Here is a 72,089-nt window from a genome sequence, read left to right as displayed (position 1 = left end):
ATTCCCAATCATCTGTCTTCTCAGTTGGATCCCAGGCTGCAGATGTGGGGTTGAGCTGTCAGCAGAAACTGTGAGTGTTGAGTGTGTGTGTGTGTGTGTGTGTGTAGGAGGGAGAGACAGACAGACAGAGAAAGATGGAATAACTGACAGGGTATCCTTCATAGCTGTCTAACCAAAAACATTGCCTAGAAAACAGCAATGTTTCAAAATTGTTCCAAGGAGATTTTGAAATTTTATTAAGAAAAACAGGAAATAGGAGGATTGTAAATGCCAGGAAAGAAATCTGACATTTTGAGGCCAAAGACTGGCCCCCTATGATACACTGACAAGGACCCTTTGGGTTAAACAGGGACCTCTTGAAGATGCAGCGTTCTCCCAGAGACGTCATGGAGTGAGCAGAGAGGGCAAGCCGAAGCTCCCGATTTGGAGCTCTCTAAGGCACTAGGCCAGTGCCCTCTACTGGCCATTGTTGGGTCAGCCAGAGACCCTTTGAAACAAGCTCATTGGATCCAGCACGTGCAGGTAGGATTTTCCTTCCCTCTCCCACCTGTATTATTATTTCCCAGCTCCTCCTTTCCCTATTTCTCATGGAGTGAGGGTCTTAGCTAAGACAGCAAAAAGGAACAGTTTTCATTACCATAACTCATTGAAGCTTTGAGAGCATGCCACTAGCAGCGGGAGAAAGGCTTATTTTCCTGTAGGCAACCCGCCCTGAGGAACTGTTTTAGTCACTACTCAGTGGGACCGAACCTCAGTAACACTAGGACTTAAAGCCTCTTCCTATGATGTTGCTCAGTAAGCAACCAGCCACCAGCCCACCAGGTAGAGTGAGAGAAGATGCTCAGACCTCAGGGTCGGGACACTGCAGCTGGGGTGTTTTTCTGCATGGAGTAGGGCCAAGGGGGAGGGAGGGCTTGGGGGAAGAGGGAGGTTTCTGGGTCTTCGTTAAAGGAGAACCTGTGTGACGTGGGAAGCAATCCTATGAGAAAGATTGAGAAATGTCTTGCCCTATCCTCCTGACTGCTGACCACTTACTACAAAGATTGTGTTCTTTTGGGGGAGCCTTCTAGCCTGGTGGGGCCTCCGTGATTGCCCTTAAAGGCATTGCATGGGAACTGGGTCCCATTTTAATCTACTTGGCTGGGCCAACTCCCTTGTACATCATTGGCAGAGCTGCTTGTACCAGGGTGCTCTCTCTGCAGAACTGTTTATGTTTAGATTATTTAGATTGGGATTATTTGCTTACCCAGAAACCAGGCCTTCCCACTATGGTCTCTCCTACTCTCTTTTCAAAAGTAATTTAACGGCCTAGTGCTGGAGCCGACGAGTGGTTGGAAACATGGACTCTGGTGTCTGGCTGGCTCGGTTACAACCCCAGTTCTGTCTCAGTAGCTATGCGACCTGGGGAAATGACATAACTATACTCTGCTATAAAGTGATGATGCAAATGGTACTCATCACATAGGGTTGTTGTGAGGGATGATTTGATACATAAAGAGCATCAGGAACAGTTGTCATCATCATTACCATCATCAGCATACCACTCTCTGACCACCATTTAAAAGGCCAGAAATATGTCCCCACCTTCCTGCTGTGTTCTTGAGAATGAAAAGAGATGTGCTTGGGTGGTATGAGCGACAGCGCAAGTGTTCGCCAACACCCAGTGCACCTCTTCTTCTAGGAATGGCAGACACCTACCTGGAAGCTGGGCAGGGCACGTGGGTAGTTCCAGTCAATGAAAAGTGAGTGGACATGACCTATGCCATCACTTCTGGGCCGAGGCAGTTAAAAGCCCAAACATGGCATTTCATTTTATTTCTTTGTCAACCAGGGAGGTCAGATGTTCCAGAAGCCGCAGCCGCAGGATAGCAGGGCGCCTGCTGGCGTGGGTCTTCCAGAGACCCATGTCGACCCTAACTCCATATGTAGCGTGAACAAGAAATACACTTCTGGGGTGTGAGTCACCGAGGTTCAGGAGCTCTTACCATCGCACAGCCTGACCGGGTCGTTCTCGGTCTGGTCTGCTTACCTAAGAATGTGTTGGGAATGCAAACCCTCAGGCCGCTCCCCACACAGGCTGAGTCAGAGACTGCCGTGGGGCCAGCAGTCTGGGTTTCAGCAGCCCCTCTGGGTGACGCTGATACAGGTCGAGTTTGAGAACCACTGCTGTAACCCCCCCCCCCCCCCCCGAGTACAACAGACAACCAAGACACACGGGAGATCCTACTCTCTCGGCTTCCAGTTACACAGGGACTTCACCCCCATAGGTGGCCACTGTTTGATGATCCATTCTGCTTTATCCCATCCCATTGGTAGTGATATTTAAGCACCGGCCACCTTAGAATAACCTCAAACATAAGAAGACCCAGAGTATTTGCCTGATGTCAACAAACCGCCTGCACGTGGGCTCGCTGTCGCTCGAAGCAGACGAGTGCTTTCGAGTTGTTTTCAGGTGTGTCTGACCCACCCGGTCCATTGCACTTTTTCTCACTCTCTGCTTTACCCCAGGGAAGAAAGGGTCTGATGATCCCGTTTCACCAAGAAGGAAAACAAGTCTCTGAGTGGTCAAGTCATTTATCCACGGCACGGTGACACAGCTTTGCACCACGCGCACCCCATGCCAGCAGATACTGGGCTAATAGAACTGTGAACACAAAGACGTTGGCTGGCCTAACATAGTGCTTAATGTTTGAGCTTAGCTGGGTTTCAGTGCTGGTGCCCACTGCTGTGCCTGGGTGGGTCCCAACTGCACTAAGCGGGGCCTCTGCAAAGGACAGACACAGGAGAGATAAAGCCAAGGGCTGGGTGGAAACAATCTGACCAGCCCTTCCTGAGCCCTTTGCCAGGCAGAGCTGTACTGGGGAGATGAGGACCCATGGCCAGCAGAGGGCAGTGTTGCTCTAACAACCAAACTTGTGGCGGGGATGCACGGCTTCGTGCACGTTGGCAACACTAATGGAATTGACGGATGCCAGAGGGTCTGGTCCAGTGGAAGAACAAAAATAGCAACAAAGATAGACTCCTACACGCGCACCACCTATGTTATACAGTTAACATTTCCTGTATAATTCTTTCAACTTTTCTATTTGAAAAATGTCATATTAAAATGTTAGAAAAAGAAAGAGAATAAAGCCCTAAGCCGAGGTGACCCACTTCAGCCCTAGTTGGGTTTCTTTATTAAGCATCTTATCCTTAATACTCATCATATTCTCGTTCCTCAGAGAGGTGCCCAATCGGTTCCCTTCCTCACTTGCTCTCTTCCTTCCCTGTCTTTTCCGTCCCGTACTCTCTCCTTTACCCTGTGTCTAGTTGTGAGTGTAAGTGAGTGGCTGATGGGTTAGCGGGGCCCTGGCGGCCACGGTATAAAACCCACAACAGATCCCTTCCCTTAAGAATGTATAGTCTCGGAAAGACAAACCCGCAGAAGCAGAGCTTGGAGGAGAAAGGCAGGAGGACGTTGCAATCACGTTCAGAGACACAGGATGAATAGAAGTTTGAGCCTCTGACTCAAACCTCAGCCGAAGGCTCCGAAATTCTTCAGACTTCATCATCAACTATCTAGAAGGTACCTCCTCCATGTTTCTGAACATCCTGCAAGGTTTTCCAAGGTAGAGCCCATCCCCATACCTGAGAGAAAAAAAAGACAGATTCCATTGTTTGGCTGACAGAGTGTGGCTCAGCTCATCCCAGAGGTCCCAGATAGCCACCCCCTGGTATCACCATACGGGGGCTTAACCAGGTTCCTAATCAGCCTGGCTCCCTGTCCCCAGGCACCAACTTCACCTGGGAAGGGCGCTGTTTCCTGCGATGCTGCCAGAAGGAGCCTGAATGCCCCACCGGGAACTGGGTGTTGGGAGGTGAGAGGCACTATTAGCAGCCCTGGCTACACTGGCATTAGGAGATTAATGAGCCTTTTTGAATAACAAATGCAGCTACAGCCAACTGTTGGCAATTAGTTAGAGCAAAGCCATGCTGTGCTCTGGATCTGTCAGCTGGGCCCCCAAAGGAGCAGACGGCAGGAAGGGCTAGAACTGAAAGGAAGCAGAGTTGCGATTCTACCTTCCCTCTCCTAGGCCAGCACCCTAGTCTGTAAGGACCCTGAGCTAAGCCTCCCGTAACTGTATCAATCTGAGGTCAATGAGTGAGAGACATATCAGTGATCATCTTGTCTATTATCCTGGCTCCACGTAGCACTACAGAGCAGCATGTCCCAAAGTTTATAGGTCTGTGTACAGCTCATATGAGTCACCTGGGAACCTGGAAACCTTGCCCTCAGGTGACTGCCGATGCTTCTGATCTGAGAACTGCAGCTTGCAGAGTCGGGTCCACAGTGGGGGTGGGGTGGGGGGGTGGAGAGAGAGATCGATTTCATTATCTTGAGACCTTAGTACTTGCACTGCGTTCATCGTTTGTGCGTATTCCCTCATTCAACACGGTCTACCCCGTGCCAGGCAGCTGGGTTCCCATGTGTTGACACAGCGATGGGTAAAAATAGCCTTGAGTAAAACCAGAGAGATTCCCTGGGGCTAGGAGGAGGCGATGGGAGGCAGGGTGGGTGCAGGGCTGGGTCACAGCAGGGTGGGCTGCGGTGGGCTGCCTGGGCGCCTCCTCCCTTCAAGAACGCCCTTCGGAAGTAGCAATGACTGCAGCCCACGGCCAAGGCAGGCAGCGGGAGACAGAAGTAATGCTCACACACATCATCTTCTCTTTAAGAGAGAAAATGCATCTTAAAAGCAGTGGGAGCTAATTTGCTCTTCTATAATCAATCACCCAGTCAGAAAACAGAAACACACCACTGTGAGCCTGGAAGAGCTAAGAGGGGATGCAAAGGCTGGCAGGCAGGCAGGGGTCCTGGAGAGGAAATATATTCCTCTTAATGGGTTTAAAATAAAAGGAACCTTAAGGACATATGGCATATGCGTGCATATGTGTGTGTACATGCATGGGAGTGTGTGTGCATGCGGCCGGGTCATGTCTAAAGTGATGCCAGTCTTTTCCAGGCTTCCCCCTGTCATCCTACTGCTTTTTTTTTTCAGTTGAACATATTGGGGTGACATTGGTTGATAAAATGATACAAGTTTCAGGAGTACAATTCTGTAATAAATCATCTGCATGTTGTATTGTGTGTTCACCACCCAAAGCCAAGTCTCCTTTTGCCACCATTCACCCCCCACCCTTTATCCTCTTCTCTTGTACCTCCCCCACCCTCCTTCCCTCTGGCAATCGCTAGACTGGTCTGTGTCTGTGAGGTGTTCTCTTCTGGAATCCCTCCACCTTTTCATGTCTAAAGGGAAGCCAACCTTTTCCAGGCTTCCCCTGTTGTCCCACCTCTTTTTTGTAGCATACTTGGGCAGCAGGAAGTGAAAACTTCAGTTGAAGCATCTCTCTGGAAAAGGAGCCCCGGAAGTACAGGGCTTCTGTTCACGTCTGCTGTCAGCCCCTCACCCGGAAGCCTCTGCACTCTCCTGAGCCTCAGTTCTCCTCTGTGGGATGGGGAGCCCCGCTTTCCTCTCTCTGCCCACATTGCTGGAGTGAGGGAGAGTGGGGCGTCCCTAAAACTGGTGTAAGGAGAGCTCCAGGAGGTCCTGGTGCTCTGGCTGTTCCACCTGGGTCCTGGGCTTTGGGTGAAGGGAGGAGCCTAAGGTAGCCTTAGGTGCCATCTGAGGACCGCCCTGTGGCACAGTGAGCTGTCTCCAGCTCCCTCAGCTCCCTTCCTCACTTGCTCTCTTTCCTTCCCTGTCTTTTCTTCCTCTTTTCCTCCCTTATCTCTCATAGTCTCTCCTCTATTTATGTGTCTAGACCAACCATATTTTTCAAATTAAAAATTGGGACATAGCCTGACAATGGGCCAGAGTATTTGAAACCTGCACATTTATATGGGCATTCTGGAATATATGATCACCGTGACACCCTTATTTATGCTTCCTTCCTTGCCCCACTGCTGATAACTGCATGGCCATAAGATATCCAGTTGGGGTCAACACGATGCCAAATATCCAGATGTCTGGGAAAGTCCAGATGGTAGATTTAATTTTTGCAGTGTTGCTTGTTCTGAGTGCTTGGTGCCCTCTGGACACAATTCAGTAAAAACAAATAGATGGATAAATAAAGATAACCTCTACAACCCAAGCAACGAGTTATTTAGCATCTTGTCTTCAGAACAACTCATAGACAGATTGGGATTTTTCTCTTGCTGCTGGCCTTGCTTTGGTGGTGTGCTATGTGGGCTTCATGTAAACCGTCTCTGACCATGCTCTCTGGGGACCCTCCTAGGAAAGAGTCTGTGAGTGAAAGAACAGCCTGAGGAAGAAACATCGTGGCTTGGTTTTCTGGAGTCACAGGGTCTGCGTAATAGTGAGTAGAGTCCTTTATCCAAATCCTTTACCATCCACCCGCCCATCCCTCCCTCCATCCATCCACCTGCCCACTTATCCCTCCATCCATTCTCATCTGCCCACCTTTGTTTCTTCCCTCCCTCCCTCCCTTCCTTCCTCCTTCCTTCTTTCCTTCCTCCCCTCCTTCAAAATTTATGTGTCTGCTATGTGCCTAGCAATATGCCAGAGAGCAGTCTTTGCCTGTTAGGACTCATAGTTTGTTGGGGAGACAGCTGTGCACACAGCTGTTAAAACAGTTGTAGAACAACAATGAGTGCATTTCTTCCCTAGACCCGTCTCTGGATATTCCCACCTGCTCCTCCCGGCCTTACATTCTCCCCACCCCCCAGGGTGGGGTCATTGTCTCCAGGAGTCCACAGAATCCTAGAGAGGGTCTGCTCCTTCGCGGTGGGTACACCTCCTTTCCAACAAGTATAGTGGCTGGGGGAAGAAGTGATGTATATATAAGTTTGAATAACATCTTTTTCATTCCTTTCCCTCTGGCACCGTAATTCCTGTTGCTCCAAAGGATGGCAGCCCCCCATCATGGAGAGCCGCAAACCTCTGAAGAAGTGGACTCTCTTCCCTCAGAATGTCCTGCCCTTGCATCCCCACCCCGCGATGGGACAGATGGGCAGAGAGGCAGAGCCATTTATTTATTTGAGTTCTGGCTGATGTCTGGCCTGGTGGGAGAGTATCAACAAGAGGAGGGAAGGCCTGTGGCTTTTGGAGCTTTAATTAAGCATGTTTGAAAATCCAGAGCTGGTTAGCTAGTAAGGCGCAAGGAGACAGAGGCTGGTATTGCATTGTAAGATTAATACACTAATTAAATAAAGATGGCAGTGGCCTGGCAGGCCCGTTAGGGCAGGAGGAGAGTTTTGACAGCTGCTCTTTTCTGATGATTGCCACAAATTTTAGAAGAAAAGACAGGCTGGGCTTCCCCCATTCCACGAGATAATACCCCAGGCTGTTGTCCTGTCTGATCGCTCGCACTGCTAGTCAAGTTGTTTTCCAAGTCTGTAGGTCAGATGTCACGTTTAGCCAACTGGGAAAAAAGAAACAAAAGCTATTTCCTCCCTCTAATCCTTCAAAAAAGAAAAGCACCAGTGTGAGGCCATTTGCTTCTCCCTGCGGTGCTCGGTTCCTGGGAGCGGTGACAGGGGCTAGGCAGGGGAATTCTGGGAGCCCCAGCGGGCAAACCCACAGGAGGCTCCGGGTGGAGGACCTGCCTCCTGCTGGTCTATCAGTGTTCAAATGCTGTTCTACAGCTCTGGCTGTCTCAGAATCAAATCTCTGTATTTTTACACGTGTTATATTAGATTTAAATGACTCCAGTCCAACGCCCCCTCCCAACACCATTGCCTGGGGCATAAAAAGTTAAAACAGGCCCTTTGGCAAATCCACTGAAGACCCTTCCTTTCTGAGCAACTAAACAAGCACCCTATTCAGAGCCAGCCGTGAGGAGTGAGCCCCACACACCTCTCCTTTCTCCAGACCTGCAGGCATGCCCTTCCCATCTGCTCCCAGATTAGGGCCCACGCTCCCTGCTCAAAACCAGGAGGAGGACCGTGGACACACAGGTCCCTGCCTGATGGGACGTGTTAGGAGCCCTCACTGTCAGTGATATCCAAAAGCTGGATAGAGTGCGTCGGGGGCTTCCCACCCTGGCTCCGCCGCGCAAGCCCTGTGCGCTTTGGGGGCCCCTGGGGTTGCGTTGGCCGCCTTGGCCTAGTTTCCACAGCTGTCAGATGCACTCCGCTCAGGAGTTCGGAGATGGCCGATGGGGCCGGGCAAGTCCCGGAAAAATCATGGGTGTTTTAGTCTTCTCATTTGCAGAAGAAAAGGGGATGGGGAGGTAATTATGTAATTATCACAAAATCATTATTGTAATAAAATCAATTCCACCCACTTTATGAAATTGGCAAAGAAGCAAGGTGAAGGACGTGCTTGGAGAGTTCTCGATAACAAGGAATGTTGCAGTTACCCGGCAGCGCCTCAGTCCTTTCTGGAACGAAACAGAAACGAATGAGTCAGATTGACCTGAGACTTAGCAGCCGCCGTCCTGCCAAGGTGCTCGAACCCTGTGAGACTCACTTTAACTGGGCATGACACTCAAGGTTAAGTGTGTGGACTTCAGTGTCAGGCTTTGTCACCTCCTGTCAGTTTACCTCCTGTGGTGAAAGATGTATTTTGACCTCATTTTTCTCATCCGGACAATGGGAATGATTATAATTCCTGTCTCAGAGGATCTTTGTAAGGGCTGATAAAGATCATTCATGAAAAGTTTGCATCTCAATGGCTGGTATGTATTAAGTGCTCAGTATAATAATCATAACCATATATAATAACCTTAATTATTCTTGTTAATAAATGAGATTACATATATAAAGCATTCTGCACAGAATGTGGCAGATGTTCAATAAATCAAGGTCCCCACCTCCTCTCCTCCCAAAAAGGAATGATCTAGTCCATGCACTCAAACTCCCGCCTAAGTTTCCCATCGAAAGGTGTAGACAGCCCGAAAAGGAGCTGTGCCTCTGAAAACTCCGGTCCACGGGGCTGCTGCTCCATCTAGGAGAAAGAAATGCTTTTAAGGAGTCAGACGGGAGGAGCAGGATAGAAACCACCATTGCACAGGCAGCCCGAGCTGGCCCCCTGAAGCAGAACCCTGGCTTGTCCCCAGGCTCAAAGGTGGCGCCTTCAGTTTTGTTCCCGTGCCTCCCACCGTATCCTGAAAATCTACGCAGCATCTCAAACACCCTTCAGTTACCACCTACAATTCTCTCCATAAATTGAGATCGTCCCAAGGATATAATTTCAGCGTGTTATAAATATTGAATCTAAAATGAAATCATTACCACTTATTAAATGCATTCAGTAGACGCTAAATACCACAGTGACTTGCTGTCCATCACCGTCCGTTTAAAAAGCACGTAAACTCAAACTATTTCTTTAATACTGGAACATCTTATTTCAATCTCTAATCTTCTTAAACTGATCTTTCTAGAATTTTTTCTAATGTAGTATGTTCTTATGCTTGGCAATCTTTTATTGATCACCAAGTATGCATTGCTGAAAAAAGTATTATATATGGAGCCAGAAATTTAAATTCTTTTAAATTTTTAATTGTGGTGGAAAAACAGCATAAACACTGCCATCTTAACCACTTTAAGTGTGTGGTTCATTAGTGTTAAGTATATACACATTGTTGTGTACAGGCAAAAATTTTAATATTCTAATTTTCCGTGAGGGTCTAAGTGTTAACATTATTTCTTAAATGAATGGCCATTATAATTATCATCAGTGTACAAATAATCAAAATAACATAAATATGAAAAAAATTTAATACTAAAGAAAATAATAAAAATAATTGGGATATACTTCTGAATGAGATTAATGTGATTCTCCCAATTAAATAATAAATATTACTTATTGCTAGAATGAGAAGGTGGACAGTATCAATTCTATTCTTTTAAAAATTTGTTTGTTTTGTTTTTATTGGTGTGAAGACTGACAAATCTTGTTTACACTGATAAGTTGATAGGAATAGATGTTTTATTATGATAACTTCATTAATTATTTGAACTCTTTGGAGTTAAATGCCCCAATTTACACAGTGACCCATCATCCAGAAATATTTATCCTTCAATTTTGTTGAAAGAGAAAAAGACTCCCTAAGGGTTTGTTCCTCGTCATTAGAACCATTCACTCTCTCGATTTCTGGGAGTAGACCAAGAGCCTTTTCTAAAATCTATTCAATGACTATTAATTACATCTGTTATTTTTTCATCTTGTCTAGTCCAATTTATTAAGAAAGGGTTGGAAAATTAAAATATTGTTCATTTTGATCCACTTTTCCCAGGGCAATTTAAAACATAAAATGCTTTTATTTTATTACATGCTTAAGTATCTTTTTTGTCAGAACATTAGCGCTCAGATTTAGCTCCCCCATTTTATGGAAAATAGCTTATGCGTGATGTATTTAGCAAAGCTAGTCTTTCTCATCAAACCAGTCTGCAAATCAGGCTTATTTTCTGTAAGAAAAGTCCGATTAAAATGTTTAACTCGAATTAATATTACAGTATATGAGGTCTGTCCAGAAAGTGTCCAACCACGTACTATGAAAAATCGAGACATTTACTGAAGAAAGTACAAGATACAAGAAACATTGTACATAGGACAATGTCACCTCAGACTCCTTCAAAATAGGCCCCTTGGGACCTCACACAGTTCTCTCAGCGTAATTAGCAACTGCAGCACGATGTCCCTTCTGCTCTGGTAGCAGAAGCCACAGAACGAATTTTGCCACAACACGTTTCAGGCCAAGATCCTGCAGCAAAATCTCAGACATAGCAGTTTTGGGAATCCCCAGATGAGCTTCTAGTTCTCACGCCGTCAGTTGCTGATCTTTGTTGACTGCAGCCTGTACATGTTCAACATTCTCAGGTGTTCTGCTTGTTGCAGGCCTTCCAGAACATGACTAACTTTCGACAGATTCTCAACCACCTTTAAAGTGTTTGTGCCGCACTTTTATTTGCACTGCACTCATTGCACCGTCCCCGGAAAAAGCTTTCTGAATTATCCGAATAGTTTCCACGGAGGAATGTTCAAGCTTAACACAAAATTTGATGCAGATTCGTCATCACCAAGCCATGATTATATGAAATGTTAAAGGGAAATGTATAAGAAAAAGAGGATGATCAAAACTATGAACACTGAAATGACAATAAATTCACAACTATCAACAACTGAATTTAAAAAGCAAACTAAGCAAACAAGTAGAACAGAAACAGAATGGAGGTCATTTGGAGGATTATCAGTGGAGGGGGAAAGGGAAGAATGAGGGAAAAGGTGCAGGGATTAAGAAATCAAATTGGCAGGTACAAAATAGACAGGGGGGTGTTAAGAACAGTATGGAAATGGAAAAGCCGAAGAACTTATATGCACAACCCATGGACATGAACTAAGGGGGGGATTGCTGGAGGGAATGAGGGTACTGGGTGGAGGCGGACAAAGGGGAAAAATTGGGGTGACTCTAATAGCTTAATCAATAAAATATATTAAAAAAAATTTGAAACAGATTTGTTGCTCTACTCACTCAGTCATTTCGAATGCGACAGCCACACAGTACACATGCTCACTCAATGACATCTACTGCCCCCACTGACTAGTGCAGTGAAGTCATCATTGTCCACCCATGTGCATTCCAATCCACTCTCCTTGGCCGCCAGTGATATCAATGTTGCACAAACCATTCTCGTTAAATTAATAATGGCTGGACTTTTTCCGGACAGACCTCTTTTGCTTTGAGAAAAATTATGAAAACCACCATAAGAAGGATTACTTCTAACTTTGTGAAAAAAGATTACTAAAAGAAGTCAAGATTAAAATCATCAAGGATATAATTAATCTATTTTATAAAAATCAATAAAAACAAGAACAAATGTAAGTTGTTTCAAAATTCAATGGTATATGCAGTCCAAATAGTAAGTGATTTATAAAACAAAAAACATGGTCAATGGTGTGGCTTTGTTTTTGTTTTTTGGTAATTGTGCTACCCAAGTGCGCCCTGAACTTTGGAGTTAGCTTTTGGGAATAATTAAATAGGAGTCTTGTATAAAAACACAGAAATAACTCCTTTAATTTCATTAGACATTGAGATAAACTCCCCAATGAATTTGGTGGAGGAGAAAGGTAGATACGGTTGATCCCTGCAGAACACGAGCAACGTGGGTTTGAACGGCACGGCGCTCTTACACACAGTGGTTTTCAATAAGTACCCTACCGTTTTGCTGTGAGGTTGGGCGTCAGTGAGGTGGAGGGCCGACTGTATGCCTTCAGCCACGCCATTTTAGACGTGTCGGTATTTGTGGGGGCTCCTAGAACCAATCCCACGTGGATACCCAGGGACTACTAAGTTTTGGGGGAGTCAAAAGGTATTTGCTGATTTTCAACTGTGTGAAAGGGGGTGCCCCTAGTAACCTCCACATTGTTCAAGGGTCAACGGTACTGCTAAAAATTAATTCATACAACAGCTATATTTAATTTTTTTGATTAATGGGAGGTGTAGGAGGGAAGAAATTTAAACATTTTATAAGATGAAATAGTCTCAAGATTGATTGTAATTGGAATATGTAGCTCAGTATATTATTTGATAAAATAGACTTTTAACTACCTATTGAATAATGCACACAGCATTCAAAAGAAACCACATAAAATTTTTATGAGTGAGATTTATCCAGTACAACTTGTCAACTTCAGTAGCACCTGAAAACGTTTCAGCAGTGTTTGAAACGATTAGTGTTGCAAACCCAGGTGCAGGTTTGACTATTCAAAGCCCTTTTTTCCTCCTTCTAGGATCTAGGATTGAGATAGTTGAAAAGTGTTGCTTATCTCTTTTATTTTATTATCTTATTTTACTGTTTTAATCCTCACCCAAGGATATTTCTACTGATTTTAGGGAGGGAAGGAGGAAGGGAGAGAGAGAGAGAGAGAGAGAAATACCAATGTGAGAAACACCAACTGGTTGCCCCCTGCACATACACTAACTGATGATTGAACCCGCGACCTTTTGGTGTGTGAGATGATGCTCCAACCAACTGAGCCACGTGGCCAGGGCAGGAGTTGCATATCTTTAATTTCGTGTGTGTGTGTGTGTGTGTAGAACTATGCTTTCATTATCTTCATCATCCCTTACGATGTCGTCTCTTCTTCATTCTCCCAGGCCTGGTCAAAGCAATACCTTCTTCGACAAGACTGGAGGAATGCAGAGATGATGCCCTGACCAGAGACTTGTCAGCAGGCCCGCTGCCCGCAATGTACCATGTAGCTGACTACAGACTACTTCTATGAGGGCCCATGAATAAGGCTGTGGCTTTCTGTTAGCCACAGAGTGTACAAAACAGGGAAGGAACGGGAGTCCTAAGACGGGCTTATTGTGCCCACTTCGCCAATAAGGAGACCCTCCCCCAATTAATATTTTTAATTGTCCTTTTGTTAGGTGCTCTGAAGGGCTTTACACCTTGGAGAGTGCACATTAGTAAGGATGAGGGTGCGTAGGAAAGGGAACTCCTACGACACCAGGGACAGTGTGTGTGGAACTTGAGGAGCTGCAATTGGTAAAATAGCCTTGTCTACGTACTTCTGGGAACGCCCTCACATGTGGAATGCCTTTCTTCACCATCTACACAGCACACACATGCACACGCTCACACTCACACACCCTCACATACACTCTCACACACCTTCACATTTACACTCTTGTACTCACACATACACTCACAGACTTGCACACACACCCTCACACAGATTGTACACTCACGAACTTACACATCCTGAATATACTCGTACACACTCATGTTCCCTCACGTGCTCAAACACTTCTACATAGCCACGCACCCCTACAGTCACACACTTTGCAGAAGAAAGCCCAGAGATGTCTTTTGCTTGCTTGAGGTCACACAGCCCTGCTGTGAGCTCCAGTTTTAAGACCACGGTTCTAGGATACCATCTATGGCTTCCCTCACCCAGGCTACAAGTCTTGCTTTCCTTCTAGGAGAGCAGGAGTGATCTGGTTTTTTTGTTGATGTGTTTGGCCCTTTCTCTTCTGGGATGGTAACGTGATTGGCCCCACAAGTCCTCATTGACCCCCGGCTGCCCTGCGCGGCAACAGCAAAGCTCTGCGTGCCCCGAGAATCAGCGGCATCTCTCTCAGAGGCTCTGCAGCTGGGCAGGCCTGTCCCGGTGGAATAAAAACCCGGGAATGTACTTCCCTGACGGCTGGTCCAAGCATCAGTCACCAGCTGGTGGCAACCAGGAATCATTATTAATATGCCCAGACACACTTGGGCCCCTTGTGGTCCTGCCTGCCCGGGGAGAGGCAGCATAGTTGTCCGAATGGGAACAGTCACCTTGGGATGTCATTCCAGGCCTGTCCCAATTGTGTTGTGTGACCTGGAGCAAATAAACGACCTTCCTGGGCCTCCCACCAACCTCTGCAACATGTGTGAGCGTAAGTAGGTGTGACTGCGTATGCATGTGAGAGTGTGAGTGTGTATGCAGGTGTACATGTGTGTGAATGTATGTGTGGGTACTCATGAGCAGGTTTCAGTGTGTGTGTGTGAGGCTGAGTTTGTCTGAGAGCCGTTAGTTCATCGACATCAATAATCATTTTAAATATGAATGATCTACATACAGCGATTAAAAAAAGACAGAGAATGTCAGAATGGACCCAAAACCCCACAAGACCCAAATACATTGTCTACAAGAACCCACATTACATATAAAGACACATGTATTGCTTAAATGTAAAGGGATGGGGAAGCACTTTTCTGGCCTTTCAGGAGAGAATATAAGCCATTTGTATTTTTTGTGATTTGTTGCTGTTTCTTTTTTTTTTTTTGAGATGACACTGTTGTGAAATAAAAGAGCTTGCTACCTGTCTCGGGATTTTAAATGCTGACGATTTAGGCGATGTCCTTGGTGCCCGTGAAATGGCCTAGTCGAAGGCCACTCCTGAAGAGCTCAGGCTGCAGGCATGTGCAGGCACGAGGGAGGGGCCAATGGCCGGGTGACTGGTTCTCTCTTAGGTCGGCCTGAGAAGTGGGTTTGCCAACAGAGCCTCATTCTGAAAGCCAGCTCTTGGGCAGCCTTGATCTTTGTTCACATCCCAGGAAGCCTTCCAGGTGGACCAGAGCTGGACAACACAGGTCAACACATTGCTCAGAGCTCAGTCAGAGCAGAGGACAAGCAGGGAGCACCTGGCTGCCGGGGCCATTTGGGATTTGGGTGGTTGGAGCTGTTCTCAGCAAAGTATTTGTGACTTCATCACTCTAATGCACCAACAACTAAATGGAAACGAAACATGTCACTGCTTGTTCCGCTATGAAACATTGGATTGATGTTTTGGATTGAACTGCTCAGATAGTGGGTATTCTGGAATTTCAACAGGTGGATGTGTACACCTCTATGTTGGAGGTTCTCAAATAACACACTGAAGAATATTAGTTTCATGCAACAGTAAAAGATTCTCTAAGTGTCTATGCTGGACCGTAAGCTGTTGTGGGAAGGGAGTGGGGCAAAGGCAGGTGCTGAATGCCAAGTTAAACAAAGGGAATAGGTTTCTCTATTTTGAACCTTTATAAATGGGCACATGTGCACTGGGAGTTCTGACAGACCAGGTGGAGAGTTACACTGTGGTTTGCAGCATTTTCCAAACGTACTTGAACAGGGGTTCTTTTTTTTTCATAGGATGCCTGTATCAGAGTCAAATGATTTGCAGTGTGTTGTTTAAACAAAGTGGAGTTTTAATTTTTTCACGTGTAAGAAAACCAGAAATAGGCAGTCCAGGCGATTATGAAACCATGATATTATCTGACACTCAGGCTCCTTTTATCTCTCTGTTCTAAGACCCTTAGCTCATTACCTCCATCCACAAGGTCGCCCCGCAGTTCCAGATGGCTAATGATACCTGGCCATCCACTCTGTCCCAGGCAGAGCATTGGAAGAAGTGGTGAAGGGCATAAAGTATGCTCCCCCTTGGAGAAGATCTCCCTTAAGGAGGGTTTCTGGAAGTCCCCCCCCCCCCATGACTTCTCTTTGCATCTCATTGATCACATCTAGCTGGGAAATGCAGGCCAAGAGCTGGTCCATCACTGCCTTGAATTAAACCAGAGGTTTATAGCTAAAGAGGAATGGAAGAAAGAGTGTTGAGTGGGCCAGTAGTCTCTGCCAAGTTTTGTAGTATTGATATACATTATTTTCCCACTGGTCTCCAGTATTTTGCCTTACTCAGGTTCCAGTTGGTCTTGGCTGGTCTCTCTCTCTCTTTCTCAGTCTCCCTGTGCATCTTTGTCTTTCCCTCACATACACACAGACAGAAATGCACATATGTGTACATATAAATGTCCTACATTATCTACAGAATATAAAGGACTAACAGAATGTTAGAGCACGAAGAGACTTCAGATATTGTCTAGCTCACTGGTTCTCACTCCTGATTATACATTAGAATCACCTAGAGACATACCTATACCTGAGCCCCACAAGTTTCAATTGTAATCTTGGAGATCAAGCCAGATAGCCACATATTTTTTCCTCCTTAAAGCTTCCCAGTTGATTCTAATCTGCAGCTAGTGTTGAAAGCCTCTAGTCTAAACCAATTTCATCATTTTATAGGGAAATTGTGAAATTGTTTCTTCCATGTCTGTTTCCCCATTAGACTGTAAAACTTATGAGAGCAGGGGTAGTACCTGTTATGTTACTTCTCTGACCGCAGAACCGGTTCAAAATGGTCCTATCTGGTTTGATGGGGTGCTGAGGTGATTTTCAGAGATGACACACCAAAGTCACAAGTCATGGAGCTGAAGCATGTACACAAGAAAGAACTTTGGCCTCCACCTGTATCTGGAACAAAAGTCCCCCACCCCTTCCAACCAAAGGACCAAGACGTAACTAAACTGGGATACTGGAACCCTTTCAGGAGCCAAGAGTCCAAAACCCAGGAAGATCTGATGCTGATGCCCCTTCACCACAAATGGCTAAGTTTTCAGGTCCTACTGATGCCTGGCACCCAGGGAGGCCAAGGGAGGCTTCAACCCGATAGTGAGGTCCAGGTTCTTGTCACAGCACAGGAAAGGATTTGGGAACCAGATGGAAAGATTTAGCAAAACACAGTAAATTTATTAAAGCAAAAGTATGCACTCAAGAAGTGAGAATGGGCAAACTTGGAGAATAAGACACCCTGATGGAATCTGGGTGAGAGGTTTTTATTAAACATAGGGAAGTGGAGGGGCGGTTGGGGGTCCTTGGCTCCTTATGCTGGTGTGGTGACTGCCCACATGGCTTGTCTTCCTCCCTCCTCCAGTGAGCCATTTCTTTTTTGGTCTTCCCTGAACTGTCATGGCGATTGTGGGGGGAGTTCTGAAATTGCAATGCAAATTTATTATAAAGATATTATAGTGGTCCTTTTGGTTACTTTTTGGTCAACATGGCTGACAAATCTGGTTGAGACTGGTTTTTGTTTGTCTCAACTACAGGAAATTGGGGAAGGTGAAGCAGGGGAACAGGTGGTCAGTAAAAATCTCATCCAACGATGTTCCAGGCAGGATGGAAATTGGGGAGGGGTAGAGCTTGAGGCCTTTGTTCCCTGTTTCGACTTACCTGCCTCAGTACAATTACAACTTGCTCCGCCAACACTTCTGCACACCTGTTCCCCCTAACCCATTAGGTCTCTCATCTTTTCAGTTGGCGCCTTCTCTATCGATAAACCTTTCCTTACTACAGACCCTGATGTTTTAAGGTTTGGCCTTTTGAAGCATTGGACACATGGACTTTGGTCTACTAATACCACTGTATTCATCCCTAGAGCTTAGCACAGTACTGGCACGGAATGGAAGGAAGGAAGGAAGGAAGGAAGGAACTCATGCAAGGTCACACAGAAAATACACACAGAAGACCCAGCAACCTCTGTCTCTTGACTTCCTGCTCAGGGCTCAGTTATTCCACTGCTTCTGTTGTCATATGGTCAGAACTTGGAACACTTTATTCCAGTGCCGATAGATGTGCCCGCGTCTTCCTGTCATGCTAACTGTAGGCTGTGGTAATTACTTGTGATCGCCAGGTTAGGAACCATGCCTCATTTCTTCAAGCATCACCAACCGCACACCCTGCCTGGCTCACCATAAATGACTGATGATAGTAGCTCATAGGGGTGGGGGGCGATACCCACGCAAATTCAGTTTAGAATACCATCCTTTCAGGGTCTCTACTGTCAAAGGCCATTTTTCCATATTCAGTCTTCCCTTACTATGTATGCCCCAAACCTGGATTCTACATCTTCTCTAGCCAATGCTCAATTTTAATTACCTGTCTGGTTGAAAGGTCCTGAAAACTGATTCACAGTAAGGTGTTAATGATTGACAGTGTTTGATGGAGTCCACTTTTTCGGGACCTTTGCATATCAATCAGGGACAGTGTCCTGACTCAAAAGAAAGTCTGACTGACAAACTTTAAGTATAGAACTGTAGCACTTATGAGGGGTATCTAGGTATAAGCAAGGTGGCCTTCCTGCGGGGTGCGATCAAATCAATCAGGGCAGAAACCAGGTGTTTATCTTTGAGTAAAGCACCTGGGAAACACCCTGGGAGTCAAATTCTCAAGTCGGCTTTTAGAGGTCTACCTTGAGCATGGGGTTCTCAGCCCCATCAGGAGCAGTGTGAGAGACTGGCACCTCCCTGGGGTGCTGTGGGGGCTTGGCCACAGGGGCTCGGGCCCATTAATGTTAAGGAGGAAGAGAATGCATATTCAGTGCCCGAGGTGGAGCTCTTAATAAACATTAACTCATTCTCCTTTCTGCAGGGATTGCTCAGCCAGCAGCCCCAGAGGGAACAATTAGGTTGTTTATCCAAACCTCAGCCTCTTTGCTATGTAATTGATTTTTCATTGAGTGTATTTAGGAAATGGTTATTTACATGAATACAGACACACCAGGGACATGGCAGCATCTGATCACAGGAAATGGGAGGGAATCGAGATCAAAGCGTGGAATCAAGTGGGAGGGAAGGTGGGCTCGGGGACCGGCTGACAACCTAGGCGATTCCAACTCCGCTACTGACTGTGTATGTGGCGAATTATTAACCTGAGCCTCGGTTTCCTCATTTGCAAAAAGACACATTTAAATAATGCTTATAAAATGTGGGGAGCTGGGTATGCTACATCCTGTACTATACAGTCAGTGGGCTGCTGTTATTATTATTATCACCATCGGCAATGTTATTTTCCACGCTGTGGAAGCTTTTCTGTCCTCTGCTTAGCCTACCTGACCCTAATCACAACTCAGCACTCAGGCCTAAGTCTTGCCTTTTCCCCAAAGCTGTGTATTGGTTTGACAGGATTTCAAATCCACTTGATTATGACAAAAATGAAGTTGTCTTTAGAAGTAAAGTTGTTGTGATATGAGAGTGAATTTGTGTCGGGATGTTGTCACGGGCGTCTGTGGTTGTCGATAAGCAAGCACCTGGTAGCGCAGCTGCTGAGGGACTTACTGGGAAGAACAAGTGGAGAAGCAACTACGGCAGCTCTGGCTAGGGGACCTTTAGACTAGGAATGCCCAGGGTGTAGGGGGAACATCAGAGAGTGCTCAGTGTGGGCAAGGCGACTCTTTGCTGATGTAAAGAGCTCTCCGAAGGCCTTGGGGCTCCTGCCTTGTAAAGCGACTCTTCGATAGCAGTGGTGACGACAGTGCTGCAGCTTCCTGAAAGACATCGTCCTGCCTACCAACTCGGGTGCTGTTGCTCCTGAGCAACACGCTCCAGGAACAAGAAACTTCCCTTTTGCCCTGGCAGCTGGACATCAGCTCTGAGCCGGGTCAGCCGACTCTCCTGAGAACCAGCTTGGGGAAAGGTACACCTCAAACTAAATCTGCACTTTATACCCTTAAACTTCTCTTGCCTGAAACAATTGTAAATTCACTCAAAGTATGTTATTTTTTTATTGGCTTATTAAGAGACATTATCCTGTATGCGAGTGGCTTGTGAAATTATTATAATTCCCACAGGGAACCTGTATTAAATAAATGATTGGCAAAGACAGTTTCAGTCTCTGGGCATAACTATGACTCCCCCTCCCTTCCCCCTGCCAACCAAACGCCTCTCCTGACAGCTCTGGTCCTTTTCCAGTTACCCCCATCTTTCATCAGCCTTTATGAAATTTAGTCGGCAGCGTCCTATTTTAAACCTTAGTTACAAGCAAAAGTATTTTTCCCCTTATACAAAGAGGTTTATTAGCTGTTAGGACCGTGTAGTCATTGAACAGGACTGGACAGGAGACCTACAGGCCCCAGGGGACTGGGGCGACCTGCGTGAGTTCCTCCTGGGACATCCACGTGCCACAGGAGTGGGCTGGCTGGCATTTGTGCTCTGGCATTTCACTGGTCGAAGGCTCACCACAGTGTTCAGGGGATGTGCTTGGGCCTCTCAGCCCCACATCCCTTATAAGAAATGATGTCCAGGAACCTCCGGACGGAAACCTCGGGGGTCAGGGGGTGCCCTGGGTTGTCACTGCAGCCCCCTCAGGCACAGCCGGATGTTTCCACGGCAATCACTCCAAAGTACCAGTCTCAGTCTCAGAGTCACTTAAACCTGGCCGTGGCGGGCAGGACAAGGTAAGTGCTGCGGAGACCACAGAAACCTCAGTCAGGGGTGCCCTGCGAAATCAAACAGCTGTATTTCCCCAGAACAGTTTTTATGGCACTTTAAATAACTTGCAAAAAGCTACAAAAGTCGTGTTTACCAGGATGCACGTGGTAAATAGGGGCATCATTTCCCATCAGTGTGTGTATGGGTGGTCACAGTGGCCCCTGTTCTCCCTTTGTCCACAGTGCCACCTATACACCCACCAGTACACGCACACACGTGCACTGTCCACAGACATGTTGGCGTCTGGACATGTACTCACAGCCTGAGGACTTTGTCCTGGGCCACAGGGCCGCCGTCCTCCATGGAGGTGTCACTCGGCTCACTGGTGTCACTGCCCCAGGGCTCCAGGTCCTTGTCATCTCATCTACCCTCCATCTATACCTCAGGTCCAAAATGTCCTTGTCTGAGCCCAAGTTCCTGCTGTGGTGGAAGCTGAGTGCTGCTGGTGCCTTCTTCCTGGGCCAGCGCCCACCCTCCTTCTTCATGGGCTGGTGTGAGCTTCCAAACGCGGGGCCATGGCCGGCCGGGGTCTCTCTGAGGGTCGAGAAGGACAGGCCCTGCAGAGGCAAGTTCAGGCCAGGGTTGAAGAGGCTGGCTGGCTTGGCCCCCCGGAGAAACGATTCCCAAGGTGGAATAACTGCACAGAGAGCAGTGGGGAGCAGCAGCAAAAGGCAGACCTTTCTTGGGGTCCGTGGCAAGGCTGCGTGGAGAAGTGAAATCAGATATGGGCATTGCTCAAGATTATTTCAGGGTCCTCTTGTGCATTTTAAACTTGGTGAAAATCACTGTAACAGGTATTGGCTCACTCCCTGCCTGTGCTTCTCCCATAACTCTGGTAACAGGAATCTTCAGCTAAAGGGCCCTTGGGAGAGGAAAATTATAGTGTGCCCTGTGACTTCTCCCCTCTGCGGGTAATGCAAAATCCCACCCTTTGATCCCCACTGGTGGCTGCCTAAGCATAGGCTTTCCTCTTAATAACTGCGGAATTGAATTGTTATGAATGAGGGGCCAGAGTATGATAGCACCACGAGAGAGAAGGCTTCAGACCCTGCAAACTCGGTATTGTGCTAACAGAACCAAGAGACTGCTGAAATGCCAGACTGTGTTAGCTAATGCAGAGACAAGGCCAGGTGATACTTGGACTTGAGCACTAGGTGGAGGGTGGCATATTCCAAGGAATGTTGCCAAGTGTAGGTGTTTCCCATGGGTGCTGACCAGCTTGGTAAGGAGGCCTAGAGATCAAACCAGTTAAGGAATGGATGAATACATTGAAAATACTTAGTCTGGGGCCTAGGCAGTTCTTGGGGTTTGGGCACTGGGCTAAGGTAGCCACGTTCTGTCTGTGCCGGTCTTCCATCAGCAGAGGGCATGAGCACGCACAGTCCATGTTGCCCCACAGGGCAGTACAACTGTCCAGGGGTGAACAGCACCACATCCCATGTTTCTGACCATCATGCTTTGTGGTCGGAAGGGTTTACAGCTGGTTTTACAGCCCTTGCCACTCTTCTTCCCCATAGCTGGGACCGTTTTACCCAGCTAGCAGGCTGTGGTGATTTTAAAACACGATCCCAAATGTCTGTGACATTCTTCCCACCAAGATACGGAGTCTGTGTCTCCTCTCCTTGAATCAGGCTCTGTGACTTCTTTACCAGTAGCATACAGGGGAAATAGCAGTGTGCTAGCTTCTAGGCCCCGGGTTAAGAAACTGGCAGGTTCCACTTCCTGTCTTTCTTGCTCACTCTGAGAACCCAACCACCACACTGCAAGGGAGCCAGCAGGCACATGGACAGCCAGCATTGACCTCCAGACACAGGAGCCAGGCTTTGCAGATGATTTTCTGCACGGAGCAAAGATAAGCCGTCCCCACCAAGCCCTGCCCAAATGGTACATCTGTGAGCAAAATAAATGCGTGTTGTTTGCAGCCCTGTGTTGGAGGTGGCTTGTTAGCTAATTGGAATACAGGCCAAGGCAGACTCCCCGTCCTCAGAAGCAGCCCTAACTCAGACATCAGCGGTTCTTCCTTTGCAGTGAGGTCCGCCTGACCCTGGCTCACCACCTGGCGTGTAGTAGTGACTCAGAGCATTTGTTAAATGAACGAATGAATGACTATAAGTGCCAGTCACAAAAACTGAACGCTTGCCTTTGCTCTGAGACCCAGTCTGCTAGAGTCCCAGTTCAGTATTTTTTTAAGCTTGATTTTAACAATGGTGTCCATTTAAAGAACACAATTGGAAGGTATCCCAGGCACTCTCCTCTCAGGATATGGAGAAGAAGTGCTCAATCCATTTCATCCCTTTAAAATGTATATTTATTTACAAATTATTTGTTGTTATGTAGAAGAATGAGAAAATTCAAAAACCAAATGATTTATAAGGTTAGCACCCAATTAATATAATATATGAGGGTCTCTTTCTCTTTCTCTCTCATTCTCTCTCAGTCAACACATACACAAATAGACACACAATTATATTATTCTATTTTGTGATTTTCTTACTTGGCAATGTATTTGAACATCTCTCCTTGTTGATAACTATAAATTGACTTCTACAGAGGACACTCAGAACCCCAAGACGACATCTGTCATACCAGTGACGGAGAAGCAGCTCATGGATGTCAGCACAGGGGAGCTGCCAAGCTGGACACTGACCGGCTCTCACCCCTAAAAGTGTTGCTGGAGCGTTTTGAAGAGGTCACGACCGAACTACAAATCATTTGCCCGTGTGCAGGAAAGGAGCGTCCCTGGGGTTTCTCTGGGGCTGGCAGTGTTGTGCTTTTCTACTACTGCCTTTGTTACAAGGAACGCAGATACGAGTGGCCCTCAAAACCCCGCAACGAGGCCCCAGCATGGAGGGTGGACTCTGCATCCCTGACCATGGCCTTCTTTGCCCAGCACGCCTGTATCCTTTTACATCTTAATTGAGAATTAGCATCTGATAAAAGATGACTAGTTAAAATATGTATATAGAGGGATGAGGAAAAGTAGGTTTACAGTTGTTTGTATGGAAAATAACACCATAATGAATAAATAATGATACAAGAATAAACTCCAGGTTTCCCAGGCTCACAACTATAAACTTACTTCTGCCCATCCTTGTATATAAATATACATATGCATATATATCAACATCTTCGTTTTCAACGGCTTCATAATTTTATTGTGTGAACATAGCGAATTATTTAACAATTCCCTATTGTTTGAACTTTAAATTTCCTTTTTTGTTTTGTTATTATAAAGAATGCCTTAATAAAAATAGTATTATGCATAGATCTTTGCACCCTTGCCTAATTATTTCCTTGAAGAGGATGATTTTCACAGCTTCTGAGGTATATTACCATATTACGCTCCACAAGATTTGTTCCTACTTATTCCCAATACCAGCATATAGATGTCCATTTCCCACCTTCTTGCCCACACCAGCCATTCTGATTCTTTGTAATCGTTGCCATCTGAAGAGTAAAAATGCCTATCATTAAGTCACACTGCTTTTATTACCTGAGGTGAGCCATGTTTACATTTGTCATCGTATTTGCATTTCTTCTTTCACGATTTGCTTTTTTGTAGCATTTGGCGGCTTTACCTCCACAATGTGCGTGTCAGTTTCCTAGGGCTGCAGTAACGAATCGTTACAGTCTAGGAGGCGTAGGAGAGCAGACATCCTCCCACAGTTTCGGAGGCTGGAAGTACCAAAGTGGCGGCAGGGCCTCGCTCCCTCTGAAGACTCTAAGGAAGGATCCTTCCTTGCCTCTCCCTGGCTTTGGGGGTTGCCAGCAATCCCTGGTACCCCTGGGTGGTAGCGGAAGTACTTTAATTTCTGCCTCTGTCACCTCTCTGCTTCTCTGTGAGTCTCCAAATCTTCCTTCTCCTCTACAGACACCAGTCATCGGATTGGGCCCATCCTCAGTCACCATGACCTCATCTCAACTTGATGACATCTACAAAGACCCTATATCCAAAGGTCACACTCACAGGGCCTGAGGGGTTAAGTCTTGAACATATTTTTTTGGGGGGGAGAGGCAGTTTAATCCACTACATTGTGCTTATATTTTTCTTATTAATTTGTGACATCTTTACGCTTGATCTTTTTTAAAAATTGTTTTTTAAAGATTTTATTTATTTTTAGAGAGAGGGGAAAGGAGGGAGAAAGAGAAGGAGAGAAACATCAAAGTGAGAGAGAAACATCAATCAGCTGCCTCTCACATGTGCCCTGATAGGGGGACGGAGCTCACAACCCAGGCCTGTGCCCTGACTGGGCATTGAACCGGCAACCTTTTTCTGTGCAGGACGACAACCAACCAATTGAGCCATGCTGATCAGGGCACGCTTCACCTTTTAGCTCCACTGGCTCACACTGCAGAGCGGGACAGAGATTCGACTGGAGTTCAGGGAGGCGTGTTCTTGTGCTGCCCTGTGAGTCCCGAGACCTGTGGTCTCAGGAACTCCTCCTGCATTAACCCTCTTCTCTGAAGCAGCTAAGCGATGAAGGAGGGGAAGGGAGGTTACCCTCCTGGCACTGCTGTCAGTGACCGTTGGCAGGTGTTCCGTCAGCAGGTCTTGAAGCCAGTTGTTAGGTGGACGATGATCAGGATGGGAAAGAGGCTGAGCCACCAATGGCAGCCTCTGAATCATAAATAAGTGAATGAATGACCACTGGGGTTTGACAGGGGGTCATCTGGCTTTATTGGGACTTTATGGACTCCTATGAGGCTTTTTGCCTGATGCAGGCTTCTTAAAAGCACCATGCGGCTTTTTCCCTGCTTCTGAAGCACACAGGCATTTCAGTAGCAGCTCTGAATGGATCTTGCTCAAATATTACAGAATCATTACAAGCTGAGAAGAGTCTCTGCTCTCCCTGACCTCTGAAAATCTCTTTCCTAGATAGGTAGGAGGATAGAGAATAATGAGCTCCAATCTCCAGATTAATTACATTGGAGCAGTAAAGTCACGGGGAGTGCCCTTGGGGCCTGAATTCAGCTCCGTCCCTTCTGCAACTTCCCCTCTGAAGAGCCCAGAACAAGGCAAGGCTCCTGAGAGGTGCTGAAGTCTCTGAGATGAGGAGTGCCTTGCCAAGGTGGTGAGGGTACAGTGTGACAGTCAGTCTGCCCCCTAATGGGCCTGGGGCCAGAACCAGCGTGGCCAGTTCAACCTCGATCTTTTCACTGCGGTGGCTAGTGGTGTCAGGGCCAGAAGAGAGAGCAGGATGGAGAAGAGAGTGCCCACCATCACCATTTCACCATTTTCTGCTCTGGAAAGGTTGTGGGCATGAATACAGGTGGCTTCCAGAACTCAAAACCCTTCCATGGGGAAAACTCCTGAATTTAGGAGAAAATATAAATCTGCATTTGATTCCAGCTCTGTAATTTACCAGCTGAGTAGAATGAGTTAGTTCTCTTAATCTCTTAGTTTTATTTTCTGTTTTGTAACAGTAAGATAATATTCGGGTGAATTATTTATGGAATGAAATAAAATAATGTATGCAGAAAAGCTCATTAGGGTCTGGCACGTAGTAGGTACTAAGTAAACCTTAGTTTATTTTTTACTGGCTGTGTTTTCCCCACCCTATTATATCTATGTACTATGATCGGAGCAGTACCACTGGATGATCTCCCCTAAAATCACCCGTTCCTCCAGCCAGCTGGAGTTCTGTCAGTGCTCCTTTCGTCCCATGTGGCTGAGGCTCTGTCCCTTAAATAGGCTTTTGAAAAGTTTCCGCTGCCTTCACCTGACCCGAGTCAGTGTATCACGGACCTGGCAGGCCTTGTGGGGCATGGGGAGGACGATGCCGATATGGAGAGGTGGTGGAGGAGAGCTAGGGCCAGGTCCGCTCTGGGAGAGCAGGTCTGAGCGGCCCCTGAGGATTCACAGTAGATTGGAGGCCGGTGACACATCTGTCTCCCTTGGGAAATGTTGGTCTCATAGGCTGTCTATCTCTCCTCTAGGCAAATGGGAACCAGGGGTTCCTGGGAGAGTTGGGGAGAGTGTGAAGATGGGGGCATTGCCAGCCTACGGGTGGGGAATATGGGACTGAGAGGATCACCATGGGAAGCAGCTGAACCGCAAGTCCAGGCAGACTATTGGAAGAAGTTATCAGTTTGAAGGGGCTAGTCAGAAAGGGGAGTCCAGGTGCGAAGGCCAGGCAAGGGTGATAGCTGGAGGGGAGGGTGCAGAACCTGGGTGGACAGTGGAGACTCTGCTATGCCTTGAGATGGGGGCTGCAGGGGTGTTTCCTACAGGCCCGCGGCCTCGGCAGGAGCCATGATGACTGGGTGTGACTATTAAGGTTTTCCCTGTCACCCCAAACCGGCCTTGAACCCCCACTTCCCTGATTGGTTCTAACCATTGTTCTTGTCTCTCATCCTAAGGGTAAGAAAACTTGACTCCTAACGTGGAGGCTCCAGACCCCAGGTCCTTCTTGCCTCTTTGAATCGTGACTGTAGGATCTGCCACCGGAGGCCAAGGACTGAAGGCCAGAGCAGTGAGCAGAGGTGAATGCTTCTGGAAACCTCTTCTCTGCTTGGGAACAACTTTATGGAATTGCTGTAGCTGGGAGACAGACTCAGAGCAGCTGAGACACCCAGACCTGAATGCTTAGCTACTGGGAGGACTGTCCCCCTCAATAGGCAGCCTTTTGGCCTGGGCTGGGTGGCTCAGTTGGTTGGAGCATCGTCCCATACACTAAAGGTTGTGGGTTTGATTCCTGGTCTGGGCACATACCTTGGTTGCAGGTCGATCCCTAGTAGGGGTATATACGGGAGGCAACAAATTGAAGTTTCTCTCTCACTTCTATGTTTCTCTCTTTCTCTAAAAATCAGTAAAAACATATCCTTGGGTGAGGATTGAAAAAAAATCATCCTTTTGAACGACTAGGCATTTTCATTGAGTGGGGGGCATGAGATACCACAAAGACTACTTTGATCTTCTCAGGGGACTTATAATTCCATAGATTAAGACCCCGAACGGGGGGCATTGTATTCTATATGGTTGAATGTGTGATTCATTTGACACTGAGAATAAAACCAGGTTGAATAATAAGAAAATACAAGCCTCAGAGGGTCTGAGGGAAAGCCTTGAAATCACTGTCGAATCATAAATTAACACCCATAACGAGAGTAGAGATTTACCCTGAATTTAGGACACTCTGGTTTTTATTTTTTCCACTGAGTTTAAATGCTTTCCATAAATCCCAAACATTTTGGGGCTGTAAAGATGATTAAACACCTGAAATGTAGTTCCCTGGGACATAAGAAGAAAAAATATTAAGCACTTTCTTCAAGTCGATGAGTGAGGACTGAGTTATGGTTTCTTTGAATAGTGAGACTCGTGCCTTCTTTACTTAGGTCAAAAGGAAATGAAGAGAAAGAAAATCAATAGGAAAATGACTCTGGTACTTGAATCATTATTTCCTTTTTCCACCAGGGACCTGCTATTGGTTTGTAGAAGGAATAGTAAAGTGATTGAAAACATACTTTGGAAAACCTGGAAACAAAGTGTGGGGCAGGGGCAGGAGGATTCTTGCTCCTCCATCGTTCTGTCCCCTTCGTGCCCCTGTCCCCATTCTCTTCATCCACCAGTCTGGCAAGGCTCCTGCTTAATGCTGCTGTGACATTACATATTTATAGGGGGATTTGTCTTTCAAGATGGGTTTGTGCCTATCGTTGCAAATGGTCTACCTATGCGCATTCCATCAGCTCTTCCCACAAATATTGAACTGTGTATGACGTCCCTGGTGCTGGTATTTCTTCCACTTGCTATAAATGGGTCCTTGCCTGCAGCTTGATGTCCTTGGTCGCAAGCCAGGTGGTCAAGTTGATAAGTCTTCATTGATTACCAGTTCACAGATCCTTCTGTTTGATGTGTGAGGTAGAGTAGCACGTTGGTTGGTTTGCACCAGGGATTAAGGGCAGAGGTCTCTTATCCACAGGATTTATTATCTCCACCTTTTGGAGAAGTTAATTGACTCACCCAAGTTGATTTGAACTCAAGTCTCCTTGATCTTAAGGGGAAAGTAGGGAGTAACAGAGAGGAAAACTGGGAAGTTTAGGTGAATTCTGAAGCTGGCCTGCTATGGCCAGCAGGAAATTTTTTCACACTCTCCAGCTGTGCACTGACTTTGGTGAACTGAGTTTATTTGATGTGTTGGAACAGATGGACAAATATGTGATTTGCATAATTCTAGGTACTGCAGGGTTTAAGAGTGTCAACTAGGACCTTACTTGCACAGCCTCTGCCATGGAAGACTTGACTCAAAAGGGAACAAAGTTGGAGTCTTGGGTGATGAAATCTTGGGAATCAAGAAATAATTCACAGGGTCAGGCAGATATCTGGGACCAGCTACAAAGAGAGGAACTGGCCAGAGAGCTCAGGTCAGGAGAGAAAGGGAGTCAGCTCTGAATCCTGGACAAGTCCCCTGAAGTGGTGGAGTAAGAGGGCAAAGATCCTGCTGGGCTCTGACTGTCTGCATGACCCCATTTCACAATTTTAAAGGCTTTCCTGCCCACAAGCCTCGCCTCTCTATAGCTGGTGACCTAACTTGAGTCCCATCCTGGTGCTTTGGGGACCCTGTCTCACCTCTCCCTGGATGTGCAAGACTGGTGGTGGATCAGCCTTGGGGTCTAACTGGCAGCAGACATTCCTTGGATAGTGACTTCTTCTTGCTGCCTAGGACCTAAATGCCAATTTCTACTTGGGTTCTTTGCCTTGTGCTCTGTCTTTTGCCATGCCCTTCACCCACCAGGAATTCTCCCTCCAGAAGCAATAACCTGAATCATGTCTGGAGTCACAACAGCCTCCAACATTGCCCCTCAGACTCCCCCTGGAGGGAAGATGCCTCCAGACTCTGCCTCTGCAGTCAGGGTCCCCACACCTGTCTCTCTCCAGTGTGATGTCATTGAGCCAATCTTAGGTCTGTCACTCTTTCTGCCTCCTTGATTCATCAAAGGACATCTCAAACCTGGATTCTGCTGTCAGAGAGCCTGCAGTCTTACAAAATAAAGCAAGGAGTATGCAAGCAAAATAGATGGAGAGTATTTCAAAGTAGGACATAGTCCAGTGCTAAGCAGAGTAATGCTACATGTGGTAAGAAGTCAGAGAAAGGGAAGCAGAACAGACAACTGGAGTGAGGAAAGGCTCCACGGAGGAGGTGAAGTGTGGACTGAACTGTGAAGACTGAGTTTTTGGTCTTTCATTTCCCCATCCTGGCAACAGATGCTCAAATGGGAGTCCTAAAAGGAGACACAAAAGTATATCAGAAGGAAAAATATGTCGGGTGGGTATTTCTCAAGTCAAGGGGTATTCCAGCAGGAAAACTATAGGCAGTCATCACAGGCTTGACTTGGTACCACTAGCACCCATGTCTGTTTTGGTTGATTTCCCTGTTTCACACACTGGGCTGTGAGCCCTTTCTCTTTCAGCCTGGGACACTGGGGCAGTCAGTACAGGGTACCAGGAGCAACTACCCCTCTTGTCAGATTTCCAGACTTCCAGTCCTTTCTGAACTTCTCTTAGCTAATTAACTCTGCGGTTTTGGTCCTACCAATTGGTTGGAGTGCCAGAGCTTATGAGAATGAGCGAAGGGGCCTCCAGTCAGTAGGGCATCACTTGGCAGAGAAGGGTCCCAGAGCTGGAAGACAAGCCCCCAAACACTCCTCTGTGGTTTTACCCAGAGCTGCCCCCAGCCCTGTGGAGGAGATGGGAAAGGCTTGCCCTCAGGTAGAAGAATCCATCCCTATAGTTTATGACCTTGAGACCTCAGCTTCTAGAGTTCCTTTTTCTTGCTTTGCTCATTCTTGATTCATGTTCTGAATCAAGAATGGCAACTGAATTTTTTTTTTTCATCTTGGCACTTCTAGTGTTTAATATAGTCCAATATAAATTAATGAAGAAAAATAATGAATGAGTAAATAAATGAGTAAAATTCACTATGAGAACTAATGAATAACAGCCACTATGAGAAGTCTATTGTGTGACCATGTGAGATAAATGTCTACTAACTCACTGCCTTTTTTGTGGTTGTCCCTGGAGATGGGCAATTCTTTAATGGGAAGGAAGAGGATTGGGGAGCCCAGAATCCCAGAGCTTTAAATATGGAGAAATGCAAAATGGCTCCTCATCTTTACTATTCCAAAGGGAGGACTCAGTGGCCAGGCATGGTTGTCTTTTATCGCCTTTCCTGCCCTTGGACCTACATCCCTCCAGCCATACTTCTGGTCAAGTAAGGCTGGTGTGGGAAATTCCCCTGGGAAAGACCTGTAAGCTTATGGCTCTCTTTTAAAGTGTGGGTTTCTGTGGTGGAGAGGGAATGGGGACTATTATCTGGAAAGCCAAACTTGATTAATTTTCAAAATGGCAAAAGAAAACAAAAGTTGTGCCTATTCTGTTTAACTTTCCATCATGAGTGACTGTTCCAATGACAGAGGGTTTTAGAGTCCAGAAGCTGGGGCACGGCTAGGTCTACGTGGGTGGGCTTCCCCTGCCTCCACCTACTTCTTCACAAAAAGCCTGCAGCACACGTGCACACACACATTTTCACACTCCCCCCCCCCCCGCCCAAACACACCGGCGTTCTGCCAGCCCTGAGACCTTTCTCCTGTTAACTTATGATTCCTCTCTCCTGGTGTCTGTTTCGGCTGATGCTAAAGGGACTTGTTGACCTTTGGAGATCTCTGAGAAATTTCAGATAGCTGGACAAAGTCAGGATGTGAGATGTGAAAAGTCACCATGGGTAACATCTGGTTGGATGAATGATGGGTGCAGAGGGATGCCTAGCAGCTTTTCAGAGGCCAGGAGACCATTTTCCTTAGGGGGAAAATGTCATCATATCTCCTGGGGGCCCATTTTCTTCTCAATAGGAGGTGAATGGACTTGAGGCTGCTCTGGAATTGAGTTTTTGAAAAAAAAATATTTTTTGACCATCACCCAAGCTTTCAACTTTTAAATCAGAAGTCCCTGGAGCCAGAGTCATAGGAGTAGGTAGGAATGTGAGAGCCACTAGGGACCCACGGGAGCCCAACTAGCTGATCTCTCTTACTGGGGTCCTCTATTAAGCCCAAAGGGAATATTTGGATCACTTCCCATGATGCAGTTCAGGCCCCATTAATAGCATGAGGGCAGCCAACTGGACAGCTAGTCAGAGAAGGTGCATATTTGGGGGGAATTCCTTAAACACAGAAATGTTTTTCTCCTCTGTCTCTCTTTCCCATGGTCTCTCTCCTCCTTTAGTTTTCTCTGCTTGGGTTTCTCAGTCTCCAGCTTCTGCTTGGCTCTCATTTCCTAATTGTACTGGGTTGAATAGTGACCCCCACTCCCCAATTCATGCCCTACCTAGAACCTCAGAATGTGATCTTATTTGGAAATCAGGTTGTTCGGGTGAAATTAGTTAAGTTAAAATGAGAGCATACTGGAGTCGGCTGGGCCCTTAATCCCATACGACGGTGTCCCGATCAGGGGAGAAAACTGAAACAGGCACATATCCAGGGAGAAGGCCAAAAGGATGGTGAAGGCAGACATGGAATTGATGCGTCTCCAAGCCAAGGAGTGCCAGGGATTGCTGTCAGTTACCAGAAGCTAGGAAGAGGCAAGGAAGGATTCTTTCCTAGAGGCTTCTGAGAGAACATGGCGCTGCCGACATCTTGGTTTCGGATTTCTAGCCTCCAGAACTGTGGGAGAATATGTTGTTTTAAGCCACCCAGTTTGTGGTACCTTGTTACATCACCCCCAGGAAACAAATACATTTATCACTGAGTTCCTGCATCCTTCCTTCCCTGTCTACAGCTTGTTTTTTTCTGATCCAAACTATTAACCTCATCCATCACATTCCTGGCATCGGGTATCAGCTGGCTCTTTCTCTCGGAGGGCAAAGCTAACATCTGTGGACTCACAGCTCAACAACTGTGTGGGCTGCTTCTCTCCTCAGAACTGTCAGGGTTTGTAAATATTTAATGAACAAAACCTCCTTTTGACCTGATCATCCCAAGCAAGTGGGCTTTCTTTAAAAAGCACGGAACGATTCCAGGATCTGGGTTTTAAATTTCCACTGGGCCTTAGATAACTCTCTTAACCTATCTGAACCCCAATGTCTTCATCGATGAAATAAGGAAACCACTTCTCTTGCCTGCCTCCGGAGAATGCTGTTAGTGGGAAAGAACCTTCTAATAGACAGCGTAGGATGCTGTGAACATTTTACAGTCTTTTATTATTCAGACTTAGGAAGCTGGGATGAAATAAATATTTACTGAACACCCAGATGACAGGGACTTTTTGGAATAGTCTTATATTGAATCTTCAAAGCAATCTGTTAGACCAGTGGTTCCCATTTTTAACTGAGGGGGAAGAAAAAGTTGAAGAGAAGTGCAGAGACATCACTTGCTAAGAAATGGTGAAAAATCTAATTAAATCCAATTTTCTGATGTCCAATCCACAAGTGTTTCTGCTACACTACACTGTAACCCTCTTATGCGTTGATTGATTTATTTTTAAAGACATACTTCCTGCCCACTTTGAAGTATTTCTCTGACCCCTCAAAAGAAGATACTAACCCAAGAGATCTGGTCCCTTGTTTAAGGTGAGGTTTAATTTTCAAGTATGACTTGTAACAAAATGCCCAGAAACCACAGAGGAAACATTTTGGTGGAATAATTGGTGAGAGCAGTCAACAGTCTATCCGACAGTAATGGGCTTGGAGAGCTTGTAAAGTTGAAGTTGAAGCAAAGCTTTGGAAGACACAGGAAAGAATGCATTCAGAAAGAAGGAGGGGTCAAATTCAGGAGTCACAGTGGGTTAAAGAATGTACAGATCTGGTCCCACACTCTGCTGTTGATGGGGAGCCAGTTCGGAGATGTAGAATCTTACCTGCATTGTGTGTGTGTGTGTGTGTGTGTGTGATAAAGACAGGGAAAAGATTTATGTCCCAGGCATCTTCTGAAAAATATACACTCTTGAGAACTCACCACTTTCTCCCCCACTGACTTCTCCACTTTCTACACAGTTGACTTGCTGAGCCTTTCTTTTTCTTCCAGAGCAACGAAAATGCCAGCTCCTCCTTCAGGCTTCTATCTGACATCCCTCACTGTGGAGGGGGCAGAGCCCTTTTCTTCCCTTAAGTCTTCCCACCCCGAGTGTGATTAGGGCAAAGAAAAGCTCATAAAAAAGAAAATCAAACGTCAGGTAATTACAGCCCATAATTTGTTTGTCTTTAAGAAACCCGTACAGAGAAGCATCACTCACTCTCAGGATCTCGGTATAAGCAGATGCATCATTTATACTGAAGTATATTATCTGCTGTGATATTTATGATGAAATGAGTTTGCCAGCTATCATCTATCAGGTCATAAACATCTTACTCAGGCTTGAAAAATGGCTTTCAATATGGCCTTGATGCAAGATTGGGGTGGATGTACATACACCGTGCAACTTTCCTAGTCCTGCCCGCTCCCAGGAATGGGGTGTGCCGGGCTGTGTCTCATTTACCACCCCACCCCTTCCTCGGTCCAGTAACACCACAGGTTCTTAAGGACAGAGTCCGTATCTTACTATCATCTTTGTGTCCCTGTGTGTGGCACATGGTGGATGACAGCAAATCAATAAAATGAAATAAAATGAACTGACTCACGTATGAGGATGTTTATATTCCAGGATTATGGCCTCATGAATTTCTGGGGAAAACAAAAGAAATATTGTACTTTGCATCACTGACAGTCATTTATTTATCCATTCTTCATTATTCAATCATGCCTTTGCTCATTGGTTCAACATACGCTCATCAAGAATTACTGCGTGCAAGGTGCTCTACTAGTGTGGGTGCTGTGTGGGCTAAAATGATGATTAAGATGTGGATTCTACCTATGAGGCCCTTATGGCCTAGCATGGAAGATGAGAGAGAAATCAATGGTAATGAGAAGACAATAGAGTCGTAAAAATGCCATGGGTGTTCTGAGGGTAAACAGATATCCCTTGTAGCTGGAGGCAGGAGTGAGTGTTGGAACAGGATTAGAATGAATGGTATATTTATTTTTTGTTTGCAAGTAAACTAAATCAAAGCTCATCTAGCTTTAGATGTTGAGGTCTGTGGTATCCCATAGATTTGAAAGAAGTGTTCAACCAATAAGTTGCAGGCAGGGTGGGGGGCAGAGACCCCCAGGGGCCTCACTGGTGAATGTGTGTCTTTTCCCTTGAGAGTCCCTCTGTCAGTATGATTCTGCATCAGTGATCCTCTGTCCTTCTGATCCAACCCTCACACGTCCAGGAGAGGTATTATGATTAACCAAGCTGAGTGTCAGGAGTTCAGCTCCCAACTAATTAACTATGGCCAAGGAAACTGTTTCCAGGAACATGGCTGCTAAGGCCTCTTTCGGGCAGTGGAAGCAGGTCCCAGAGGAGAGGGGCTGGGCAGCCCCTTAGGGAGCTGGGTAAGATTTGAATGTGTATGGACATGACTGTGATGGACATTTCAGGTGCAGGAAGTACAGAGACAAAAGCCTCCTCACCAGGACTTTCTCCCTTGGTTCCTATCTGTTCTCCCAGCCTCAGCTGTGGTCATTCATTCCCTCTTCTTCTTTTTCAGGTGGGCTTGTATATGAGTGTGCACCTGTGAACATGTATGTGAGTGCTCGTATAAGCATGTGTGACTGTGATTATATGTGAGTGTATGTGCACGTACATGCAGGTGTGCGAATGTGTGTGTGTTCCAGTGTATGTGAGTGTGAGTGTGGGTATGTGCAAAAGGCATGTGCATGCCTCTGCATTCTGCTTTGGGCAGGGCAGTGGGGCAAGATCACGATCAACAGCCAATCTGACCTTCTACGCCAAGTGGGCTTCTCCTTAGCATAGCTTTTATGATGTGAGATGAGTTTCCTGTCCCGAACCTGAAAGAATGACGAAAACTAAATTCTCTCTTTTGTTAAACTATCTTCTCTATGTGCTGGCCCAGACAGTGAAGTAGAGCAGGGGAGAATAATACCTATGCTGCAACACAACAGTTTTACCAGGTCGTTTCATCCCCCTTGAACTTACTCTATGTGTCAATGTAAGAATGTCCAAACGTGTAGAGAATTTTTGTAAGAGTTTATTTGAGCCAAATTGATGACATGCTGGAAAGCAAGATCTCGAATGCTCCAGATAATGACAGTTTTGTAGTTCCTTTTATGCATTTACAATTAAGGAGGGAACACCTAAGGAAGATTACTTGAAGGCGGGAGAAAATAAGGTGGGGGAAATCTTTATGATTGGATTACAGGATAGTTAACAGGGTTATGTGCTCTCTTGAGGATGGTTTTACCTCTGAGTGGTCTGGAAAAGAGGTATTTCTGGCGTTTCCAAAGTACATTAACTTCGATGCACAAGAACAATGGACAGGGCTTACTTAAGGCAAAGACAAACCTTTTACAAGCCTGGGGGAGAGACTACCCACTGTAACCTGACCAACTAGGCATTTATGACCAGATCACCCTATGAGGTTACTTTTTGTCACTAAACTTTTCAGATTTATTACAGGGCCTGTTTTTCATTCACATATATGTTCTTTCTTATGATAATCCCTAGGCTGAATATAGATAGCCATCTCCCTTTCTCTTCCTAGTCACCTCATTTCCAGACTAAATCATTCTGGTTCTGTCTGCTCCTGTGTGCTCCTTTCCTGGCCCTAGATTCATGGGCTGTTCCAATGTAGGCACTTGGTGTTTCTCTGTTTCCTTCTTGCTCACTGCTCTGTATGCCCATTGAAGCCCCATGTCTTGTCCAACAGGTTTAAAAAGTAGACTTTGTTTCTTTCTCTCCACTGAGGGTCAAATAGAGACACCTGGGTCACCAGGGGGTGGTCCATGTCTCAGTAGAGAAGTCATGTGCAAAGGCTTATGGGAAGGGACAGCAGTCGAGTGAAATTGATAAAACAAAACAAAACAAAACCCTGGGTGTCTTTCTGGGCATGAAGAGTGGTCCCTCCCAAGCTGGCACCAGTAAGAGAGTGCAGCATGTGTATCTCACTGGACTTATGTTTATGCAGGAAATATTCATGGTTGGAGCAAGCACTCATGCTCCCCACAACTCCCATTGTTATAATGGGAGAGAGTAGGAGTCTTGCCTACCTCACTAAGCCATTTATACAGGAGCCACCTGGCTGGCCCTGCTGCTTTGCTCCCCACTGGAGGAAGCCCCCTGTGTGTTCAATGCAGTTGTATCCCAGAAGCACAGACCCTGTTTTTTTATCAGCTGCAGTTCATTTGTAAATTATTAACCCTTCAAAAGCCAACGGTTGCTCAAGGCCTTCTAGTCCATCTTGAGCATTGGAACAGTGCTCGAGAGTTTGTGGGGGAGGACGGAACAGAGCTGGAGTTGGGGCAGGACGATGGCAATGGCATTGTTCAGGAGGCAGAATGTGTTCCCCATCCTGAAGGGGAGTAGAGCTCAGACCGGTATCAGCAGAAGCCCCACCTTTTTCTGCCCCAAGCCCAGGAGATTCAGCCACTGGAAACCCACATGAGAGCCGAGGTTCCTCAGTGCCCTACGACAGCACTGAGAGGCGCTCTGCCCAAGACCACCCTGCCACTCCAGGCTGAGGTTTTACAGTTCAGCTCAGTTTTGAGTGAAACAGGGAATTCTGGACAGAGCACTAAAAACTCTTCCAAAATACTGGAACTCCACTTTGGATCTATAGATGGGAACTTCTACTTGTCATCGTAGGTGAAATTAATGCCTTTCTGAGTCTCCCCTAAAATGCTGTGGGTACCTTAGGAGCAGAAAGTGTGACTTAACCATCTTTGGATCCTCAGACTAGCACAGGGCCTGATATTTTTCAGGGACCCAGTGAATTCTTGCTGAATGAGCAATTAACTCAAGTTCTTTAAGGTGCTCAGGACTAGCAAGTCAGCCTTTATGACAGCAAATCCATAATTCAAAATTTAATCTACTTATATTCAAATGCAATACAGTATGGAATGTTACAAGTCACTTATTGACTGTTATGTGTTGCCGCAACTTCCACACAATGGTCTGTCAGTACGGGGTTAGGTGTCTCTATGCAGACAGTCTGCAGAATACTCTCTCTCCTGCTGGTCACCAGCAGGGACTCCTATCATCTGATTAACTAGCTTGACCTGGAAATTATCCAATATTTCTCTTGCCCTCTACACTATTTCCTGAGCAATATAAAGTGACCGAAAAATAAAGGGAGCATTAACAAGAATGGTATTATAAATAAAACCATCACCTTTACTTTTATTAAACTACTTACAATGCAGAGACTGTATAGCAAGTTGAAAAAATCAGAGTCTTTGGTGTTAGAAAAACTTAAATTCTAGTCCCAACATTAGTCCTTAATAGGTACCTTGAGCAAATTGCTCAAAACCTCTGAGACTCAGTTTCCTCACCTGTAAAGTGGAGATACACTATCTATCTCATAAGGTGATTGTGAAGACTGAATGGGTTAATCCTTGGAGAGAAGTCAAAACAGTGCTTAACACATAGCAAGGGCTCAGTAATTGCTAATACCCTCATCACCACCATCAGCACCATCATGAGGAGCAAGTGAGAAACTATACCTTCAGGGCCTTGCATAGTACCTGGCATATAAGAGGCACTTCATAGAGGAGAGCCAACTAGAACTAATAACTATAGTTAGAAATGACAAATAATAATTTTGAAAGTTATGCAAAAAAAAAAAAAAGATCTTGTGTTTTTGATAACCGAAGTCAGTCTGCTCGAGGCTACTAAGACCTGCTATTTCTCCAGAAATGGGAGGGCTGCAAAAGAGAACTAATATTTATTGATCATTTACTTTACACCAGCTACAGTGCCAGTGGCTTTACAAACACTTTTTTTTTCATGTAAACTAACAATTTATAATCCTTTTATAGACAATTCACCTAAGGCCCAGGGAGATTAAATATCTCCCCCAAGTTTGCACTAGTTAATAGAGTCAGAGCTATGGTTTCGATGCGATGCACTTGGACTCCGTAGCCTGTGTTCTTTCCACTTCCTGAATCTACCTTTTCAATAAAAACATCCCAGACATTCTGGTGTTCCCCGATGTTCTCCTGACCTTCCTTTGTTGTGTAGGAAGCAGGCACACCTTGGCTCAGGCTGCATTTTCTGTTTGTCAAAAGAGACTCCTCAGGAGGTATGGCCTGGAGTGCAGCTCAGCAAACATCTGTGTGATTGCCGAGTGCCAAGCACCACACTAAGACGTGGACTAACTAAGATGGATAAGGACATGGTAGTGGCCGTCCTTGAGAAAGTCAGAGCCTAGAGGCAGATTCCATGTAACCAGATAATGTCAGCATCATGAGGAAAGGTGAAGGGCAGAGGGGTGCCTAGGGAGCCGCAGGGGTACTGACGAGGGGCAGAAGGGAAGTCTGGGCTTTGAACCAAGATTTATGGAAGAGAAGATGCCAGAACTGAGTGTTAAAAGGTGAGTACTAGCCAGATGAAGGAAGGTGAGACTAGTGTTCAGGAAGAAGAGAGAGCAGGTGCAGAGCCATAGAGGTGAGGAGCAGTGTGGAGTGTTTGGGGGACTCCAGGCCATTTAGATTTCCCAAAGCAGAAAATGCAACACTGAAGTGGGCAGATATCAAGCAGGAGGGGTAGGCAGGGCCAGGTATCAGATGTCCTTGTGTGCATGTCTGAGAGTTTGGGCTTTGTTCTGTACATGCTGGAGTGCCAGTGAAGGATAGGTAGGAGGGTTGCAGTGGAGGTAAGCAAGGCTGGAAGTTAGGGGACGAGATGGATGACTACTTTCCAGGCGAAAAGATGGTGAAGGTAGTAATGGTAGGAATGGGGAAGAAGGCAGGGCTTCAAAAAGTGTTAGAAGACCAAGTCTTCAGGATCTGCTGATTGATTGGGTTTGGGAGAGAGGGAAAGGGAGGTATTAAGGATGATTTCAGACAACTGGGAAAATGATGGTGCAATCAACAGAGAGAAAACTAAGAGGAGAAGGAGGCTTATGGAGAAATACAAAGTACTAATTGTTGCACATGTTGAATCTGGGGTGCTTATGATACACCCGAGTGAGGATGAATGTCTAGCCGGCAGTGTACCCCGAGACTGAAACTAAGGAGACTGTCAGGGTTGAGAATCATCACTTCTTGGCCACATTCAAGCCCAGAATGTGTTTCTTCTTGACCTCACTACTCTTACAGCTCCCTTACTCTCTATTTACATGTTTTAGCATGTGTACAAAACCAATTTGTCTGACTTGGATTCCCATTCATAACATGATGTTTCACCCTCATGCCTGTGTTTATGCTGTTCTTTTCTTCAGAAGAACTTTGCATTTTCTTTATCCAGTTAATTCCTACTCAGCCTTTAAGACTCAGCTCTCAGTTCAGGGGCAAATATTTAAATCAAATTCTACACAGTCTCCAGGGTATTCTCATAGTCCTCAAGGTGGACATACAATTTATTTGTTCTGACCAATCACCCTGAGTTACACCAGCAGACAACTTGCGTGTCATTGGGTTTTCCTCTCCCTCTCTCTCCTTCCCATCTCTCCCAGGCTTCTTTCAAGTCTTCTTTTGGGACCAGCAGTTTCATACTCTGAAAGTCTAAGAGTAGTGGCTTCAAATGGAAAAGCTTCCCTCCCAGTGGGGTTCTGCATGGAAGCGCCCTCATGCCCACCTCCCCCCGCCCTGTGTGGAGTCTCTCTGCCTCTCCATTGATCTGCATTGGCTTACCGAAAGTCAATCGTGAGTCAAAATGACGGACTTGCGTAGGAGGAAACTGTGTTTGGGCCCAGAAGCTCTGAAATCAATACCTTTAATTGTGGAAACTAAAGTGAAATAAAAATAAGAAGGAAGAAAGGCAAGAAGGAAGGAAGAGGGAGGGAGGGAAGAAAAGAAGAAAATAGAAGTATTTATTGAGGTTTTACTATGCACCATATTTTGCACAGTAAGAAAGTCCATTCAACTTTCATTTACTGAGCACCTACTCTGTTCCAAATACTGAGGATGCAGGCAGAGGTGAATAAGCGCTTACTGGAGTTTTGCAAGCTCATGACCTAGTGAGAGGGCCAGACACCTACTGAATACACACGCGGTGAATGTTATGCACTAAAGGTTATGGAAACACAGAGGAGAGAACAACTTGCTCTGTGAAGAAAGGTGGGTCACGGGAGACTTTATAAATGGCTGATAGGAGTTTCTAGGCAGAGATGGGGTGGAAGAGGATTCTAAGCAAAGACCTTCAGGAACAGAGGCAAGGGGGCACGCGCACACACACACACACACACACACACACACACCCCTGCCTGTGTGTTTGGGGATTATTGAGCACTTTGGTGCAAAGCGGCTGTTATTTCCCAGTGTCCAATAGACCAGCTCCCTGAGTATTTACTTTCTTTATTTGCTTTTAATAATTAAGCACTAAGGAAGTGGCTTTGATTGTCAGCCCTACTCTTGAGGTTAATTAGATATTTCCAAATAACTTGCCAAATGCTTGCTTTTGTCCCAAGCTTGGCTTCCCCTTACTCTCCCTTTCCCCAAACACTGATTTCTCCGGGGAGCTCTTGTTGGAGAATTGACTGGAGCTAATTATTTCAGATAATTAAGATCGGCAAACAGAAGCAATTTGATTCTTTCTATTTCTTTATTTTTTTTGGAGAAGTGTTAATGCCTGCATGGTGCGCCATCAATAAAAATCCTTTTAAAAGGTTAAGTTGGCTGACTGCAATATTGAATTGAGAATGACTGGGCTCCAGTGAAATCCAGTAAAGATATTTAGCAGAGTAATAAAGTTTATTTGGGAACAAACGGCTTCTTTTCACCAGAGTTTTCTTTCACTTGAGGCAGTGTTGAAATTGGGAAGAACTGAGTCAGCTCAAGCCAATTGTATTCAAAGAAGTTTGTTTTTTGGGACACCCCCCCCCCCCCGCACTTACCTTCTCTGCCTGCCTTGCACAGCCTCTGCCCTGTGCTCTCATACTCTTGCTCCCCCCTCCCTCTTTCTCTTCTAAGCATGGGTCCCTCCAAACCAGCAATTCTCTCAAGTGTCCTGTGCATCTCAAACAGGTGACACATAGATCAGAACAGTTTTTGGAGAAGGGCCGGAAGATACAGTATTGAGAAAAAGAGCCTGTATTTGCTGCCAACATTTGGAGATTCCCAGCTTCTAGAAGCCTGGCGTTCCTCAACAGTAGCAATTGACTGGAGCAGACCAGCTGCTGTCCCCTTTAGAGCAGGCCTGTGGGCCTTGGCTTGCCAGCACCCCCTCCAGCCGTCTTCATTTATTATTGTGCCTGTTTGGCCCTGCAGGTGTTTCAGTTTGAAGCCCCCGATGGAAATTACTCTTCCCATGTTCTCTCTTCCTTATTGTACCCAAGCTGGCATTTTCTCTTTTCTCAGACAGATTTTAATTTTGTGATAAGAAAACAATCTGATTAAACAAATCCATTTACTGAGAGTAAATGACTGATAGTCGGCTTATTCTCACCGGGGAGATTGCATTTTTAAATCATTTCACTTGGATGTCTGTTAAAATTTTGGGCCGTGTGTCAAAGGGAAGTGCAGAATGTTAAGTGGCCCAGGGGAAGTGTGGGCTAGCCAGGGTTTCTTTTCTGGGTTGTCTGTAAATACTTCCTCTACTGTCCTTTCATGGAGACAGAAGGGGCTTTGTGTGCAGACAGATCTGGGTTCACGTTGGCTCATCACTTGTTATCTTGGGTGGACTTCACGTGGCTTCTGAGCCTCGGTCTCCACATCTGGTCACAGAGTTTGTTCCTAAGATGGGCGAAAGGCTCTGCTGAGCTGGCCAATGTAACATGCTCGCAACGTCACAGCTGCCCCCCGAATGCTGCTTTTCTCACCGCCACCTTACTTTCATACAGGCCTGGGGGTGGGTGTTGTGCCTGTGTCTGGATGACTACAGTATCCCTGTCTCATAGTTTATTTACAAAGAATTATACTCAAAATTAAGATTAGAAAACACATCCGCTGTTTTAAAAGTACGCGCTTAAATTGGTTGATTCGGTGACGTGCATACCAGCCGTCGTCCACGCTGCGAATCTCACGTAGTATACTCGAATCACCATTCATTCTTTCGTCAGTGCGTCCGTTTACTCAACAAGCCTGTAGTGGGTGCTGCGTTAGTCAGCGTTCACCAGGTTACAATGTGGTGAGAAACAACCCCCAAACCTTAGTGGCTAACAACCAAATACTTATTTCTTCTTTACATTATTGCTGGTTGTGCTCCAAGTGTGTTTCAGCTTTTGGGATCCAGGATAAAGGAGCAGCCTCTGTCTGAGACGTGCTGTCCGCGTGACAGAGGGGGAAGGGAGCCGGTGAAATCAGGCACCTCTTGTAGCTTCTTTTTGAACTGGCCCACTGTCACTTCCCCTTACATCTCATTGGACAAGACAAGTCACATGATCATGCGGGATGTGATGGACAGGAAAGCTACCTACTGCTCCTTTAGGAAAGCACTGCAAGTCATGGGCGATGGGAGGGAAGGTTAACCCTCTTACAGGGAAGAGGGGAGCAAGTATCTGGGAACACTACACTTAGTGCTGGGCATAAAGGAACAGGTGAGATAATGGGCCGCTTCCTCATTAAACTCACAGCTTAGAGAGGAAGAAGGACTTGACAACAAGTACAGGGAAATGTAATAAATGGCAATCATCGCTCTCACTGAGCACTGCTCTCAGACATTTCCATGTCTTAAGTAATTCAGTCCTCACACAACTCTATGAAGTAGGGACTGTTATGATCCCCTTCCCATTTTAGAAGGCAGAGACAGAGGCATCCAGCAGTCAAGAGTCTCACCCAAGGTCACACAAGCAATGAATACACGGCAGAGATTGATCTCATCCCTGGGTATGAGTATTCCACAGGTCTGCACAAACACTGAGCGTTTCTGTTGTCCCTGAGCAGGAGAATGCTGGCAACTTTATTTTTCTCAAGGGTACAGTGCTGAATGTTATTTATTGTTCTGACTCTGAATTCAGTTGTGTCTTTTTTCTGTTTTCTGCTGACAGATGATTTGCTCTCAAACAATTAACAGACTGAAGGCTGTGTGTTCCATCTCCTCACGGGCTCCCGCCAGGCACCCTTGGGTGCACAGGAGGAGAAAGGCTTTCTTCTTGATCCTATTACTGCTGCCCAGCATCGAGAAGGATTAATTAACCCACCAGGTTTTGCTTCATTACCAGGAAGAAAGAAAAGCCAGTGACAGTGGAATTCCAATGTAGGGAATGTGAAGCCTTGGCTGGGCTGTGTGACACAGGGGCAAGTGGGGTGACCTGGTGCAAATGACAAACCCTCACACTCCTGTGTCTTCATCCCCAGAATTCCCACTTCAGTTCCAGAAATCATCCCTGTTCCCAGAGCTGAGCCCCACAGGGGCCAATATGAAATAGTCTCGTCCCTCAGATGCTCTCTCTCTAGAAGGAATTGGGAGCGTAGTCAACCTGACCTGTCAGGGTTATTGTGAGAATTAATTAAATGTGGTACCATGTGTGAAAGTACCTTGTTACTAAGCAGTATGTGTTAGTTATTATATTAACGTTTGATATGCAGACATTTGAACAATTATTGAGCACTTACTGGGACCAAAGACTATATTTGGAGTCAATGGTTATGGGAAAGAATGAAAAGACTTTGGCTTTGTTGTTCGGGAAGGTCCAACAGATGCAGATATGAAATAGTTTAATGACATAGTCAGGACCCCAAGCAAGTTTCGTCTTATATGCTACCTAACTGTGGCTGGGTGGCTCCAGCCACCTGGAGTATTATGTTGCAAAATATTCTGAAACTCTTTTTAGGCTCAGATGAACAGGATGTTGTGGCAGATTAGAACAATGCCAAGGTCACCAACTCCACCTGTGGTGATACACATACTAGGTATTTACAGTACCTGCTGTTAGGTAGCAAACCAAATGATACAAATAACTAACTGTTACAGTGAGTTAGCAAAAGCTGCCGTCAGTGTTGGCTTATGTGGTTAGCAAAAAAAAAAAAAAAAAAGGAGGAGCTAAAAGTTAAGCTTGGCTTTGAATTATGAGCATGACTTCAATGGGGAGAGAGGAAGACTATTTCAGTGACGGGAGCAGGATGCAGGGCGTCTGGCAGGAAGCCTGCATGGTACAGTGTGAAGAACCCTGAACAGTCAGGGGACCTGGTCCACAGCCCGGCTGTCCTAGAGGAGAGCCATGTGGCCTGGGCCACTGAAGTCCTATGGTCTCAGAAATTCCATATATAAAATTACAGAGCTTGAGTTATTGTTCTTAAATTTTCATTCTAATTCTTTACAACAGTGCATTTAAGGGGTAGATGAGCCATGGCCAAATTGTATTTCATGGAATAAAATGGTCCCACAAGCTGCTCATCATCAGATAATTTTGAGAAATTCTGAATTCTATAGGCTTATTGGTTCCTATTAGTCCCCTTCATTTTCTTGAATCCACTCCAGCTGGTCCTTAGAGTTTGGGCTTGTTTTTATTATAATTGTTATGATGGTGGCAAAGATGGGGCAAGGTGGGTTCCATAGACATTTCAAAATATAAATCAATAGAACTTGGTGATCGATTGCATGTAGGTAATGAAGAAAAGAGTCAAAGCAAAGATGACAAATGTTTCTGCCCTGGCTGGTGTGGCTCAGTGGGTTGAGTGCCAGACTATGAACAAAAGGGTCCCTGGTTTGGTCCCAGGTTTGATTCCCAGTCGGGGCACATGCCTGGGTTGCAAGCCAGGTCCCCAGGAGGGGGTGCTTGAGAGGCAACCACACATTGATGTTTCTCTCCCTCTCTTCCTCTCTTTCCCTCTCTAGAAAATGAATAAATTAAATCTTAAAAAAAAAAGATGACAAATGTTTCGACCTAGAACATAGGTAGACTAAGCCAGGGGAGTATTGATTGGAAAGAGAAGTGGAGCCAGGACTGGGGACATGGAGCAGGGCTGGGGGAGTTTGAGGGCCCTCCTGCAGGCCAGGTGGCTCATGGATTTCATAGAAGAGGTGCATCTAGATTACTCACAGCTATAGACATTTATTGCAAAGGCATAAGAAAAGGTGAAGAAGAGGCTGTTATCACCATAGCGACAATACAATGTTAGGTTTTAGGGTGACCAACCATCTTGATTTGTTCAGGACTAAGAGGTTTCTCAGGACAAAAGACTTTCAGTTCAAAATTGGGAAAGTCCTGGGCAAAAAAGTTGGTTATTTTATTAGAGTACTATTTTTCCTCACCCTAAAATGGGCAGTTGGATTCATAATCAAAGGACAATTTATTTGATGACAGCAATTTTTGTTGAGCTTCTTCTGGATAGGATTCCAGTTAAATCCTTAATAGGCGGCTGGTTTCTCTTGTGGCCAGTACATGTGGGGCCATCTTCAGCTTGTCCAACATTGTCTGGTTCATTCAGCTACAGCTCGGTGACATTTGGGTCCACCTCTTAATGAAGTGTGCTGAGTGCAAGTGGGAAAAAGGTGGGACAACTTTCATCAAAGGTAACAGCATATTTGTCTGATGGAATGAAAGCCGCGTGGATTCCTCCCTCAGTCCACCCAGTACATAGAACAAGATGATGTGGTCAACTTTGGACAGGCTGACTTTCAGTGAGCCTTAAAGGTTTATGTGGAGGAATATTTGTAGAATTGGAGGAAAGATTTCTATTTGAGCTAAAAATATTTCTGGATATTCTTTAAAAATAAAGCCTGATCAAACTTTAGAAAATTACTGAAGAAAGATTCAAGAGAGAAATGGAGAAGGAGGAGGAAAAGTGAAAGCGGAGAAGAAAAGAGAGCAAGGCGGTGGGGGAAGAGAGGGGGCGGAAATGGTGCTTAGAAGCGGTCTTTCGGCATCGTTTCATACATTACTACATTCCACAATTGCACTAAAAGAATAAGGCATGTGAACAACTCGTGCATTTACTTTGACACAAATGGTTCCCCCTTCCCATACAGGACTCTCTTAGAGGGTACAGTAGATTTGGGAACTTGTCACTTAAGACAACTCTTTGTCTTCCAACCGATAGTGAGCATTTTGCAATGTAAACGTCGTTTCACAGGAAGGGAGCTGACTGGGGTGTCTGTGAACCCCCGGCCAGCCTGACCCCAGGAGTACCATGGTCTGGAAGTGAGGAGACCCGTGTCCTAGCTGCTTCTCCTCTGGGCTGCATTGTGTGATCGCAAGCAAATGGTTTAACTTCTCTGGACTTCGTTCTTCAGACTTCTCAGTGGAGATAATGACCCACTCTTCTTGTTGGGGTTGGGGAGGAGAGAACCGCTTACCCAGAGAGAAGAGGGCAGAGGCAGGCCCAGCCAGGCTGGCGTCATGAGTACAGGCACTGTGTGGCTTATTCTCCCACAAAGGCCCTTCCTTCCTTATTCATTACTCAGGGTTTTCTATTCCCTGAATTTTCAAAAGTCAACTGGAGCCACTCAGCTAATTTCAGAGGCTGTGATTTGATACAACCAGCATGTAGCAATAGGCCACAAAGATCTCAACAGATTCTGAGCAAGTCAGACCTCAGCACCTGAGAGCCCAGCTGGGAATGAAACACACTTCGGTTTCCAAATCCCTTTGACCCCATGATGGCAGGCTGGAACCTGGAGCATAAGCTGGAGGTGAACATGGCAGGTTAGCCATAGGCAGAGCTCATGTGGTTCATGAAACCTATCCTGAGTCTGATTCAACATCTGGGGAGTGCATGATAACAGCTGGAAGTGATAATCGCCAAAAGGGTATGTTGCACGGGATCAAAGTTTTGTGCTAAAGGAACAGCTGGTCAGCCCCAGAGGGGTAGCTGGGAGCCACCACAAGTGTAAGAGCTAGAACAGCACTGAGGCAGCTGCTACAAGCAGTGTCGCAGGCAACCAACAGTGCACACAACTCCACAGGCTGCAGCTGAACGCTTGATGTACACATTAGAAGGATGAAGTCCAAGTTTACATCTTTCACTACGCATCTTACCCCTTGGATCCATCTATCTACCTGTTAATCTTGAACAGATTCAAGACTGTAGTGAAGTATAAGTACCATTAGGTGGCGATGTGTGAATGCCTTTTTTCGGTCCTGAAAGAATAGCGCTTTGGGTTTGTCTCCAAGCTCGGGTTTACAAACAACTAACTCCTGCATGCCCCCTTGCAGCTAACAAAACAGCACCCCTGAGTGCCAGCTGCATGCGAAGGTAGTGTGTGCTTGTGTGTGTGTGTTTGGTCCTGCGCCTATTGGTATGTGTTTTTACTCAATGTCAGTGATCAGCAAATGAGGCAGCAGGGACAGGAGGCAGCAACTGAACATTTGGGGCCATACTCTGAACATGGATCGCCTCTGCCTTCTCTGCTTGATCGACGCTGGGGGAAGAGAGTTAAACGAGATTTCAGGGAGTGCTCCATGGCAGCCCTCTTCAGGAGCAGCTCACATTTCCATAGAAGATGGCGAGTCTTCGGGTTTGTAAGGGCCTCCTGGTCCTTTTGCCTAAGACTGGACCCTTTCCCACCTGCACTTCTTTGCCTCTGCTAACATTCTCAGGCCAGTGAAGTCTTCTCTCCACTCTGCTTGTATTTTTCTGGGTTTGGCCAACACTGTCCACCTGTTTTGTCCCTAATTACACGATTTGTATGAGCTTCCTGTACACCATGAAGCACCCAAGTGCCAAAGGAACAAAAGCAGCCTTTCTCTGTACATCCTGGAGTACTAGGGCTCACCCTAGGGGCAGCAGGAATGGGGTATACATTTGTATTAATAAGTCAAAACAAAATCAATGTGTTGCTCCAAAGGCAAATGTCTCCTGGTGAAAGAAACACTTAAAACTCATGAGAAGTTCCATTTAATCCTTGGTGGTCAGCAACTTTGCTTCATCTTCCATTGTCTGTGGTCTCGAACTGAGTGCCAAGGGAACTTCACACACACTGTTTGAATTCCTACCCAGGTAGGCACTGGGCCAGGGGCCACAGGGGAGACCCAGTTTGTAAATCTCAGTCTTTGCACTGCAGTAGATTGTACCCAATTAGAGATAGACCAGCTGCCCACCCCCACAAACACGCCCACTGTGCTGGATGACATTCCTATGTGCAACAAACACACTTCCCCTGAACAGACCCAGGCTGGGCACGGCTACTTCCTGTGTGAGCTGAAACACCACCAATTTCTTTCCGGTGGGGAAAAAGCATAAAATACAAGTGTGAGTGATCTTGCAGGAATGTTGTGGAATCTGCTCCATCGTACACCTTCACAAGATTCAAAGCTTTTTAGTTTCATAGATAAAAATGGTACATAAATAACTAGTGTAGAAAGCAAAATACGGGACATGAGAGAGGAAAGAACATCCAGTGAATAAAGCCCTTCAGAAGAGGAAGCAACTGTGGCCAACTAGGAGTAGAAGGTGGGCGCTAGGAAAGGGCCAGCCTTTGCAATAATCTTTGATGGCTGAACCTCTTTTTCAAGGTATTTTTTTCACCTTTATTGAGGTGTAACTGGCAAATAAAATTGTAGGATGTTTAAAGTGGTGATCCTCTCACATTATGAAAGGGTTCCAACCATCCAGTTAATAATACAGCCATCACCTTACATATTTATCTTTTAATTTTTATCTATTTTTATGGTGAGAACTTCCAAGTTCTGATCTCTTAGCAAGTTTCAATTATGTGACACAGTATTGTCAGCTATAATCACCATGTTTTCACATTAGATCCTCAGACTTTTCTCATCTTATAGTGAAAGTTTGTGTCCTGTTACCAACCTCTTCCTATCTTCCCTGCCCCCTTCTCCGCCTCCACATCCCCGCCTCACCGAGCCCCTGGCAACTACTTCTGTACTCCATGACTTTGACCATGAGTTTGACCTTTTTGCTTTTTTTTTTAAGATTCCACATACAAGTGATTCTATGCAGTATTTGTCTTTCTCTGTCTGGTTTATTTCACTTAGCATAATGCCCCCAAGTCCATTCATATTGTACAAATGGCAGGTTATCCTTCTTTTTATGGCTGAATAATATTTCATTTTATGTGTGTGTGTATCACATTTTCTTGATCCATTCCTCTATAGATGGACACTTAGGTTGTTTCCATGTCTTTTGGAAATAATATTCCTAGGAACATGGGTTGTCTTTTTGAGATAGAGATTTCATGTCCTTTGAATACATATGCAGAAATGGAATTGCTGGATCATATACTACTTCTATTTTTAATTTTTTGAGGAACCTCTGTTTTTCATGCTGTTTTCCACAATGGTTGTACCAATTTACATTCCCACCAACAGTGTACAAGATTTTCTTCACATCCTCATCAATACTTGTTATTGCTTGTCTTTTTGATAATATCCATTCTAACAAGTGTGAGGTGATAACTCATTGTGGTTTTAATTTGCAGTTTCCCATCCCGATGATAGTGATGTTGAGAACTTTCATGTCCCAGTTGGCCATCTGTATGTCTTCTCTGGAAAAGTGTTTGTTCAGCTCCTCTGCCCATTTTTAACTGCAGTGTTTGGTTTTTGTTACTGAGTTCTTTATATATTTTGGATATTTACTAGTTGTCAGAGAAATGATTTGCAAATATTTTCTCCCATTTAATAAGTCGCCTTTCATTGTGCTGCTGATTTCATTGGTGTGCAGAAGCTTTTTAGTATGATGTAATCCCACTTGCTTATTTTTGTTTTTATTGTCTTGGCCTCTGTTGTCAAATCCAAAAAATGATTGCCAAGATCAATGTCAAGGAGCTTACTGCCAGTTCTCTTCAAGCAGTTTTATGACTTCAGGGTATTCCATTGAAGTCTTTAATCCATTTTGAGTTGATTTTTAAACAATATATATTTTATTGATGATGCTATTACAGTTGTCCCATTTTCCCCCTTTATCCCCCTCTGCTCTGCACTCCCCCTCCCACCATCATTCCCCCTCCTCTAGTTCATGTCCCTGAGTCATACATATAAGTTCTTAGGCTTCTCCATTTCCTATACTATTCTTAACCTCCCCCTGTCTATTTTCTACCTACCATTTATGCTTCTTATTCCATGTACCTTGTCCCCCATTTTCCCCCCTCCCCACTGGTAACCCTCCATGTGATCTCCATTTCTGTGATTCTATTCCTGTTCTAGTTGTTTGCTTAGTTTGTTTTTGTTTTTATTTTTAGGTGTAGTTGTTGATAGTTGTTGGCTTGTTGTCATTTTACTATTCTTATTTTTGACCGTCTTCTTTTTCTTAGATAAGTCCCTTTAATATTTCATATAATAACAGCTGGGTGATGATGAACTCCTTTAACTTGACCTTATCTGCCCTGTAAAGCAATTTATCTGCCCTTCCGTTCTAAGTGATAGCTTTGCTGGATAGAACAATCTTGGATGTAGGTCCTTGCCTTTCATGACTTTGAATACTTCCTTCTAGCCCCTTCTCGCTGCAAGGATTCTTTTGAGAAATCAGCTGGTAGTCTAATGGGAACTCCTTTGTAGGTAACTGTCTTCTTTTCTCTTGCTGCTTTTAAGATTCTCTCCTTCTCTTTAATCTTGGGTAATGTAATTATGATGTGCCTTGGTTGTGTGCTTCCTTGGGTCCAAGTTCTTTGGGACTCTCTGAGCTTCCTGGACTTCCTGGAAGTCTATTTCCTTTGGCAGATTGGGAAAGTTCTCCTTTATTTTTTCAATAAGTTTTCCATTTCTTGCTCTTCCTCTTCTCCTTCTGGCACCTCTAGGATATGGATGTTGGGACATTTAAGTTGTCCTAGAGGTTCCTAAGCCTCCCCTTTTTTTGAATTCTTGTTTCTTTATTCTTTTCTGGTTGAATGTTTATTTCTTCCTTCTGCTCCAAATTGTTGATTTGAGTCCCAGTTTCCTTTCCTTCACTGTTGATTCCCTGTACATTTCTCTTCATTTCACTTGGCATAGCCTTCACTTTTTCCTCCATTTTGTGACCATATTTAACCATTTCTGTGAGCATTCTAATTACCTGTATTTTGAATTGTGCATCTGATAGGTTGGCTATCTCTTCATCATTTAGTTATATTTTTGGAGCTTTGACCTGTTCTTTCCTTAGGGCCATATTTTTTTTGTCTCAGCACACTTGTTACATTATAAGGGGCAGAGCCTTCGGTATTCACCAGGGTGGGGCAGGCAACCCATGTCATTGCATTGTGGTGCTGTATGTGGTGGTGGTGGGGCAGTCTGAGAGGGAACAATGCTGCTTGCTCTGCTCTCTGCTGGCTTTCAGTCTCCTCTGCTACCCACAAGAAAATTGGGCCCTTCTGGTGTTGATTCCCAGGCGGGTGGGTTTGTGTTTGTTCTTGGATCCTGTGGGTCTCTCCAAAAAACTGTCCTGTGAGTCTGGGAGTTTCTCCCTCAGCCACAACCCCCACAGGTTTTTTCAGTCAGAGGTTTTGAGGCTTTGTTTTCCCTCGCTGGGACCCTGGATAGCACAGTCTGTCTTGCTCCCCAGTTGTTCTTCCTGGTTATCTGCACACAAATGTGGGGCCACCTGGTCTGCCAGCTGCCGCATCTCCCACCAGGTCCTCTAGCAAACCCCTTGCTGCATGTCCTCTCCTCCCAGGCTTCCTGTCTCTGCCTCTCCTACCAGTCTGAAGAAATGTTTCTTCCTTAACTCTTTGGCTGTCGGACTTCCATGCAGTTCGATTTTCTGGCATGTCTGGTTAATTTTTGTTTTTAAATTTGTTGTTGTCCTTCTTTTGGTCGTGTGAGGAAGCAAAGTGTATCTATCTATACCTCCATCTTGGCTGGAAGTCCTGATTTTTGTGTATTGTATAAGAAAGTGGTCCAGTTTTATTGTTTTGCATATGGCTTTCCAGTTTTTCCAACACCATTTGTTTAAAAGATTGTTTTTTCCACATTGTATATTCTTGGTTCCTTTGTTGAAATTAATTGACCATATGTACATGGGTTTGTCTCTAGTCTCCCTATTCTGTTCCATTGATCTTTGTATCTGTTTTAATGCTGTTTTGATTATTATAGATTTTTAATACAGTTTGAAACCAGAAAGTGTGATGCTTCTAGCTTTGTTCTTCTTTCTCAAGATTACTTTGACTATTTGGAGTCTTTTATGGTTACATTCAAATTTTAAGGTTGTTTGCTCTGTTGCTGTAAAAATTGTTATTAGAATTTTGATAGGGATTGCACTGAATCTGTAAATTGCTTTGGATGGTATGGATACTATAAAAATATTAATTCTCTCAATCCATGCATACAGAATGTTTCCATTTATTTGTATCTTATTCAATTTCTTTCGTCAATGTCTTATAGTTGTCAGTGTATAGATATTTCCTTGATTAAATTTATTCCTATGTATTATATTGTTTTTTAAATTATATTTTATTGACTATGCTATTACAGTTGTCCTGATTTTGTCTCCCTTTGCTCCCCTTCACTCAGTACTCCCCCCCACTCCCTTAGGCAATCCCCCCACCCTTGTTCATGTCCACAGGTCATGTGTGTAAGTTCTTTGGCTACTCCATTTCCTATACTGAACTTTACATTACCAAGGTTATTCTGTTACTACCTATTTGTACTTCTTAATCCCCTCACCTCTCACCCATTCTCCCACACCCTCCCTCCCATCTCTTTATTTTTAACCTTAGGCATTTTAATTCTGGTTTGTCTTGGTATGGGACTCTTCCCATACCATGGACTTGCTTCCATCTTGTTATGACTCTATGTGCTTCCTGGATTTGCGTGTCTATTTCCTTCACCAAATTAAGGCAATGTTCTTTCATTCTTTTTCAAGTAGATTTCCAATTTCTTGCTCTTTCTCTTTTCTTCTGGTTCCCCTATGAAGCAAATGTTGGATTGCTTAATGTTGTCCCATGGGCTATTTACACTATCCTTGTTTTTTTTTAATTCTCTTTTTTTCTTGTTCTGATTGGTTGTTTTTTTTTCCATATGCTCCAAATCATTGATTTGATTCTCAGCTCTAACCATTCTACTGTTGTTCCATGTAAATTGTTCATTATTTCAATTAGTGTGTCCTTCATTTCGGACTGGATCTTTTTTATGCTCTTAAGGTCCTCACTAAGTTCCTTGAGCATCCTCATAACCAGTGTTTTGAATTCTGCATTTGATAGATTGCTCATCTCCATTTTGTTTAGTTCTTTTTCTGGAGTTTCGATCTGTTCTTTCATTTGGGCCATGTTTCTTTGTGTCTTCATTTTGGCAGCCTCCCTGTGTTTGTTTTTATGGTAGAGCTGCCTTGACTTTGTGTCTTGGTAGTGTGGCCTAATATAGTAGGTGTCTGTAGGGTCCGGTGGCACAGCCTCCTCTATTACCCAAGCTAGGTACTCCAGGTGTGCCCTTCATGTGTGCTGAGTACACCCTCCTCTTGTAGTTGAGCCTTGGCTGCTGTTAGGAAATCAATGGAAGGGATTTACCCTGGCCAGTCAGCTGCAAGGATTGGCTTTGACCATTTACCATCAACCTCCACCCTCTGTGGAGGATCAGCTGCACAGGGCAGGGTGGTGATGCTTTGATGTGGACTATAGCTGTCCACTGGGTGCACCGGCCCTGGGGTTTCCCGAGTGTGTAGGCCAAGGTCAGCCCCAAACTGTGTTCTGCCTGGGGCCACCCTTCCTGAGTTATAAAGCAATCTGAGATGGCTGCTACTTGTGTTGGGCTTGAAGATTTCCAGGTGAAGCCAAGCTGTGAATCTAGGCTGCTAGTTCCAGGTCTGGGGCTCACTGAAGCTTGTTTGAGAGAATTTAGGAAGCTGTGAAGCATGAGCCATTCATATGCAAAATCAGCTTTGGTGGGCCAATAAGTTGTGTGAAGCAGTCTCTGGGAATCTCCAAGGCAGGTCAAACAGTGTTAGACGGGTTGATGGAATCTTACATATAACACTAGTCTGCTGTCTCTGTAGTAGGGGGAGGGCCTAGAGAAGGCACAATGGCTTCTGCCTTGATGCCAGACACCTCAGCCTCCCTCTGCACACCACTGGTACCCTCAAGCTGCCTCCCCAGCACCAGAGTTCAGAGGGAGTGAGTCTGAGTAGGTGAGTCCGTGTGTGGATTCTTTAAGGGAAACTACTTGGGGCACCATCAGTTTCTTCCACCAATTCAATCCCCACTGATTTTTGCAGCCAGAAGTTGTGGGGACTTATCTTCTTGGCATTGGAACCCTGGGCTGGGGGCCTGGTGTGGGCCTGGGACTCCTTGCTCCTGAGATATCCCTCCTGAATTTTTATCTACCACACCTAGATGTGGGACTAGCCCATACCATGTCTGCGCCCCTCCTACCAGTCTAGATGGATGTGGTTTCTTTAATTCTGTAGTTGTCAGACTTCCATTCAATTCGATTTCTGTCCGTTCTGAGCAATGGTAATTCTATATTTTAGTTATTATTTTGTTGCAGTTGTGCAGAGAGGCAAGCCATGTCTGCCTATGCCACCATCTTGACCAAAAACACCTGTATTATATTCTTTTTGATACAATAATAAATACGATTGTTTTCTTCAAGGTATTCTTTTTTAAAAAAATCTTTAAAAAATCTTCAAATAGTATAAAATTCACCTATTTCAGGTATATAGTTCAATGATTAGCATTTTTTTCAGCATCCAGAATCTTTTTAATAACAAGGTAGTTTCTGGGATTAGGTTTCATAGCACAGTTGGCCTGTGGGTCCCTCACCCACCTGAACTTCTCGCCCTTCAAGAATATGTAGGGTTTGGTGTAGCTGTGAGGGGTTCCTGGGGCCTTACCAAAATGCCTGTATACATACATCTCTACCCTTACAAGGACCAGAGAGAAGGATGGTGCCACCATCCTTGTGGGACTCCAGGGCCAGCTGGTTGAAGGTGAGGATTTTGTCTTCATCCTTGGGGATACAACTCCAGGTGCAGCTGCTCACATGAAGTGCACACACCTTCAGTTTGGGCATCTCCTGGTTGCTCATGTCATTGGTTGTAGTCCCTTGGTTCCTACAACCACAGTGGTTTTCACCTCCTGGCCAGGAAGTTTCATCTTGCAGATCACCTGGGAAAGGGACCTAGGCAGCCAGTTGCTGTGACTCTTGAACAACCACTTGGTTGAATATGGAGTTGATTCTTTTGGCCAGAAACCTGTACAGCTTGACCAGCAGCCTTGGGTAGATGTCCTGGTTCTTGAGCTCCTTGTGCTGAAACTTTTGGACTTTGTTGTGGCAGAAGTCAACTCCCATAATGACACCTGCCGTTCTACCAGGTCAGGAAAGAGTGGATTTTACTATGTTCACAGAGTGTGCAACCATAGCCACAATTCTAAGTTTAAAACACTTTTACTACCACCAAAAGAAACCCAGCACCATTGAGCAATCATGCCCATTCCTCCCCACTCCCCAGCTCAAGGCAACTGCTAATCTACATTCTGTCTATAGATTTCCCTATTCTGGACATTTGATATTGATGGAATTATACAGTATGTAGTCTTATGTGACTGGCTTCTTTCACTTAGCATTGTTTTCAAGGTTTATTCATATTGTAGCATGTATCAGGACTTTATTCCTTTTGATGGCAGAATAAATTCATTCTGGGAGAGACCATTTTTGGTGTATCTACCCATCAGTTGATGGATATTTGAGTTGTTTCCACTTTTTTCCACTATGAGTAATGGTGCAATGAACATTTGTGTAAAGTTTTTATGTGTACATATGTTTTTATTTCCCTTGGGTGCATACCTAGGAGTGAAATTACTGGGCCATATGTTATCTGTATGTTTAACTTTTGGAGAAGCTGCCAAACTGTTTTTCAAAGTGGCTGCACCTTATTACATTCCTACCAGCAATGAATGGAAGCTCCCATTTCTCTATATCATTGTTATTATGTGTCCTTTTGATAAAAGAATCAATGTGAGTACGAATGGTGTTTCATTTTTGTTTTGATTTGTATTTCCTAACTACCAATAATGTTGAGCATCTCTTCATGTTCTTTTTGGCCATTCGTATGTTTGTTTATTTTTTGAGAAATGTCTATTCAACTCCATTGTCCACTTTTTAATTGGGTTCTGTGTCTTTTTATTATTTATTGGATGGATGTGTTTTTGAGTGTAGGAGCAAAAGCTTAGATATGGAGAGAGTGAACACTAGTGAGAAATGAGAAATCAGACAGACTGGCCAGAGGGTAGCGTTGGCCTAGGCAATGTGAGTCTGCATGTAGCAGAAGTGGTGATAACGAAGAGACAAAATGTTATAAGGAACCAGTGTTTACATATACGGTGAGCTCATCAATAGAAGCCGATGCCACTGCTGTAACTGGCTGTCTAAAATGGGCTGGTCACTGATTTAGGGATATTATGTGTGATATTATTTAATCCTCCCAACAACTCTATGCATTTTTCCATTTTTTCAGAGGAGGAAGCCAAAGGTCAGAGAAGTTAAGTAACTTGCCCCAGGTCACCTAACTAATAAATGGCAAAGGTGAACTTGAAACATAGGCCTGTCAGTCTCTGAAGTACCAAGACAGCTTCGGCATATTGCCTGGGAGATAAAATTGGAAAGTTTGGGGGATCTCATTTTACAGGGCCTTGACTATTCAGAAAAAGAGTTTATAATTAATTTGGAAGTATCAGATAGCTGCCATTCATGAGCAAGGGAGACTGGAGCTACATTTCAAAAAGATAAAATTGGGTGGTTTGGAGCAGGAGACACCAGAAGATAAGCTAGGAAGTTATTAAAATAGTCCAGGTGAAGGGTTAAGTGGGCAGAACTGAAGAGGTCATGGGGAACCAGGGAAGGAAGACAGAGAGCAGGGCTGTGCTGGAGCCAGCTTATACCAGCTCATGAGAGCCAGTTGTTAAATTGTTAGCCAAATCTTAAACACTACTTTATTAGAAATTAAATGACATAAGTATACAATTTAAAATTTTATATTAAAAGCAATATATATATTCAAAAGGCATCGCGTCCTAATTATGTTACCACATTTTACTATTATCTATGCTCTTGAGGCTATTTTCATCCATTTTAACCTGTGCGGTAGAAAAGCACAATGGCGCGGCTCTTCCCAAAGTTCAACGACACCATTCTGGTATCTTGCAATTTTCCATAATGGGGTGTTTATAGCATGGAAATCAGCAAATTCCACAAATCAGGGGTTTTCTTTGGGGGATGCTGGTTGCTAGACATTTCCCAGCATGTCCCTGTGGAGGAGAGCTGTAGAGGAGGCAGAATGTGCAGAACAGAGCTGTTTCATGGATGTAGTACAAAGGGAGAGGTAAAGACTTGGTGTGAGGTTTTTGGTCCGTGACACATACCTGGAAGTGCTGGGTGACTCAGCGCGCACGAGGAATGTGGGTTGTGAAGCAATGAGAAAGCTAAGAATGCTTCCTCAAGGAAGCAGGTCTGTTTCAGGGTTTGAGAGAGAAGAAGGGGTAGGTACAGGGTTGGCGATGCACATGGTACACCTATGATTAGTCTATGGGGACTTCATTTGGTCACTGGATTTCTCCTACCACAGGACAAAGGTGGGACTATCCAGGGCAGAGACTCCTTTATCCCTGCCTGCGGGCTCACTTTAGTGGGTCTGCTAGGTGCTGAGTAGAGAGGATGTGAATTGAAATCTTTCTTTCTCAGAGCCAAGCTGGAAACACCACTCTCCATCTTTCCCGGACAGTTAAAAAAAAAAAGAAACCAACTCTGGGGCATAGCGTGAGTGGTGGGAGTCTAAGTGTCCTCATAATTAACTGTCTGACCTTGGACAAGTTACTTAGCCACTCTACACCTCAGTTTCCTCATCTGTTAAATTAGAACATTGGACTAAGTGCTTCTTGGCTGGTGTTCTTTGAACTTTTGCCTTTCCTGCCATGTCTCCTTGCTGTCTGCTCGATTGCTGGGCGGGCTTGACTGAGTTCTGGGGGCTCTGCTCCCGAGATAGTAATTTATGAAGCAATCATTCATCTGGACATCATCCATCAGGAGGGAAAGAGGACCTGTGATCCTGTCAGCCTGAGTAAAGGCGACACGGAATGGTTTTATCAAATGCAATAGGACGGATGGATGGCGGGCTTCCCAGTGTCAGGGAAATATTGATTCAGGCAAATAGATGATCTATCGCATGAATATCTCAGAGCCTGTTGCAAATAGAGACAGTGTGGCATGGAGAGGGGTTTTCACATGATGAAGGATGGCTTTTTGGTGCCACATCATTGCAGTGAGAAGTGATGCGTGGAGTCCTAGTTTCACTCACTGGGCCATACGTTATGGGACCACGGATGCTTTTTCATCACCACAGGTAAGTGAAGAAATGTACAATTATGGTCCTAATAAAAATCAGAGGAAGAGAGATGATGACAGCTTCTCCAAGGATCCAGAGCTGTCTAGGACTGGGGGGAGCGCAAGGCTGCTAATTGGACTTTCTGGAAGCTCCCTGTGGAGGAATTGTGGGGTAACTGATGACTCCCTACATCATCTGTCTTGCCAGTGAGCCCTTTATCAGGCCTTAGTTGTGCTAATTATTGTAACATCAATGGACCTAACTTAATCAGAGGTGCCCTAAATCTCCATTCGCAGCACACCTGCTACGTCTCTCTATATTGGCATCTGAGCCTATAAACAAATCGGCTTTGCCAATGTGGGGACTGGACTCAGAGAACTCCTGTGACTCATTGGGGCTATTCCGAATTCGGGGCTGATCTTCACCATGTGTCAGTTTGGAAGCATGCCACCGAGAAAGCCCAGCTCACTTAACTTCCCATGCCCCACTTGGAAATCTCAAACACTGCCCTTCATCCAGACTAATGTTAAAGGAAGAGACAGCTGTTTGCCAGCCTTTCTACTATGTTTACATTTGTTTCCCAGTCTCAGCTGTGCTGCTTCCATTCCTGTGTATTCCAAAAACTATTTCTAAGCCTCAGTTACCACATCTATCCCATGGAGACGAACTCATTCAACATGTATTACTTGAGCTTGTATTATGTGTCAGGTTCTGTGATAGGTGCTGGTGATAATAGTGCCCATCTCACAGGTATTTTGGCAAAAATTAAATGAAATGAAGGCAAATAAAATGTGAAACATAGGGCCTGGTAGACAATAAACATTCAGCTGGTGTTGGCAATTAACATGAGTCAAATTCCCCTAAATATCCTCATTTCTTCCTTTTACAAGTATTTACTTGAAGGCCCGATTTCATCGGAGGGTTCAGGAATGAGTAAAGCACAGTCCCTGTCACTGAGGAGCTCTGTCTGCCAGCGCAGGCCCTCCTGGGTTTGAGGCCTGCCTCTGCTACTGGTGTAGCCGTGCAGGCTTGTGTGAGGGTCAAAATTTCCTATGTAAACATTCAGCCCAGTGCTTCGAACACAGTTAGCATTCAACTAATGATGCTCATTGTCAGTATTTTGTTGTCATTAGATTATTATTAAAGAGATAAACAGATACTTTCCATGCAATGTTAACATACTAGATACCTAGAACACAATTACTATTCAATTAATAATGCTAATTATCATTACTGTCAGATAAACAGACACTGTCAATGCCACATGCATGCACTAGAGGAACAAAACGCAAAGGAACTGTAAAGAGGTGAACTGGTCCCTGGCGGATATATTGAAATTGCTCTGGAGAGAAAGGAAGAGAGGGAACAGACTTTGCAAAGGCTAGGATGTACAGGGAAAGGGGACATGTTCTTCTGTCTGGAGAGAAGGGAGAGTTGGGGAGGGTGCAGCAAGGTGAGACTGGAAAGATAGGGCTTAGCTGTAAAAGACCCTATAAGATATTAGTGGGTTCATCATGCAGAAACTAGTACTGGGGAGCCATTGCAGATATTTAAGGGCATATTTTGGGATGAGACACAGAGACCAGGCCTTGATCACGCACAGTGGGCTGCTTTTTCTAGCCCCTCCTCATTCATGCAGCTCAATACCCAGCCAGTAGCACTGCAGCTCATGCCCTCCTGTCCCTCCTGCTGGGGTTCCAGCCGGAGGAGGCAGCTATGCTCATGATGCTCTCTGCATGTCTTGCTAGGAGCCAGGCTGTTCGACCTCCCTTTAGCAGAGCTCAGGGTCTGAAGCATCCGAGTTCCAGACACCTCACAGCTGGGGCAGCATCCTGTGGTGGATGCCTAGAGCTGCATGTGGGACACCCTACCAACCAGTCTCCCTAGGGCAGGAAAAGAAGAAAAAAAACAGCCTGAGCAGAAACTCCCTCTGCAGGCCCTCTGAGCTAGGGAAGTTTCCGACCCCTCACTATTTTTCCTGTTTCTCTTTCATTTCCGTTGTAAGTTGGGCATTTCCAGCAGGCTGACTTTCTGTACTATGTTAATGATGGGCCTTTTTCCACTTACCCCTGTGAGATTTTAGCATCATGATTAACTTGTCAACAGGTCTCTGGTCCATGTAATTACTCTTGCTCAGCAGCAGATGGTGGACGATGGGCACAGCTGATTTCTAAATCGCTTCTCCCTTTCAGGGGTGGCTGTTTCATTTTCCTGGTGACCCTTGTGAGTGGAAGTCACATTGTCTGTGTGACATCTATGCTGAGCCCTGCAAGCAGAGAGTCCACCTTCTGCTGCAGGGAGCTCCTCTCCTCTGCTGCATCTGGGCTGTCTGCAGAGCTGTCCAGCTTCCCACCCCAGAGGGCAGGACTTTGTGTATGAAACAGAGAACCAAGGCCCTGCCCCAGAGGAGCTTCTCCTCTGTCTCATCTTAGGAACTAACACCATGGGTGCAATGTAACAGGAGGAGAAGTCTCCAATGTGTTGTCCTGAAACTTCCAGACCCTCTGGAGTTCCATGGAGACCAAGGACCTCGTAGCTCATGTGTGTCCTCCATGAGATCGGGACCTTTCCTGAGTTCTCCTGACTATAAATAGGCAGATGTCAGTCAGCAACCAGCCCTCAGGAGACCTGGGAAATCTGTGTTCTCAGGTAATCCTGCAGGTAAAAAAAAGCACTCAAACCCTAGTTAATGGTCAGCCACTTAAGCTATTTTTTCCTCTTGAGACAAGAGGTTTCAGGATCCGATACTTTATCCCAAAGAGTGTGGTTATGGTGCAGGAGAGCCTGTTTGGGCAGACAGGTCTTTGGAAGTCTTACGTTGTGTGTACTGGACAGTTGGCTACCTTTGTCCCTGCTGCTTCTGCCTGGTTACCTCTTTTTTTTCTGGCTTTCCTGAGAATTGTCACAGGGAAAGTGGGGAATAAGAAGTGTCCCCAGGTTGTTCTGATGTGGCCAAAGAGAGCAGTGCTAGCCCTTCACTTCTAGGATATCTGTAGTCAGGACCTTGGAATTAGTACCTGTTTATCTGGGGACTGGTGGGTACACCTCTTATTTTATGTATGTTATGCTGATTCTCCAACTAAGTCATAAGCTCCTTGAGATCAAGACCTTTACTTATGCTTTGTGCATATTATGCTAACAGGCAGTCTCTGTACCAAGTCAGAGATAGTCATTATTATTATTTTTACCCTCATCCGAGGACATTTTTCATTGCTTTTAGAGAGAGAGGAAGGGAGAGAGAGAAACATTGATCGGTTGGCTCCTGTATGCACCTGGAATGGAGATCAAACCTGCAACCTAGGCATGTGCCCTTACTGGGAATTGAACCCGCAAGCCTTTGGTTATGGGACAATGCTCCAACCAATTGAGCCACACTGCCCAGACTGGTAGTCATTATTTTGATCACCATTGTTTAACTTAATGGTTTTAAAACCCTGTAAGAGTTTGCCATTTTACATCATGATTGCCATTTTACAGATGATGGGTAGAGTTGGAGTGCATTAACCAGGGTCCCACAGCTAGTAAGTGTCAGAGTCAGAATTTGAACCAGACTTAGCAAAGCCTGTGTAATTTCTACTATATCATACCATATAGCATAAGCACCCGGTCTTCTAACTTCCAGACTAGGCCTCTGGGCCATGTGGTCACCAAAGTGAACCTGTATCACAGGTTCTCAATCCTGAACTTTGTAGTCTCACTTGTTTCTAGTCAGTCCTGATCATGGGGATGGAGTAGATGAAAGAGTGCCAGGAGAGCTGGTGGGGCTGGTGGTCTCTGTGTACAGGGTCTCATAGCCCCAATTTACCTCACCTAGTTCATTTTGATCTTCTTTTGTTTTCAAAGACATACATGCACACAGTAGCAGTCTTTTTCAAAACGAATTTCTCAGTAGAGCTGCAAAATCAAGAATGTGATTTGAGTGACAACTTTTAAAATTCTCCCAAGGACAGTACATAACTGGTACCATTTCAGATGCACGAGAGAGAAATGAACCCATTATGCACAATGGCTGCCTTAGGACCGCGGAATTCAAAATGTGCTTGGGTCCCTGGATGTCTCTGTGACTCTTTCAGGAGATCCGTGAGTTCAAATCATTTTTCACTCTAATACTAAGACATTACAGTTGACCCACGGACAGCACGGGTTTGAACTGCACGTGTCTGCTTACACCCAGACACTCACAGTTCACACGTGGTTGTTCAAGGGTCGAATCCACAGTTGGGAATCCACGTATGTGGAGGGCCGACTGTAGGTACGCTCAGATTTCTGACTGTGTGAGATGTAGGGGCTCTGGACCGTTGCATGCTTTAAGGTTCAATTGTATTTTCTTTTTCGCGCTTTGTTGACGTTTGCACCGATTCTGGAAAAGCGGTGTCTAACATCGCTGGCACCTTAGCAAGAATCAGGCAGTGGTACCAAATTGCACTAGGAATCATGATATTTTTCACCACCACACGTGTTGGAAGAGAAAGTTGATTTCCTTCAAGAATTACTTCATTAGGTATAAAAATATGTTATGTGACAAAATAAGAATTCATAAAGAACTTCTGCTACACAAAGTACCGTAAACATCTTCAGGACAAGCGGTGGTAGGATTGAGTTGTGGGCTGAATTAGCAGATTTTTTTCCATGGCACAGCATTTTTATTTGAAAGAATGACTAATAGATAAAGTATCATTTTTCAACTTGAGTATTTAGCAGATATTTTCCAACAAATGCATCAGTGGGCCAGTCAGTTCACGGAAAAACTGCTGACAATATATCTTTCCTGTGATAAGACAGAGTTTTTGAATGAAAATTAGGATTTGGGGAAACCTGTATCTACCAGTAGGAGCTTGACAGCTCCTCAATTCTTCAAGATTTTTCTGATGAAACTGATGGTGATATTAATGACTGTGGCTTTTAAAAATATTATGTAATAAAATATGTTAACTTTGGAAAGATCTGCATAACTCAGTGGATTAATACTTTACAAATGTCCAATGCGTACTGTTATAAAGTCATACACAAATAAAAAGAATCATTCAAAGTGTAAGACCAGTAGATTTTAATGTAATAGAGTATGTAAAGTTCATTTATATGATTTCAGATTCTACACTAAAACTAACCTTAAAGGAACTATCATTTGTTGCATTTTCCTGTAGAGTCAAAGAAAATCCTCAGTTATTAGAAAGGGCTATCGAAATTATTCTCCCTTTGTGAGCCCGGATTTTTTTATTTACTTCACCACCAGAACATATCGCAAAGATTGCATGAAGAAGCAAGTATGCAAATCCAAGTATTTCCATTAAGTCAGACATTAAAAAGATTTTCAAAAAATAAAACAATGCACCAGTCTCATGATTTTTTCAAAAAATGTAAATAAAAATATACTGTTTTACTAATACATAATAGGTTATTACTGTTTTTAATATAAGTGTTTAAAATTAATTTTTTTCTCAATTAAAATTTTTACCATGTAAATATTATTACATATAGTCCATGTAAACCAAAGCTCTTTGGGGTTCTCAATGACTTTTTTAAGCGTATTAAGAAATGCTGGAATAAGAAAAAGTTAAAGAACTGCTCTCTTATACCCTTAGTTTTAATTTTCTCACTAACTCTAGAACTCTAGAGCCAAAAATTCTACAAGAATTACTATGAAAAAGGCAGTAAATCTCATTTCCTTTAATAGCTTTCTGAGAACAGATACATAGGAAGTAAATTTCTTGAGACCTTGGCTGTCTTAAAATGGCAAAATTTATTATATTCTCCTACTTAATTAATACTTTTGTTGGGTATAGAGTTCTAGGTTAAAAAGTTTCCTTTAGAATTTTGATGGCTTTCCTATAATTTTTTAGCTCCCAGATTTGCTGTTCAAAAGCTCAAAACCATATTGATTACCAATCCTTTGAATGTAACTTGTCCCTACCCCCACTCCACCCTGCAAAAATGATTGTAGGATACCTTCTTTTTCCTGAGTGCTCTGAAATGTCATGTTTATACAACAATGTGAGTTTCTTCTTGCCCATTTCTAATCTGGTCAGAATTTGGTAGATCTTTTCAATCTGGAAACATGTCGTTTAGTTCTGAGAAATTTTCTTGAATTGCTTCATGCTTGTTTTGGTGTCTTGTATCTCCTTCTAGAATTTTCTCTACTTGAATATTGGCCCTCCGGGACTGGTCTTCTAATTTTCTTATCCTTTCTTTTCTGTTTTTCCTTCTGTTTCTCTTTCTGTCTCTTTGTCTCTCTATCTCTCTGTGTCTTTCTGTCTCTATCTCTGTCTCTGTGTTTCTCTCCTTCTCTTCTCTGGTTTACTTTCTATAAATTTTCTTCAACTTAATCTTAGAAGCCTTATGCTGAATATTTTATTTCTGAAATCATCTTTTTAATTTCCAACAGCACTTTTTGTTCTCTTAATTTTCCTTTACAGCTTGCTGTGAAGTGTTTCGTGGATACAGTATCTCTCCTCTTACCTTTCTGAGGACACTGATGATATAAAACTTCACGTTGTTTTTGTTTTCCTTGGATTATCTCTGTTTTCTGCAAGTTATTTTTTTTCTCTTTGTTTTTTGTGTCTATCTATTTCATTAGAGGTTTCACTCAGATTTTTAGGAATCTTGGTCATCTGCTCATATTTGTGAACAAACACTGAAAAGCAAACTGAAATCTCTGAGTATGTGGGTAGGATTTGTTGACTACTGAGCTTCACTATACTCAGAAGGTGATCAGTGTGGACCATTTGTTGGGAAACGTCCAATGTGAAAATCTTTAACTTTTTCCTTTGGGCTCCAGGAAATGTCTTTCAAACACCTATCTTATAGGTCCACCTGTGAGCATTCTGGAAACTGATTGGAGGAAGAAGGCTAAATGTCACAACATGCTGAATATAAATATTCCTGTTACGCTTGTTTAGAGTATGAGCTCTTTCTTCAACTCTAGTTTGTATCTACCGTTCCCAAGACTCCCAATTTTATTCTCTTCAGAGATCGAATCCTCTGTCTTTCTTCTTGAGTATAGAAAAGGCAGTCACTCAGGTACTTGAAATGGGGCAAGAGAACTGATTGCTTTTGTGTGTGTGGTTATTTATTTCTTTTATTTTTAAATTAAAAACATTTCAATCATAATGGGCATAGAATATTATATTAGTTTCAGGTGTACAACCCAGTGATTAGACATTCATAGGCTTTATAAAGTGATCACCCTGAAAAATCTAGTGCCCACCTGGCACCATACACAGTTGTTACAATATCATTGGCCATGTTCCCTATGCTGTGCTGTATATTCCCATGACTATTAAGGCTATTTTGTACTTTTTAATCCCTATACCTTTTTTTCCATTTACCCAAGCCCTCTCCCATCTGACAACTGTCAAAGTGTTCTCTATGAGTCTGTTTCTGCTCTGTTTGCTCATTTATTGTGTTTTTTTATATCCCACATATAAGTGAAATCATCTGGAATTTGTCCCTCTCTGACTTATTTCACTCAGCATGTTACCCTCGAGTCCACGCACGATGTTGCAGATGGCAAGATTTTATTCTTTTCTATGACCGAGTCATATTCCATTGTATACGTGCACTGCTTCTTCTTTCTCCATTCATCTCTCGATGAACACTTAGTTTGCTTCCAGATGTTGGCTATTGTAAATGATGCTACAGCAAACATCTGGGTGTATATGTCTTTTTGATTTAGTGTCTTGGGTTCCTTTGGATAAATACCCAGAAGTGGAATTGCTGGGTTCTTCTTTGTCTATTTTATAGCCTTTATTTTAAAGTTTATTTTGTCTGGTATTGATATTGCTGCCCCTGCATTTTATGTTTGTTTGTTTCCATTTTTATGAAATATTTTTCCATTTTCTTACTTTTAATATGTGTGTCTTTCCATCTGAACTAGAACACCCTAAATATTTTTGTACCTACATCTGTGCTCCTTCTCTTTCCCGTCTGCTGGCCTCTTTTATCATCTTGACTCAGAGATAATGAACCATTATGAATTTTGTATTTATCATTTCTCTAATGTTAAAAAATAGTTTAGCCCTGGGTGGTATGGCTCAGTGAATTGAGTGCTGGCCTGCAAACTGAAAGGCCGCCAGTTTGATTCCTAGTCAGGGCACATGTCCGAGTTGCAGGCCAGGTCCCCAGTAGGGGGTGTGTGATCAGAGGCAAGCGATCAGTGTATCTCTCCCACATTGATGTTTCTCTCCCTCTCTTTCCTCTTCCCTCCCCTCTCTCAAAAAATAAATAATTAAAAAAATAAAAAAGTAGTTTAATGTGCAAGGCCTGTCAAGAAGGTATCCAGCCATGTGCTGTGAAAAATAGAGAAATCTATTGAAGAAGATACAAGATACAAGACACATTGTACATTGGACAATGATACAATGATACCTCAGTCCCCTTCAAAGTAGGAACCTTGGAACCTCACACAGTTCTCCCAAATGCCATCACCTGCTCCGTTGTATTTTCCTGAATCTCACTGGTGGTCTGAAATCTCTTTCCTTTCAAAGGTGATTTTAGTTTGGGGGAAAAGCCAGAAGTCACAGGGCACCAAATCTGGGCTGTAGGGGGCTGAGTCACCGGAGTGATTTGATGTTGCACCAAAAATCTCCGCACGAGATGTGACCATGGGAAGGTGTATTGTGATGAAGCTGGCAATCACCACTTTACCGTAGCTGCAGCCTTCTGAGTCATTTGAATAGTTTCCACAGGGGAATGTTCAAGCTTAAAGCAAAATTTGATGCAGATTTGTTGCTCTACTCACTCAGTCATTTTGAATATGATGGCCACACAGTACACATGCTCACTCAACAGCGTCTACCGCCTCCATCACTGGTACAGTGAAGTTGACATTTATGCATTCATGCATGTTCATGCATGCTCATTCCAGTCCACTTTCCTTGGCTGCTAGGTTACATCAATGTCATGCAAACCACTCTTGTTATATTAACAATGGCTGGACTTTTCCTGGACAAGCCTCTTATATATTACATTATGTATATATATCCATAAACAATGTAGGTTTTTGGTTTTGTTTGGTTTGAACCTTATAAGAAAGGTATTATACTACATATAGTTCTTCTATAATTTACTTTTTTCACTCAAGGTGTGTTTCTGAGAGTACCTGCTTCTAAGCAGACTTTTTAGACCATCCCTCTGTTCGCAGTTCTAACTTCTTCCCCACTGCCAGAATTGCCTGGTGCTGCCAACTACTGAGCTTTTGGAATTGCTCAATATAAATTCTTTTACTTGTTGGATTTCTCTACTACCAGCACTGACTTTAATTTTTCCAAGTTTTCTAAGGCACTGGGTTACTATTTTTCATCTGCTTTCCAGCTTCTAAAATTTTGTTGCTTGTGCCTTTTTGCTTTGTCTGAGAATTTATGTTTTAAATCCCTGCAGTAATGGTGAGGTTTTGGGAGGGAACAAATGTAACCATATGTGTTTAATCTGTCTTCATTATTTAAAAGTCTTTGCTTACTACCTTTCAATAGATTAAAATCACCTGGATGGTCTAATCCTAACAGATCAATTGTCCTGTTTACCACTCTCAATTTTCAAGATTTTATTTTATTTTTAGAGAGAGGGGAAGGGAGGGAGAAAAAGAGGGAGAGGAATATAAATGTGAAGGAGAAATATTGATCCGTTGCCTCTCATACACACCCCAGCAGGGGACTGAACCAGCAACCCAGGCATGTGCCCTGACTGGGAATTGAACTGGTGACCTTTCACTTTGTGAAAGATGATGCCTGAGCACCACCACACCAAGGCAACCACCCTCACTTTTGGAGCCTGTGGTATAAATAGATGTGTGTGCATTTGAAAGAGTGTGCAATCATGTGTATGTATAAGTGTGCAGATAGGTCTCCAATCCTTTTTTTACCATCAGTTTCATAATTATTTATTCAAGCATATTGAATGTCTATAGTATGTCACATATTGTAATAGATGCACAAGGATGCAGCTAGTTACGGTTCCTTCCCTCATAGTTTATACTATGGAGAAAGAAAACATAAAGCCCTGAAATAGTACGGTGTGATACATAACTACCTTAGAATCACAAGATATTAGGGCTAGGAGGTGTAGGACTGATTAAGGGGAGAGAGACACAGGTTGGAGTAGATAAGGACTTAGAGAGGAAGTGAGGCTTCAATGAGTCTTAAGGGTAGACTTTAGAGGAGAAAAATGGAATGGAGAGGCCATTCCAAACTTGGTGCACTGTCTTCTTGGCTTACTGAGTTACCCTAGTCTGTCACATCGCTGAAGGTGCCAGTATCTTTCCTGTTATAGGAAATATGCTCATGCTGTTTCACTGCTGGAATACACTGTCCTCATCTTCTTTTAGCTGACTTCATGAGTGAATTTAAAATTTTACTTCCTCAGGAAAGCTTTCCTTGACTCCTGCATTCCATTTTATGCCTCCTAATCCCCTGCAAATGGCTGTACTCCTGGGTCATGCATCATACTTAAACTTCTCAGTTTCTGCACAAAATTTTTATTGTACATTTATTTCTGTGATTCAATTGTCTAATGTTTCTTTTTCACATTAGATGGGGTGTTTCCAGCATGCTCCCAGCATGGAAGAAACTGGCCATTGTGTCCATGGCTAGGCTGGTGCCCAGCACAGTGCTTGGCACATGGAGAAGTGTATGCACAGGGGAGGGCGCGCAGAGCTAAGAAGAGTTTGTGGGACCCAGCCTCCAGTACAGTGCCCCTGTGATCTCGGTCCACCTCCTGGTGTTCACTTGACTGAACAGAAATAATTCCCCCTCCTACTTTGCAACATGTTGTCCTGGGTTACCAATAGAATATGCATGTCACTTCTGAGATTAGAATATAAAAGAGTACAACTCCCATTGTGGGTTTTCTCTCTATCACTTACCCTGTAGGAAACCATCTCCATGTATAGAGGATACTGAGGAAAGGCTCAGGTGGACAGGAACTGAGGACTCTGGACAACACTCAGTGAGAGACTGAGGCCTCCCAACGAGCACAAGACTGAGCTTGGGAGCAGATCCTTCAGCCTTAAGAAGATCGCAGCTGTGACCTTCAGTTTGACTGAAAGCTCATGAATGATGCTGAGCCAGAACCACTCAACTAAGTTATTCCTGAATTCCTGAATCTCACACCTTGCAAACTGTGTGAGATAATTTGTGTTTATTTTAAACTGCTATGTTGGCAGTATTTTCTTATGTGTTTCTTATGTAACACAGGGCTTAAGGAGAGAAATAGGTGCATTAGACTAATCCTGTTTCTGCCCTGGCTGGTGTGGCTCAGTGGGTTGAGTGCTGGCCTGTGAACCAAAGAGTTGCCGGTTTGATTCCCAGTCAGAGCAAATGCCTGGGTTGTGGGGCCAGGTCCCCGGTAGGGGGCACATGATAGGCAACCACACACTGATGTTTCTCTCCCTCTCATTCTCTCTCCCTTTCCCTCTCTCTAAAAATAAATAAATAAAATCTTAAAAAAAAAAGAATAATCCTGCTTCTTCCTTTGATCCATTTAAACAATGCTTATTTGTGGCCTCCTCTGAAGAAATCTTGGAACTTGGACCTATCCGTCCCTCTGGAGAGCCTTTACTTTTGCCTCAGCTGTTCCATAATTGAATGACTCTCTCTATCCTCTGTTTCAATGGCCTGGTGCTTGTTGAAAGGGCTCTGACTGCAACCTCAGTTTACATTTTCTAGCAGATTAAGAAGCTCTAGCTGAGTCTGGGTACGATTTTCTCTAGGGTGTGATGAGGGAAATTTCTTCTCTAAATTGAGATTTACGAGACTACTTCATCTTGAAGATCTTCTTTCTTGAAGGAAGAGAGGTTTGTTAAATGTGTGCCTCTGGAGGCCACGTGGGCACTGCTTCATTTCAAACTTGGGGGAAGTTATTGCTTTCAAGAGGTGTACGAAAAATTCATGTGTGTATTCTGCTTCTGAGGTTTGGTGGGGCAGTGATTGGGGGCTCGGATTTCAAGTCACATAGGCTGGGTTGGGTCTTGTTCTGCCTTTTTCTAGCTGTGTGCCATGTCACCTCTCTAAGACCCAGTTTCCTCACCAAAATATGGGTAATGACACTACCCATCTTCTTCATAGAGCCGGTGGGAGGATTATACAGGCACCTTATTTAGCACAGTGCTCAGTGAATAGTAAGTGCTGAATAAATGGTATTTTGATTGCCAATGACAGAATCATATTGATCAGAAGTTAGCGTCAAGTTCTAGATTTGCCTCTAATTAGCTGTGTGAATTTGGACAAAAAGTTTAACATCCTGGTACCTTAATTTCCTCATTTATAAAATGAGGAGTTTGGGCAAGTTGGTATCTCTTAAAGTGAGATCCAAAAAACTATTTGCGTCTGAATCACCTGGGTGCTTGGTGATATAATGCAGATTCCCAGGCCCACCACAGTCCCACACAGTAAGAATCTCTGCCTGGAGTTCAGGAATGAACAATTTAATCATTCCTCCACGATGCCTGTGCTATACTGCCTGCTTTGCCACTGCATCTTTCTATAAAATAGACTTAAGTATCAGCTAAGTTATTGGGGGAACTTTCCACAAGGCCCTGAAGGATCCCAGAGCAAAATAAAATAGTGTGTAAATGCAACATGAATTTTCCATCAGGTAGGTAGTTTCAAGAAGTCCATATACGAAGGACCCATGGGCATGGACAACCGGGTGGGGATTGACTGTGGGAGTGGGATGGGGGGTGGTGAGAGGGGCAAGGGGCAGCAATCGGGGGAAAATGGGACAACTGAAATTAAACAAGACTTTTTTTTAAGTGTTCTTCTTTAGCCCATGCCAGGAAGTCTAGATCTGTGGAATATACGTACTTCTTTCTTATGCCCACATGAGGTCAATGAAACATTAGGCTTCTCTCTCTCTCTATTTTTCAAAATAATATTAGAACAAAAGAATTTTGAACAGTGTTGTTCTAGGAGTAGAATACTCACATTACAAAAGATAGGCCTTTTTACTAAAAGGCTTCTTGGGTGACTGTGTGAGTTTCCATGCAGCCGAAAGCGCAGCCATGCCCTGCTCTTTCCAGAGGAAAGTACATTAACTTTCAGGTTCATAAACTTTAATCCGCCAGCAGGTTTTCTACAATAACTGTTCATGGAGCTCTGGGAGTCATTTTAAGGCAGAGAATATTTTCTACTTTTTTTTTTAAAAGGATTTTGTTTATTTTATAGAGAAAGGGGAGGGGAGGGAAACATCGATATGTTGCCTCTAATGCATCCCCAACCACCAGGAACCTGGCCCACCACCCAGGCATGTGCCCTGGCTGGAAAGCAAACCTGCGACCTTTTGGTTTGCAGGCCAGCACTCAATCCACTGAAGCACACCAGGCAGGGCAAGAATATTGTGTTGTTTCACACGTCTACCCAATGGACCTGGTATAAAAGGGAGATTAGAGATTAGAGATGGGCTAATAGAGGTTCAGAGAGGCTAGACACTGGACTAAGGACACAAGGTA

General features: G+C 44.5%; 1 pseudogene; it reads right to left on the bottom strand.

Annotated features, from left to right (window-relative positions):
• Positions 1-36,824: 36,824 nt before the first annotated feature.
• LOC112319030 (large ribosomal subunit protein eL18 pseudogene) lies at positions 36,825-55,623 on the bottom strand (annotated as a pseudogene).
• Positions 55,624-72,089: the final 16,466 nt, after the last annotated feature.

This window comes from Desmodus rotundus, chromosome 12 (assembly GCF_022682495.2).
Source record: "Desmodus rotundus isolate HL8 chromosome 12, HLdesRot8A.1, whole genome shotgun sequence".
Taxonomy (NCBI): Eukaryota; Metazoa; Chordata; class Mammalia; order Chiroptera; family Phyllostomidae; genus Desmodus; species Desmodus rotundus.
Note: the sequence above shows the minus strand (reverse complement) of the source record. Positions and strands in the feature narration are given on the sequence as shown.